This window comes from Puma concolor, chromosome D3 (assembly GCF_028749965.1).
Source record: "Puma concolor isolate L17-30 chromosome D3, mPumCon1.1.hap2, whole genome shotgun sequence".
NCBI classification, from domain to species: Eukaryota; Metazoa; Chordata; class Mammalia; order Carnivora; family Felidae; genus Puma; species Puma concolor.
In genome coordinates this window covers 25,372,939-25,444,220 of record NC_141678.1, presented here as the reverse complement: position 1 = coordinate 25,444,220, position 71,282 = coordinate 25,372,939, and the positions used below count along the sequence as shown (strand labels likewise).

The 71,282-nt window shown below is 51.3% G+C and overlaps 2 long non-coding RNA genes across 3 annotated transcripts; both read left to right on the top strand.

Moving 5' to 3' along the window:
* Positions 1 to 22,916: 22,916 nt before the first annotated feature.
* LOC147575422 (uncharacterized) lies at positions 22,917 to 35,602 on the top strand. The gene is made up of 2 exons (XR_015242377.1): positions 22,917 to 24,019; positions 35,352 to 35,602. It is a non-coding gene; the product is annotated as an uncharacterized LOC147575422 (long non-coding RNA).
* Positions 35,603 to 58,943: 23,341 nt separating this feature from the next.
* On the top strand, positions 58,944 to 67,412 carry LOC147575421 (uncharacterized). Of its 2 annotated transcripts, none has more exons than XR_015242375.1 (3): positions 58,944 to 59,313; positions 63,428 to 63,748; positions 64,816 to 67,412. It is a non-coding gene; the product is annotated as an uncharacterized LOC147575421 (long non-coding RNA). The 2 variants fall into 2 exon arrangements; XR_015242376.1 differs by having other exon boundaries at positions 63,428 to 63,776.
* The last annotated feature ends 3,870 nt before the right edge of the window (positions 67,413 to 71,282 follow it).

Sequence of the window (71,282 nt, the reverse complement as noted above, 5' to 3'; positions counted from 1 at the left end):
CAGTGCCCTGTTAGGGTTTGGGGGAGGATTAAGTACATTACTATGCGTTCATCTCTCAGAACAATTTCTGGCACAGAGTTAGCCTTATGTAAGTGCTGGCAACAGCCAGGTTCCCAACTTTCTCACCCCCTGCCTTTACAAGAGCAAATCACATTACATGTTCCAATTACTCCCTGGGCAAATGGAATCACCTCCTCCCCTGGGGGGAGGGGACACGCCTAAGCTCTCCGAAGAACCTCTAGGGGGCCAAATATACAAGCCGGAGTCCCAGTACTGCTCCATCTATGCTGTGTGATCTTACCCGAGTAGCTTGTCGTCTCTGGGCCACAGTTGCCCCCTGTGTACAAGGGAAAGGGAGCTGCTGTTCCCTGAGGTCCCTGTCAGCGCTACCTGAACGCTCGACCTCCCCATCAGGAGCGTGTGGTCCTGAGGCAGCGAGGAGACTGTCTCCAAGGGGAGGGCACCACTTTGGACCCTGAGAGGGGAGAGGGGGCTCTGGGGGGCGGGGATGGGCAAGACCCTTTTGTCTGCTAAGGTCATGAGTCCTTTTTGGCCTCAGCAGGCATCTGGCCAGGTCCAGGGGCAGGGAGCCCAGCAGCCCCCGCTGCCTCCCGCGGGCTGCCTCATGCCTGGCTTTATGGGGCCTGACCCGCTCCCTCTGGGGCTCATTATCCGGGCAGCCAGCTGGGGCCCCGGGCGCGTCTGTTACCACCAGGTCCCGGGGGGAGGCACTCACTCAGCACCCCGCCCCTGCCAGGGGTGGGGCGCTGCCCCTCCCCACCACCGAGGGCAGAGGGGACGGGTGGGCCTGTGAGGGACCCCGGGAGGAGATGCACCGGACCAAGGCGGGTAGAAGGAACTTCCACCCTCGTGTCTGGGCTTCCACTAACCTTTCTCCTCTCTGCTCTGTGTCCCTGGCAGCAGGAGGCTGGCCCCAACGCCGCACAGACCCCAGTTCATTCCTGGCTCTGCTGCTGCCAAGCTGGGCCGCCCTAAGCAAGCGTCTGCACCTCTCTGAGCCTCAGTTTGCGCATCTGTAAGATGGGCCTCCTACTTCCATCTTGCTGGTCTGCTCGGAGGGTCGAAAGGGACTGCAGTGCAGGCCCAGGTTGCAGGGGACTGGGTGGGTCTGGCAAGCTCGACCAAAGGTCCTTCTTTGCTTCCTCTCCCTTTGAGCCCCTCCTCTTTGATCTTGTCTCTTTGCTCCACACTCCAGCAGCGCCCGGTTTCCCTTCCGCGAGGCCGAGGGGCCAGTCTGGCTTTCATTTCAAGTCCCTCCGGAGTGCCGCCCCTTTCCACCCTCCCATCCCGCCCTCGCACTCGCTCTGCCTCGCACTTGCTCTGCCTCTCTCCCCGCCCCCCTTAATCTTGTGTTAATCTCCTAACAACCTTTCCAACACGGGTTACATCCTTCTTATCTTGGTTAAGCATTTTGGTGAACTCAGAGCCTCTTGTCACTTAGGGATTTTTCCCTGCTGCTTAAAGCATCTGTGCTTGCATATTCTCCCTCTCTCTCTCTCTCTCTCTCTCTCTCTCTCTCTCTCACACACTCACACATGTGCAATATTGCACATCCCCGTGGGGGCAGTTGACCAGCGCGTTGGCGTCTGGGTGGGAGATCGGAGAGGGACAGCGTCTCTCACCAAAGCAGGACGCTTCCCATGTTCCCAGGGCTTTGAGCACGCTGTGTGCAGAGCCTGATGTCATGGGTCCCCATCTTCAAGCCGAGCTCTGTCTCGCCCCACGCCCAGAGGACTCACAATGCTGTAAGGGCACTGCTCCTTATCTACCGGGGAAGTCACATGTGAATCAGACGTGTTTGCTTATTTATTTGCCCACTTCTAGCATGTCCTGTCCTGGGGGGGGAGGGAGGCAAGGGTGGCATCGATGGTGTCCACCCCTCGCAGAGCAGCTGGCAAGGGCAAGACATGGGCACACCGAGTCACGGCAGCTTGAGAGCCTGCACACAGGCCGGGATCGGCCAAGGCTTCCGGGAAAGAGGGTCTCAAGCTGGGATGCCAAGAGGAGGTGTGCCTGGCAACGGGGATTGGATGGGTAAGAGGGAGTTATGAGCAGCATTGGGACTGCAGTGGGGGGGGGTTCCAAGGAGGGCGGTAAAGGAGACAGACAGGTAGAGCGGGAGTCCAGGGAGGGCAACTATTTTTAAAAGTATTATTAATTTATTTATTGAGAGAGAGAGAGAGAGAGAGCAGGAGCAGGGGAGGGACAGAGAGAGGGAGAATCCGAAGCAGGCTCCACACTGACAGCACAGAGCCCATCTGGGGGCTCGAACCGTAAGATCATGACCTGAGCCAAAATCAGGAGCCCGACACTTAACCGACTGAGCCACCCAGGTGCCCCCAGGGAGGGCAACTTAAGGCCATCTGGGGAAGATCTGGAAAGCCAGACTAAGATCACCTCTTTGGGGAAAAGGTTCCTTGGTGCCCCCAACCCCAAGTCATTCAGTATTTCCTGAATAGATAGATTCAGATAGATCCATCAACCTAGCTCTCCTCAGCCGTGTGCAAGCCCTGACGCTGCTGCTCCTTTGCTAAGATTCTGCAGAAAGTCGCTCCAGCTAAGCCTCAGTTTTCCCATCTGCAAAATGGGCACGGTGATAACAATGTAATATGTATTAGTCTGGGTTTTGCACAGAAACAGAACCAAGAGGTACATACGTAACTACGTATAAAAATATAACAGATTTGTTATAAGGAATTGGCTTATGTGACTACAGAGGAGGCCGGGATGTCCAAGACTGGTGGCCCACAGGCTGGAGGCCAGGAGAGCCTACAGAGGCACTCAGGTCCACATCTGAAGGTCTGAGAACTTGCAAGGCTGGAGGTTGGAAGCCCCAGGTTGAGTCTGAGTCAGAAGGCAGGCGCAGAACAATGTCCTGGCTCAAAGACCGGCAGGCAGGGAGACAGAATTCTTCCTTACTCCACCTTCCAAGCCCTCAGTGGATTGCATGAGGCCCACCCACGTTGGGGAGGGCACTGTGCTTTCCTCAGCCCGTGGATTCACATGTTAATCTCATCCAGAAACACCCTCACAGACACACCCCAGAAATTATGTTTAACCAAACATTTGGGCACCTCCTGGCCCCGGCAAGCTGACACATACAATGAACCATCCCATAATATATGCCAATAAAATGACAGCTGACCAGGGAGGCAAACATCACAGGGCCAGCACCCAGGGGTGGAATGAATGTGTCACTTATGCCCGGCGGGTCTGAGCAGGTCACAGAGACCAAGCGTCGGAAAGCTACAGCCCGCAGGCCAAGTCTGGCCTGGTTCCTCTTTTTGTAAATAAAGTTTTATTGGCACACAGCTCCGCCCATTCATCTACGTGGCGTCTGTGGCTGCTTTCATGCTGCAACGGCAGCATAGAGTGAAAGTGACCAAACCCACGTGGCCTGCAAAGCCTAAAAGATATTTACCGTCTGGCGCTTTACAGAGGAGTTTGCCTGCCCCTGCCTTAGACACGTAGTGCCTCAGTTTTCTTGCTGGGAAAATGGGTACAGTAATAGTACCGGGAGGATTCAGTGGGGCTGGTGAAGGGCCAGGCATACAGCAGGCGCTCCACCACTGGCAAATTTAAATGTGGTCGTGGTTGTACTATGGAGTGCTGGTGTGGCCACCAGTTATGAGTATCAGATAAACCTGAGAAGCCAGTTTGGGGTTGCCTCTGGCTCTTCAGGAAATGGATACTGCTGCGGAGGGTTGAGGCGGCCGGTCCAGGCCTGGCTGGGACCCTTTTCAATACGAAGGAGCCATTGCCGCCCATGAGAAATAAAAGACCAACTGGGGAAGTCATGCCAGGCGTCCGTAATCGTCTGTGATTTGGACTCAGCCTCTCGCAAGACAAAAGGATTTTGTCAAAGGCTTTTCACAGTCCAGTGCCCCCGGAGCCCAAGGTCACTTGGATCGCGTCCTCGCTGACACATATTTATTATCAGGTGGAAATGGCGCTTGGGTTTCTCCCCAGCTGTGCGCAGACGCTGTCTCAGGCCGCCGCTGAGCCCTCCAGCAGGTGACCTTGGCAGAAATGTGGCTGTGAGTGGGGCTGGCCCCGGGGTGGCTTTACCCATGAATGCCAGTGGCCGGAGGAAGAGTGGGTGGGAGGTTCTCCCTGCTGCCCACTCAGCAGCTGTGCAATACAACTTCAGGGCAGGCTTTAAACTGAGCCTCAGTTTCCTCATCTCTAAAATGTGCATGAGCGGCACCTGTAACATGTGAACTACGCCTGGCCCACGTGAGCGCCAGATAACCCGCAGATGTTATGCATGCTTTTGTTCACAGCCTCCTCATTTCTGAAGCCACAGCACAGTAAGGTAGAAAACAGGCTCTGCAAACAGGCTCTGCAAACATGTAGGATTCAGCTTCAGCACCTGACCGGATGCTTAGAAGCTATGGGACCTTGGACAAGCTGCCCTTCCTAAGACTCAGTCTCGCTTGCAAAGTGGCTTAAGGACAGCATCAACCTCAGACAAAGCACAGGCTTCAAAGCGGCCAACACACACCAGGGGCTCCAGAAATGGTCCCAACCCTCATGGGAGGATTGCACACCCCACATAGTATCACCATGAAGTGAAAAGACTGAGATGGGCAAATACCACGGAGACCAGAATGCACCCGGAAGGCACTGGTTTCCTCAAATAAGAGAGAGGTGTTCTCTATCCCCTTCCAGTGGACTGCTGTGGGTCAGGGTCAGCCCATGCCTGGTAGGGGCCCAGGCAATATTCCAGAGTAGCTAATGCCCTGCTCAGCTCAGACAGATTTGGGTTCTAATTCTCTCCAGGAGAGACTGAGCAAATTGGTTTCACTTCCTGAGATTCTAAACCCCCTTTCATTTTTTATTCTTTATTTTATCTAATATCATACTGAATGCCTACTGTGCACCAGGAACCATCCTAGGTGTGGAGATACAGCAGAGAGCAAGATGGTCAAAGGCCCTTCCTACTGAATATGTGAGACAGGTGGCAAATAAGTAAGTGAATAAATATTGAGTGCAAGATGATAAATGCTAAGGAAAAATTAGAGTAGGGTGAGCATATTGAAAGGGAAAGAGGTGTTGCTCTAGATTTGATGATCAGGGGAGACCTCTTTGCAGAAGTGACTCTTGAAAAAAAAACAGGGGTAATAATAGTATTATCTCCAGGATATTGTCAGGCTTTATTCAGGTAACCAGATAAAGCTCTTAACACATTGCGTAGCACATAGTAGACACTACATGCATGTTGGTTGGATGGTGGGTGGACTGGATGGATGGATGGATGGATGGATGGATGGATGGATGGATAGATGAGTGGATGGATGGATGGATGGGTGGATGGATGGATGGATGGATGGATGAGAGGATGGATGGATGGATGGATGAGTGGATGGATGGATGGATGGATGGATGAGTGGATGGATGGATGGATGAGAGGATGGATGGATGGATGGATGAGTGGATGGATGGATGGATGGATGGATGAGTGGATGGATGGATAGATAGATGGATATTTGATGCATTGATGGGTGGATAGTGGATAGATGGGTGGATGGATACATGGACGGATAGATGGATAGGCAGATGGATGGATAAGTGGATTGATGGATGGGACATAAATGGTATACTCAAATGGTGTAACTAAAGAGATATTAAGGAAATTACCATGCACAGAGGTGTGAGCAGGGCTTAGGGAACCAACAAGGAATGTCAAGGCACACAGGGGCTAGCTACAGAGGAAGATAATACCACTACTGGTCTTGAAGGGCAGAAGAAGTTAGAAATATACCAGAACCTACACTGTGGCCTGACCAGAGCTATCACTATAGGTGGAAAACTCAGCCAAAACAAGGGCCCAGGAGGGAAGAAGGAGATCATAAATACTGGATCTCACTCCCTTCCAGCCTCTGATCTCCTTCTGCCACCTGTCATTGATCCTGCTCACCCAGATGCCAGAAGCTAAGGGACCCCAGCCCCATGTGGCCCACAGAGGGCACCGTCTCAGAACTACAGCAAAGCAAAGATGGGTAGAGAAAGAATCTGGAGACAAAAAGCAAATGACCAGTGCTGATGGGCAGATGAATCTGGAAACGGGTCTGGAAGTTGCTAAATGAGTGCAGAGGCCTCCATTACAAATCAAAGTTCTTTCTCACATCCCTGGCTCCCTTGGAAATATTCTTATTAGTCAAGGGAGGTGAATATCTTTACCATCAAAAAAAATCTTAGTAACTGAACACAAGGAACATCTATTTCTCAGTCATGTGACGATCCAATGCAGGTTGTCCTTGAAGAGGTGACACGGGAACCAGCCGGGACTCCACCATCTTTCATAAGTGGGGGAAGGGAGAGCCACCAGGTGCAGCCTGGCTCAAGGAGGAAGTGATCCATCGCTCCCGCTCACATCCCATTGTCCAGAACTCGTCACATGACCCCGCTGGCCACAAGGAGTCTGGGAAATGCAATGTTCTTTTGTTCCCCGGGGAAGTTCTGTCAGATTTGGACAGCAGACAGCCCATCCCCTCCACATTATTTCAGGACGTGAAGCTGCCCGATACGAAGAAAGAAATCAGCCAGCTCTGACCTTAAGGCAGTAAGATGTAGGCAAGTTGATACACGCCTGGATTTGGAGGGTAGCACAGACTTGGGCTAGGGGCCAGTTGTGTTAGCACAGACAGGACACTCGCTTCTCCTCTCCTTTGTGTCAGTGTCTCTAGGATGGAAAAGTGCCTGGCCCAGAACGTGTGTGGAGGTTTGCAGAGTGAGTTGACCAGCGTAGTTACGAGTCTCCAAGGTGGTGGGGCAGGTGCAGTGTGCCCCACACCGGGACACATACTGTGCTCTCCGCCCACACGAGCATTGTCCCATTAGCCAGGGTCCAGGCACTGCCCGCTGGCGGTGAGCAGCTGATAATAGCCCTGGAGGGAAGGAGGTAATGCCTACCGAGACCACATTTTATGATAGAAAAATAAGGATGAGGGCTATTTCCCTGATTTGTGAATTTCTTTATGTGCAACATCTTCCATCGGTATAAAACTGACATCGCATTTAGTTATTCATTTCTCAAATGGCCTTTATGGAAAAGAATACGACTGTGTGGTGGCCTGGGAAAACCCGGCTCCATTCACTGCTGCTGGAGACTGCCGGGGCCGCACGTTCTGCCAGGGGAGGATGTTCTAGGGACAGTTCCCACCCCCAAATAAAGACACTTAGGGATGTCTAGTGGTATTGGGAGGGAGCCGGTAAGAGCACAGACCATGCAGTCTAAATGTCTGCGTTCTGACCCCTACCCTTGTCCCTCGGCTGTGTGGTCTTGGAGTTGTTACTAAGACTCTCTGTGCTTCAGTGTCCTTAGCGGAAGCAGTTGTGGTGCCCTCCCAGGATCTTTGTGAATTACTACCCAGGAGCGCTCTGGTGCTCGACCTAGAAAATAAGAAGTTCTCAAGAAGTTATCAGAGGAGGGAGTGTCCTTCTGGGTTACCATTCATTCAACAGACATGAATCGAACATTCACTGGTCCTGGTCAGCAGGGTGAACCAGATGGGGTCCCTGAGGGCACAATCAGAATGCAGGGGTGGATGTGGAGGGACAATCCCACAGATGCCTCTTCATTTGGAGACTTTAAGGAAAATTCTGGAGTGAGAGTTGGACTGCCTTGCCACCCAATGACTCCTTGTCCGAGGACCTGCTGGGGCATTTCAGGAGGCGGTGCCCCTGGCCCACGTGCTCATGTGACATCAAGGCAGAGACCCCGGGCATGAAGGCCACAGAACCACACAACAGCAGGTGCATGGCCAAGCACAGAGGCTGAGATGGAAAAGTCTGAAGGGCAGCCCAGCCCCCACCAACTTCGAATCCCGGTCACAGCCTCCACTCCTACCTAGGCTGCTGCCCAGCTGTGGCCCCTCTGTGGCTCCTGCCTCCCACTCTGTGAGCCTTGGGGGGAACCACAGGCCTCGGGGGTATAGGAGAGGAGGCTCTGGAGACGTCAGCATCCTACAGGTCAGACAAAGCAGGAGGCAAAGTGGAGAGTGAGCTTGCATAGGGGCTCAAAGACCCAGATTCCTTGCTTGGGCTGGGACCTTGGATAACCCTCTCTTCGTCTCCAGCTTCCCTATTCTTATAATAGCATGATAACAACGTCACCTCCTGGAGCCATGGTGTGGGCTGATAGGATGAGCCACTTAGCATGGACCGCTACTTGAGTAGACCTCTGTCAAAGGCAGCATGGCCTATCATCAGGGGGCGGGACCAGGCTTGGGAGTGGCACTGGGCTGGGTTCCAAACCCAGGGTTACTCATTACCTGCCATGAGGCACTGGGCCCGTCACCAGATCCAACCTCTCTGGGCCTCAGCTTTCCCATCTGTAAAATAGGGACAGTGGGAACTGTACTTGAATCCTTGGTCCATTGTGAAGGTTAAAAAGAAACATGAGATCAAAAGCATACAGCACAGTGCCCATCGGGGAGCAGTCAAGTATTTCTGAGCACTACTTACCTTTCCAGCACTTTTGACAGCGCCCGTGGAGTTTACAGTCAGATGGGAGAGATGAGCACAGATGAGGCAAAATATAGAATACGTTACATGAGGGCAGTAAGTAAGGCACTTGCTTTGGAAGAAAGGTAGGCAGAGGGGATGAGATGTGTTGAAGGGGCTGGAATCTTGCTGGGGTGGCCAGGAAGAGCTCAGAGAAGAAGTGACATCTGAGAGAGCCAGTGGCAGCAACGGAATGAGGCGTGGGATCATCCAAAATAATGGAGGTCTGGGCAGAGGCACAGCAAGGACAAAGGTCCTGGGGTGCATCCGAGGAAGGGGAGAGAAACAGGGACAGGACCAGAGAAGCGAGGGGACAGATGTGGCCATCATAAGAGCTTTGGCCCTTTCTCAGGATGAGATGGGAGCCCCTGGAGGATTTTGAGCGCAGCAATGATGGGATTTGACATGTTTTGAAAAGAACACTCAGACTGATACGTTCAGTGCAGACAAAGTTGGACACAGGGACACCACTAGGAGACCATGGTCCAGGCCAGAGGGGATGGTGGGAGGTGAATGTCACCATGGCTTAGCTTACCAAGCCATTGCGGTCTGTGGGTGCATGCCAGGCTCACGGTACATACTTCCTCCCAGTGCTTGGCCCCCTGATGGCTGGGCCTGCCTACAATGGCTGCCCCCTGCAGACAGATTCACCTCCCCTGTCCCCCTCTTCCAGACATTTTCCAGCCATCCCTTCCCCACAGCCTGGCCAGGACAAGAGGTGTCAGAGACCTTCATCTTCCCCAGAGCCAATCTCCACGTTCCCTGGTCATAGCAGCTGGCTTGCGCTGGCTCCGTTCCAACACGTCTACATCTGTCTGAGACCGAGGGGCCCAGAGTAAACTCCAAATGCCCTCCAGATAACCACAGAATTGTCCCAGCTGGAAGGAGCTTCAGACAGCCCAAGTCTGGTATCTCTGTTTCATATAAAACAGAGGGTTGGTGAGGGTAAGCCCCCTGGCTCCCTGGGGAATTGCACCATTGACCAGTTGCAAGCCACCATTGGAACTCAAGTCTGGGTCCCAGCTCTGTAATCTCCAGCTCCAGCTGAATGGTCCCCATCCTTTGCAAAACTGTGCCTCCTCCCACAGAGGACTTCATCTGTCTACTATACAGGTACATGTCCCTCCCTCTGCAGACCTGAGCAAAGGTGGGTTCTGACCATCTCTCATGGTGACCCTGGGCTCCACTATGACCATTTGATTTGCTCAGTTCAAGGGGCTGCAGGGTGGCCAGAATTCTTAGTTCAGACCTGCCACTCAGGAGGGGAGAAGCATCAGGGAAGCAAGGTGGGGGACAGGGAACCCAGGCAGGAGCTGGCCCTGGAAGGTAGGAGGGGTCTGTGGGTGCTTTCCAGCACTTTTCACCACTTCCCTGGGCTGGCACTGTCATGGCACTTGCTTTTCCAGGCGGCCAGGACTCTGTTCCCCTCACCCTCGCCCACCTGGTGTCATCGCACTGCTGATGTTTTGCCCAGGTAACGGGAGGTAACGGGTGAAAATGGGACCCTGACACAGGTCTGATTTGCATTTCTCATTACAAAGTGAAGTTGAACCTCTTTTTTCACTTGTTTTGGAAACATTTTTATTTCAATTTACTCAATACTTCTTTGTGGAATATAACATTTAGACCTTTTCTGTGATATAAATTCCAAGAATTTTCCTGTTTGTCTTTCTTTTCAGTATAGATTTTTGCCACGCATTTTTAAAAATTTCGTTGGATGTATTGATATTTTATTCTATTGTTCCTGGATCATGTTTTTACCCCATGCTTTACTCATTCACTCACTTATTAAACAGTTATTTATTGTACACCTCCTGCTTGTCAGGTCCCAGGAATGCAGAATCAAGCAGGACAAAGAAGGCCCTTTTCCCTCATGGAACACGGTCAGGGAGACAGGACATAGGCAAGAAACTGATACTTAGACAAGACACTCTCAGACAGTGGCAAGTACAGTGATGAATATGGAAAAGGTGGCTTGAAACATCACAAAGGCTGGGGACATACCTGTTATAATTGCATTAGTTACCTATTGCTAAGTAACAAATTATCACACATCTAGCAGTTGCAAACAATGTGCATTTATTATGCAAATGTTTCTGGGTGCTCTGTCCAGGGTCTCACAAAGCTGCAACTGGGCTGCATCTTCATCAGGAGGCTCAACTGGGGACCAGTCCCCTCCACCCTCATTCAGGTGATTGGCAGAATTTAGTTCCGGGGGCTGTTTGACCAAAGGCCCAAGGTTTTTGCTGGCTGTCAGCAGGAGACTGCCCCTAGGTCTCAGAGGTCAGTTCATAAGGGACCAAAAGGAATCACTTGCCTCAGGAAAGGCATTCCCCGCCCCCCCCCCTTTAAGGGCTTTTACCTGATTAAAAAAGCCCCAGAATAGCCTCACCTTTGTTCCATAGCATAACCTAATCACAAGAGTGATGTCCCATCACCTTTTCCATATTTATTGATTAGCAGCAAGTCACAAACACCACCGTCATTCAAAAAGAGGTGACTACACAAGGTAGGCACACCAGGAGGCACTGGAGGCAATGGTATAGCCACTGTGGAAAATAGTATGGAGGTTCCTTAAAAAATTAAAAGTGGGAATGGGGTGTTGGGTGGCTCAGTCGGTTGAGTATTTGACTCTTGATTTCAGCTCAGGTCATGATCTCAAGGTTGTGAGATTGAGCCCTGCCTTGGGCTCTGGGCTGGGTGTGGAGGCTGTTTAAGATTCTCTCTCTCCCTCTGCCCCTCCCCTACTTGCACAGGCACATGCTCCCTCTCTCTTTCTGTCTCTCAAACTAAAAAAAAAAAAAAAGAATAACCAAATGATCTGATAATTCCATGTCTGGTTATTAATTCGAAGGAAGCAAAAACAGTAACTCAAAAAGATATCCACACCCCTGTGTTTACTGCACCATTATTTATAATAGTCAAGATATGGAAACAATCTAAGTGCCCGGCAGTGGATGAATGGATAAAGAAACTGTGGTATATATATACAATGGGATATTATTCAGCCACAAAAAGGAAGGAAATTTTGCCATTCGCAACTACATGGGTGTACTTTGAGGGTATTATGCTAAGTGAAATAAGTCAGAGAAATGCAAATACTGTATGATCTCACTTATATGTGAAATATAAAAAAAAACAAAAAAACTCAGAAACATTGCACAGATCGCTGGTTGCCAGAGGTGGGGATGGCAGGGTGGGGAACAGGTGACATAATGAAGTTCCAGTAATAAAATAAATAAGGCCTGGGGACTTAATGGACACAGCATGTTGATTATGATGAATAATACTATACTATATATTTGAAAGTTGTTAAAAGTGTAAATCTTAAAAGTTCTCATCACAAGAAAAAAAACCTGTGATGATGGATGGTGAGGTATGTTCACCAGATTTATTGTTGTAATCATGTTGCAATACATACAAATATCGAGCCATGTTGTACAACACAAAACTAATATAATATTGTTTTTCAACTATATCTCAACTTAGAAAAGAAAAAAATTATTGGGGGCCACCCTAGGATCTGTCTGCCACATAGATTTTATGAAGAATGCCCTTCAGAAAGATGACAGTTAAGCTAAAACCCAAATAAACAGAAAGAGATGACCATGCAGAGCCAAGGGTGTGGAAACAGCACGTGCAAAGGCCCTGAGGCAGTTATGAGTTTGCAGAAAATGTTGAAAGTTGGATGTGACTGGAGTCTATTGACAGGAGGAGTGTGGGATGATGCAATGCATAAATGCAGTGCACGTGTAATGAAAATAAATTAAATTAAACGAGCGAGCATTAGGGCTTGGACCACAGGGCTGGAAATCAGGAGACCCAGCCTCGACTCCTAGGCTAGCCCCTCCCTTGCAGGGCAACCCTGGGCCACTCCCTTTCCTCCTTAGTCTGATCCCTGCCTCTGTGGGATGGAGCCTGATGGCCCTGAGGACCTTCCTAACATGAGCAACCCTAGAGTCTCTAATGGACTGAATGACACCCACAGCTAATTAGCCAATGACACCAAATTAATTAAAGCCTGGGAAAGTGATTATCTCCACCTCGGGCTTTCTCACACTTCTTGGATGTCATTGGAGGAACAGGGATAACCAGTCAACAAGAAGGAATGCAAGAAAACCCGGGGGGACAGGAGCAGGGACTTTCAATCCCCCGGAATCAATGCACAGTGTTCCGGGCCCTGGCTGGAGTGCCGTGGGTCTGCACAAATCATTAAGCCCCCTCGTCAGGCAGGATACTCAGCACGGAGCCCAGCCCTCCTCATGGACAATCCACACGGAGTTAGTTTGGCCCCGTGAAGCGTGGGGGGATCAGATTTCTCTGCTTGTCCTTGCCATGGAAAAGCAGACACGTAGCGGTGGTTGGGAGTTTGGGGTTTGTTGGGGATTTTATTCTTCATATTTTTGGTCAGTTTCCGAGGAAAAGTTGACTTTCAGCCGATCTGATGGAAGGATAGGATGGGCCTAAATCTAAGTGGGACTCTCTCCAGATTTCCTGGCATCTGTTTTTGGGGAGAACAGACTGTTTCCTGCTGGGATGGGGGCAGGAGAGAGGGACAATGGATATTCTGAACAACTGGCTCTGCCTCACAGTCACCTCAAAGGCACAGAGTTCAAAGAGGAGTCTGGGTGAATGGAAGGCGTTGAGAGCACCTGCTAAGAATCAGGGTTCAGAAGGGAGAGCTGGGCGTTCCTCTAGGGTGTTGTCCCGCCCAGGGCCCCATGGTCTGACAGCCCTCCACTGGCAGGAGACAGGGAGCTTGGCGATAAAACGTCCCAGGGTAATGACAATTGATATTGTTTTTGGAAATAGCTTTAGTGCTTTTGTAAAATCAACACTTTCCAATTGTGTGAGAAAACAGCAGGAAGGGAGAGAGGACAGAGAGATGAAGAGAGGGAGGACGGAGAGACATCGAAAAGTGGAAGGAAGAAAGTAAAAGTCGTCTCTAGTGACTCCAGTCCCTCTAGACTGTGAGCCCCTTGAGATGGAAGGAGCTGTGTCTTATCCCCAAAGTCTCTATTAAGGGGGAAAGTTGCTCTTTCAGGGAAAAACATGGTGAGCTCACAGATTCACCTAGGAGGAGGACCATCTGTATCCAATCGGCTGGAAGCAAAGGCCAACACAGAGAGGGATGCAGGATCTCAGGGTGCCCACAGTCCTGCCTCTCCAGGATCTCATGCTATGCCCCGAAGGTGGTGGTTTCTTGCCAGCTTTGCCTGAGCTCACTTCCTATAGCCTTGGGAGCTTCTGAAGAGGGAGGGAGCATGCAGAGTGTGGTTTCTGGGATTCATACACGAGACTGTTGGGTGCATATGGGCAGGGGTGAGAGATGAGGGTGCAGGGCTCTGGTTTCTATTCAGAAACCCTTGTCCTGGGCAAGCTGGTGCTACTCATTTTTCATGCATAGAGAGGCAAGTAGCATCTGGATGCCTAAATAGGGGATCATCTTCTCCTTACTGATTTTGTCTCTGATGATAATCTCCTATTGGGATCTGAGATGTTCAGTGACACAGGGTGAGAGCAGGCAATGGCAGAGCAAGCACTCCCAGGCATGCTTGATGCTCACAACAGGCTGAGGGTTTATCCTTCCTCCTTCTCAAAACTGAGAAAAGGGAAGCTCTGGGAGTTGAAGAAGTGACCTCGTCAAGATCACAAGGTTACCCAGTGGCAGAGGAAAGATAAGCATGCAGACCTCCTCCCATCTGGTCTTCCCTCTTATCTCGCCAGCTTCATTTCTTGCCACTCTTTCCCCAGGGCTTTGCCCAGCACCAGTTGTGAGCTATGCACACCTCCCACCCACCCTGCAGTTTCTCATCTCCACACTGTTGAACATGCTAGTTCCTCTTTTGGAGGTCCTTTTCCCTTTCCGGAAAGCTCCAAGATGTATCTGGAGACTTAGTTAACACATCCTCCAGGCTGCCTTCCCTGATACCCCACAGTGAAGAAATGCCTCGCCTGTTTCTGCCCTGTATTTGTGCCATTTATATTTATTGTTGTAATCTCCTAGTGTGTACCTCCAAGTATACTGGCATGCTTGAAGGGAGTATCTATATCCAATTTAGCTCTGTGTCCCTAGAGCTTCATGCAGATAAATATTTCTTGAATGAATAATGAATTTGGAATTGTAAATATTATTCTCATAACTTTTTTGCTAAAGTAGCAACCACCATATTAAGCTGTCTCCTTCAGTACCAGGCATGGAAACAGAGACATGGGGGTACCAATGTCCTATTACAGTGATGCTCTGCTGAACTGAACATTTTTCTTTATCCTGTTCCAGGGCCACGTGACTCCCTCATTAAGCAGATGAGATGGGCCCACCTCACTCCCCAGGAAAGCAACGTGCCCTCGCTTCCTTGGGCTGTCACCAGCCGTGTGATGAAGCTAATATCTTCTCAATTATATCCTTTCTAATTGAAATATTAATTATAAATAATTCTCCTAATTTTCTAATGAAATATCCCTGTCTCAAAGTCCATCAACCTTAGGACCAGGAGGGGATGGAGATGATAAATGGCCCAGAATCCCTAGAAATCAGTTGGAGGATTCCAGGCAGCTTTCTTGCTCGCACAGTTGTCGGCCCCAAGCTGGGGTACCTGGATACTTGTCTGCACAGCCAGGGGCTTGCTCGTGTGACCTTGGACATGCCCATGGCCTCTTCTGGGCTTCCATCTCTCCATCTATAACACAGAAATAAATGTGTTCTCTACCTCCCAGGACTGCTATGAGAGGGCCCCACGCTGTGCCAGGCATACACCAAATGCTAGCCTTTGCTGTTACTAGAGAAGGAGCCTCTGGAGCCTGAATGCCTGGGTTTCAGTCCCAGGCTTGCCTCTTCACCAGCTAGGTGACCTCAGACCAACAACCCGATGTTTCTGACTCTCTGTTTCCCTCGTTGCCATAGGGGATGATAATAGCTCCTCCTTCACAGGAGCGTGAGGATTAAGCAATAATAAATGTAAGCCAGAGCTTAGAATAGTGGCAGATTACGCCCAGGCAGTGCTCGGTAAATCATGGCCATGTGGAGGCTGTGGTTGCCTTTATTATCTTTTTTTTTTTAAGTTGCCTATTCTGGATTTTGAAGAAAAATTCTAAAATATCAGAAACAAAAGAGAACTCGGGAATTATGGGAAGAGGTCCCTCCCATTTCTCAGCTGGGCAGACTGAGTGGTTAGGCCAGTTGCTGGAGGTCACATGGCACAGGTAAAAGCAAAGTCTCCCTGGCCCCCGCCTCCTGCTTCTGAGTCCATGAAAGGGAGGTGGCCGCGTGGAGCTGGGGTGGGGGAGAGAGCAGACAGATTGATCTCGAATCTGCTTTCAACTTTTCTCTGAGATATCTCAGCCCCATAGGAGCTGAAGGCTTTCATTTGTTACTGGTTACCAAGACTTTCCTCTTCAAAGGAGCTGCTCCCTCCTCTTGGGTGTCACTCACCCCTAGGAAGCCCAGGGTTCCAGACATAGCTCCTCTTCCTACTCCAGGACTGAGAAATGAAGGGGACGCTGGGGAAGCATTCCCAGCCACGTTGAGGGTGAATTTGACCCCGGGAAACAAGTCGAGACACAAGAGGAACAAGCAATTCCTGAGTGCATTCCACGTGAGCCAGTGGGGAGTCCTGCCCAGGCTGGAAAGCACATTCTGTTTGGAAGATGGAAACAAACAAATCAGTAGTTAAAAGGTGATGAAATAGAGGGGGCTGGGTGCAGGGGCCCTATCTATGAGGAGGACAGAGAAGACTAACCTACTACTGCTCACACAGTGCCATGGGCCCCCATTCGATCCCCAAATGGATTTCTCCCAGGAGCCTAAGGGTCAGTAGGGAAATTAACTCCTGGTGGTTCACCCAAATATCCCAGAGTTCCTAAGGTGAGTTTGTAGACCAGCTTCCCTCCCACCCTCACCCCCTGGGAGAAAGCTTCAGCATCCTTTGTGTTTGCATTCAAATTCTGAATTCTCCCTTAGCTTAGAGATAAACCAGTGTGACTTTGGGCAACTTATTTAACCTCTCTGAACCTTGGCTGGTTATACCAATACCCAACTCACAGGGTTGATAGGAAGAGACCAGGAGATCAAATATTAAAAAAACAAAAACAAACAAACAAAAACACATAGCCATGGATCAAACCTGTTAGCCATTACCGATTCTTTTTCTTTATCCTTTTTGTCTCCTTCCCTCTTTTCTCCATTCCCCGATCTTTTACCTCTTCCTTTTCATCCTTTTTTCTGTGCCCTGTTCCTCCCCCTCTTGCCTCTTCTCCTCCTTCTCCTGCTTGACTCTTCCCCCTTTTCCTCCAGGTAAATACCAGAATAGATTTTACTCGAACAAGGCTAAGAACCCAAATGCCCTCAAACTATCTCCCAATGGCCAGGGCAAGACCATGCTCTGCCCAGGTGAGCAGAGCAAGAAAGTTTGTCTGGGAGACACTGCTGGCCAGCCTCCCGGTGGTAGATGGGTGGAGGGCTCTTGGCTCCATTTCCCTGGCACTGAGAGGGTGCCCGAATCGGCCTCCCTGCTGCCCAGTGGGCCTCCTTTCCCTCCAGCACCTTGGAGGACAAATACATTATGGCCATATTGTGGTGGAGCAGGGTGGGGTTTGGAGGTTACTTGCAAGAGGCTGGAACAAAGGCATATTGCTTCTAACTTATTTTAACAGTTTTCAGTAACATAATTTTCAGTTCATTTGGCTATCAAAAACACGCTTTTCCCCCCTTTCATTTTACCAAAAAGGTGAAGCAGATCTAGGCTGTGCTGGGGGTGCTAGTGGTTTGGTATTCTTTTATATATATATATATATATATATATATATATATATATATATATATATTTTATTTTTTTATTATTTTTTTAATCCCCCCTAATTTCTCCATGCTGTGGAGAATTTGTCACACGCGCAGGTCTGTTTGATTTCATTAAACAGAATATTTAAGCATAAAAATTGTTTAATCGCCTTGTGTCATTATGAGATGAATTTCATTTTGCATACATTTGCATATTTCATCAGAATTAAGGCTGCTAATATGCAAATGAGAGACAGGTTGCGGCTGAGGTGTTTATTGTAATAGCTGCAGGCTGTTCCACTTGGACAGCTTTCTAGGTGGTGGGGAAGGAGGGGAGGGAGGATTCGGGGTGGCTCAGAACACTTCAGGAAGCCCGTGCGGGTCTCTGGGGCAAAGATGGGTGGGCATAGCCCGCCTCCCTGCCCTGGGAAACTGACCAATCAGAGCTGGTGGGCTGGGGAGGCGGGAGGAGGCCCAGCTGTCTGCCCCAGAGGCTCCTGGGAGCTGGTGGGTACCAGTGCTGGGGTGAGGGACCTGGGCGAGGTTGGGGCCAGGCGGTTGGCCCAGATGCCCCTCGGGATGGGCAGATGACATTCTGGACGCCTCCACTGCCTTCTCTCCTGGTGCTGCTGCTGGTGTTTTTCATTCCCTTTGTTTTCTCCATGGCTTTGTTTCAAGCCCTACTGAGTTTCTTTTTACCCCTTATTTCTTGCTCTTTGTTTTGGCTTTGTGTGTTTCCTCCTGCACTTCCCTCCACCCCAAATGGGCTGGCATCCTTGTCTATTGTCTTCTTTTTTTCCTCTGCTTCCTGCCCCCTTTGTGCTGTTTCCCAGCCTGCCTTGCTGGCTCCGCTACTCTCCTTTGCTCCTGCCTCACTTCCTCCTTCCTCCTTCCCGGCCCCCTCTCCCCCACCTTCCCGGCTACCCTGGAGGGCATCCACAGCCAAGAATGGCTTGAGGTGAGGACAGAATTAGGCGGAGGCCCTGTCCCTCCATCTGAAATCTTTGATGAGTCCCTGCCCTCATTCGAAGGTCAGAGATTAGATACGTACTATTTTCCTCTCAAGGGCCGGCTCTGCTGATCCCCAGGAGAGCCAGTTCTAAGTGTCCCCCACCCCGCAAGTGGCCCCCCAGGCACAGACCGAGGAGAGAACTCAGTATTTGGTGTGTAATGAGCCGGCTGCGAGGTCCAGGAGTAGTTTGATACAGATGCCATTTTCAGAAGAAAGTGGCACAGATACTCCCTGTCCCCTCCTGTTCTGGACAGCCGGTGACAGGCTCACTCACTAGTCCTGCAGAGGTGACAGGGCGATTTGGAAAAAGACCATCCTTACAGAGCAAAATTGAAAGGCGGCTTGAGCCAGGCACCGGCCTGATGAAACCAACCCCCTTCCTGAGGCCTCAGTTTCCCCATTGAACTCTTGCAATTCTCCAGAGACTTCGCTAGCAGCTGCAGGCAGGGGATGATTTAGGAAGGGCATGATATGTTCATTGAAATCAGCCACTGTTTATTGAGCACCTACTGTATGTTGGACACTCTGAGCACTGGATACAGCCCTGAACTAGACAGGGCCCCTGCCTTCCGGCAGCTGACATTTGTGGGGGGTGGGGGAGGTGGGGAAGGCAGACCACAGGAGGAAAAAAAACAAGATCACGTCAGGCAGTAATAAATGCCAGAAGTGGGGCTAGACCCCCCCCCCCCACCACCTTTCCACTGCTTTCTGGCTCATTTTCCGGGCCACACCCCCCACTGGCCTGTGGCCCCTTCCTTCCAGATGACCCGGAGGACTTTGCAGAGATACGTTGGGTTTTTTTTTGCCCAGACTCTTCCAGCATCTCCCCAGAGTTGGTAGAGCAGCATCTGCAGGGTTAGGGGAACCCCCCGCTGCTCCCCCCCTCCCCCGCCAGATTAGCTGTTTAGGCCTGTGTTTTAGAGCCGGAGCAATTAAAGCAGAATTAATTGGCCAGTAGGCAATCACCTTACAATCCGAACAGAGAGCTAGCAGGAGGGGTGTGTTTTGCTGAGTCAGCAAACTGTACACAATGCTTATCGACCAGGGGCAGCGGGGAGGGGGTGGCTAGACGAGCAGGTGGGAATCGGATGCGTCCCCCTACTCCTCGTCCCCAGCCGAGCACAAGGGCCAGCCATCAGGCTCCTGGGCATCTCTGGGGGGAATCCAGCTTTGCTGGCGTGGGACTTGCCGGAAGAGAACTTTGCCTTCGCAACTTTGAGAGGCCCAACCCGGGGATGTTTTGCAATTTGATTTAATTTTTAATATCTTTATTCTCGTCCCAATAGCAAAAGCAATGCATCCCGTATTGACTTTTTAAAAAATCAAATATTGCAAATATGTACAGCTTCAAAAGCCCTATAAAAGGATACGTCTGCATATATATTAGCATTTGATAAGGGGGTGAAATCTGCAGGAATATACGGCAAACTGTCAACAGCAGTTAGCCCCGGTGCGCGCGTGAAGGGGGACGTAAAGAGGGCTTGGTTACATGCAACGCATTTAAAGGAAAATCAACTGGGCACCAACATGGATCATGTTGCTTCTTTTTGTTGTTATCGTGGATTATGTCACTTTGTTTTTAGCATTATGAAAACCAAGCGCGTTCACGGTGAAGGGGAAAAAGAGAAACCCACGCAGACGTGTATAAAAGACTCCTACGCCCCATTCCCTCCTTCCTAACCGAGAGTGGTGAGCCAGAAATGGAATCCTCTGGAGGGGAAAAGTGTGGCTCCTGGGCTGGAGTCCAGGCTCCTCTGCCTGCTGGCCGTGTGACTCTCTCCAAGTCACTTGCCCGCTCCAGGCCTCAGTGTCTTGAGCTGTAAAACGGAGAGGAGACAGAGTGGCTACCTCAGCGTCCCAAAAGAATCGCACATAAAGAACTTCCCACAGTGCCTGGCACACCCTGAGCGCTCACAGAATAGGAGCCATTAATATTGGTGACTGCCAGCGCTTCTGGCAAAGTGCCAGACACACAGGTTTTTACAGGAACTTGGCTTATCACGTCGGAGTTCTCCAGGATGCGGGGGCCACCGACATCTCCTTCGACTGTGCTACCGCACCCAAGAAGACAAGAATAAGGAAGTTCTATTTCCAGGACACCCGATTCCCTAGTGTCTCAGGAGGTGTTGGGAGATTCTCAGACAACGTTGCTAAAAGACAGTGAGGAGCCCAGAAGGGACGAGAGGTGGTGAGAGGGGAGAGAGTAGAAGCAGAGACGGAACCGCTTCGAAGTCGAGGTGACGCGGAAAGCCCAAAGATCCGAGTTCAATTCCCGGCTTTGCCACGTCCCATGGGCTTGGGCTCTTCCCTTTCCTTCGTTCTCCAGGGCCTCAATTTCCCCATCTGAGACATGGGACAAGAACAAATAGCTGATCTAGTGCCCATTCACCGATGGGAAAGCATTTTGAATTCGTATCGCTTTTTTTTTCTGCTAATGAACTTGCGTATACCGTAGTCAGGGGTCAAGGGAGTCGGGGAGAGGTTACGGCGATGGCCATCCAGCTAAGTCCGAGTGTTTGAGAGTGACAAATGGGGGCCCGCAGGACTCTGGACAGAGGGCTGTGTTGTAGGGCCTCAGAGCTCCCTCTGGAAGTCGGTGGCTGCTTTAACCACGTGTTCCAGGAAATCCTCTGCCTGAAGGTAAGTGTTTGTGTAGGAAGCCAGGGCAAGGCCAGCCAGGAGGGGGCCTGCAGTGATCATACCGAGGAGGCCGTGAAACCTGAGCGCGGCCTGCCTGCAGTCAGACGGGGGTCACCAAACCCAGACTAAATAGTCTGGCGGGTTGGGCTCTGGGCTGTCTGGAAAATGATCCCAGGATGGAAGGAACAAGTTGGGGAGGGGGCTGGGAGGGGGGCACAGTCCACAACGCAGAGCCCTGTCTCGGTGGCCACTCTGAGGCCACCTCCCCAAGGTGGGGCCTGGCCATGAACGAGATGGAGTTTTTAGCTTTCATTTCGGTTTCTGCTTCTTCATGCGAGAGGGGGAGGTGGGGAGCCGCCGAGGGGAGCCCAGGGCCCTCCTCCGCTTGCCTGCGTAAGGCTCCCGGTTGCACACCTTGTTCTGTTCTTCTGGCCTAGCGCCAGGTCCTCATACCAGAGAAGGCTCTGAGTGCTGCCGTGTGGCCTTACGCTGGTTAATTAGCCTCGCTGTGCCTTGCCAGACTAGGGACGAGCCTGTGTGCCTATGCCGATCGAGACTGGGGACTTCAAGAGCACGTAGAAGCCTCTGTGTGGCTGGAAGCTGTCCCTTGGATTTAGACCGGCAACGCAAGTACCTGGACCAGGTGCCCGTAGGCGGCGAACAACATAACTGTGCACGGCGGTTCTGGGCGGGAGCACGAAATGAGCAAGGCCTCCCACATTACTGAGCACCTGCTCTGTGCCAATCACCACCCTCGGTGCTCTAAATCTCACACCAGCACAAGGAGACGGGTGTTCTTTCCCTCTTCTTCCGGGTGAGGAAATTGACACAGCCAGGAAATGACAGCACTGGGGTTCAAGCAGAAGTCCCCCCCACCCCGCGAAAGCCCTCTCCACCGCGCCTCATGGGCTCATTAATCTCCACGCATGCCGATATTTCCTTCTCAGGCATCGGACTTGGACTGAAACAGCACCTCTTGAGCTCACAGCAACACTATCCCCAATAGCCAACAATCCAAGTGTCCATCGGTGGTTAAACAAACCACGGTATGTCCATACAGTGGATTATGACTCAGACTAATGAGGAAGGAAATTCAGACACCTGCTACAATGAACCTTGAACCTTGAAGACACCTTGAAGACGAGATGAACCTTGAAGACGAGATGAACCTTGAAGACGAGATGAACCTTGAAGACACCTTGAAGACAAGATGAACTTTGAAGACGAGATGAACCTTGAAGACAAGATGAACCTTCAAGACGAGATGAACCTTGAAGTCGAGATGCACCTTGAAGACAGTCATGCTAAGTGCACTAAGCCAGACACAAAGGGACAAACACTGTGTGAGTCCACTTATACGGAGTACTTAGCAGAGTCAAATTCATAGACACAGGAAGTAGAATAGTGGGTGCCAGGGACTGGGGGGAGAGGGGGATGAGGGAATGATAATTTACTGGGGACAGAGTTTCTTTTTTGTGAGAGGAGCAAGTTCTGGAAAAGGAAGGTGGTGATGGCTGCACAACAGTGTGAACGTATTTGGTGTCACTAAACAGCATGCTCAGAAATGGTTAAAACAGTGGGGAGCGGGGTGGGGGGTGCGGCGGGTGGCGCCTGGGTGGCTCAGTCGAACGTCCAACTTCGGCTCAGGTCACGATCTTGTGGTTGGTGAGTTCGAGCCCTGCATTGGGCTCGCTGCTGTCAGCACAGAGCCCGCTTCAGATCCTCTGTCCCTCCTTCTCTCTGCACCCGCCCCGCTTGTGCTCTCTCTCTCTCAAAAATAATAAATAAAATATCTTAAAATGGTTAAAACAGTAAATTTTACCATTAAAGTAGTGCAATGGAAAAAAATGCTTCTTCAGGGAAGCATTGAGGGAAGGGTTTGTGGCTCCCCACTCCCCTCCCCCGACGAGGCTGCTCCCACAGAGGTCTTTGCTCGTCTGCACCCCCAAAACCATGGGTTTTGTTATCTCCAGGCTCCCTTCTGGGCCCAGAAAAGACGGTGGCCTTGCCCGCCCGCATGACGGCAATGTGAGGCAACGCCTGCACACGCCAGGCGTTGGGAAGATAATTCTAAAGGAATAAACACCAACTGCAGATAAACAAGAATACCGTCTGTTTAAATGTAATCTGATTAGAAAAGAGAGTTTTCACTGGGGACTATAAAAAATCCGGTTTGCCAAACCACACTGGAAAAGCTCAAGCTTGTGGTGCTTGTCTTGTGGGCGAAGCACAAACGCCCGCAGTTTCTTCTGGAAATTCCGGAGAAGCCCCTCGGCACCTCCTCCCGGCTTCAGTGCTTACAGAGCATGACCGCCTCAACCAGGGTACAGTGACCTCGCTCTGTTCCCTCTGCGGATCTGAACACAGAGCACGTTGTTCTCCAACCCTTCACGGGACGCGGGGGCCTGGCTCTGGTTCCCAGTGCTCAGCGAGCCAAGCAGATGGCCGCGAAATCCAGAGGTGGCCCGGCTCTCATGACGCCTGGGTCCCCCCCAATGAGGACCCCATGAGGCTCTGAGGTCCTTTCCAGACCTCAGAGCGCCTCGCTGTGCTCCAGGTGTTTCCGGAGACTTCCTGCAGAGCGCCGGCATGTACAGAGAGATGGGACATCCTGAGCCCAGTTCAGAGTTGGTGAAACTGAGGTCTGGACAGGGACTACAAGGCCCTTGAGCTGGAGAACACGTCGATCCAATTTTCCGATGTTTGTGAGTACTTGCGGGCGTGGGGCTGGGTGCTGGAGATAGTGTCTGGAGAGTATGATCTGCTTTTAGGTATCTTTTATCTGAGTCCAGGGGTGGAGACAAATGTGTAAACTCTCCCAAGTGAAAGCAAACTGGGAACCGGGAGAAAGGCTGAGAAGCGGAGGAAATGGGAGCCCCGAGAGCTGATGTAAGAAGAATGCTGGATCTCCTCTGGGGAGGCCTTTGTGCAAGGCTTCCCTGTGCGTCCTCCGAGTAAGGCTCCTGATAAGCAGGCTGAAATCTGATCATGGGGAGGAGGCAGAGAACTTTCCAGACGGAGGGAGCACCACGTGCAAAAGCTGGTATGATGGACCAAGCAAGGTAAGCGGCCACAGTCAGAGAGAAAAGGTCACTGTGGCCACAGAACCCAAGCGGGAGGCGGGGCCGGCTAGCCACGCCCCCGCTCCAGGGACTCTAGCCACGCCCCCTGCACCAGGGCTGAGGCAGGACCCAGGGAGCGTGTGTTTTGAAAACACTGCACTCTTTGCTGAGTGTGCAGTGCGTGGAGGGAGCTGGAGGGCAGAAGAGAGATATGTTGAGGGCTACTATAGGCATCCAGGCAAGAGGCGACAGTACAGGCGGGCCCGGCACAGAGAAGCAGCGAGGATTGGGGAGAAGTGGGATTTACGTAGGAAATCTCCGGACCCTTGCTGGTGATGGGGGAGAGGGGGCTAGGGAGAGAAGGGGTGCAGGGAAGCCAGACTACCGTGATGGGACCTTGGGAGAGGAGGCATGGGGAGGAGGGGAGAGGAAGAATCTGCAATCACAAACTGCTTCTGGAGGCGGGCTAGTCAGTGCCCTGTTCATTTGCAGATGGGGAAACTGGGGTACTTAAAAGTAATGTGCCTCTTCTAATGCAGTGAGGTTGCTGGGAGCAGAATTCACGTCCCATATGATGGATGATTAGACATCAGCTATAATCCAACCAGGCGGAAAACCTCATTCATTCGTTCATTTGTTCATTCATTCATTCATTCATTCATCCATGCTTTCGTTCATTCTTTCATTCGTCCATTCATTGTCCCATTTTTTCATTCAATAAACATTTTGTATTCCATTTCCATAGAGATGGAATATGGAGATGAATGCAACCCTGTTCCGGCTCTCAAGGATTTCTTGGTGGGGAAGACAGACACACAGACTTGCCATCATAACCAGGATGGGTGAGGATCCAAGGGGGATCCACTCCACCCCGCGGGCAGCACAGAGAGATTCATCCTGCCTTGGGGGTGCGTCTCCAGAGCTTCAAGAAGGAGGTGGTGTTTTGAGCTGACTCTCTCAGTCTGTGCTTGCTGGGGGTCCAGGGCAGGGAAGCAAAGTCAGGCATCAGGTGTGGCAGGTGCGAGGCTCAGGGCCAGGAAAGTGCACAGGGCACATTCAGAAGTCGAAGAAGCAGCAGTTTCAATGGAGGGTAGAGGCAGGAAGCAGGGCTGGCCAGGGGCCCGGGTCAGATAGGTGTGCTCCAGAGGTGGAGTGTGGTTCTCAGGTAAACCTCCCTCAAAGCCAGGACCAGCCCTGCAGCTGGAGGCTTTGCTCGTTGTTAACTGGAAGCCTCCTTCTGCACAGTAAAACATTAACATCCTCCGGGATACAAAAACGATGGGACCCTCATTTGCTTTTCCTGTGGGCTGTGACACTACCTCATTTAACTGAGAGGCAGCTGAGGGTTCTGGGTGACCAGGGCACTCGGGAACACCCTGGGTCTGGGTACAGACTCCAACTCCATGCAACCCTGGATAAGTCACCTTACTGTCTCGGTGTCCTCACCGGTAATGTGGGGGTAAGTACAGGATTGGGGAGACGAACACGTGCACAGTGTTTAGAAACGTCTCATTGAATGTTAGCTGTGTGTATTGACTTCACAATAATCCGGGAAGAAACATGCCTCTACCATCATCTCTAAAGATGGGAAAGTTGGGGGCTTAAAAAGAATATAACTTGACCAGAGTTTCACAAACAGAGGTAGGTAGAGCTGGGAAATGAACCCAAGTCCCGGGTTCTTAAGTATTCTGCTATTCTGAATCTGATCTACATCTTTTTTTTTTTTTAATTTTTTTAACGTTTATTTATTTTTGAGACAGAGACAGAGCCTGAACGGGGGAGGCGCAAAGAGAGAGAGGGAGACACAGAATCTGAAGCAGGGTCCAGGCTCCGAGCTGTCAGCACAGAGCCCAACATGGGGCTTGAACCCACGGGCCGTGAGATCATGACCTGAGCTGAAGTTGGACGCTTCACCGACTGAGCCACCCAGGCGCCCCTAAATCTTTTTTTTATGTTAATTTATATTACAGAGAGACAGAGACAGAGACAGAGTGCAAGTGGGAGAGGGGCAGAGAGAGAGGGAGACACGGAATCCGAAGCAGGCTCCAGGGTCCGAGCTGTCAGCGCAGAGCCCGATGTGGAGCTCAGACTCACCAACACTGAGATCATGACCTGAGCTGAAGTCCAATGTTTAACCGACTGAGCCACCCAGGTGCCCCCTGATCTAAATCTTAAGGTCAAGGCTACAATCAGGGGATTCTAGATCAGGGAATCCAGTTTCAAGCTGGAGAAGGATGTAGTCGGCCCCCCGTCAAAGCAGGGCGGGCATTGTATCAGGCACATCCAGGGGACAAGGGGCTTGGCATCTGGGCCACACAATTGCTTTTCCAGAACTGGGCATGGCTGTGGTGGGGATACAAGCTCTGGGGACAGGCAGCTGTAGGTTCAGATCCTAGCTCTGGCCACTTCCTGGCTGAACGACCTTGGACGAGGCACTAACATCTCTGAGCCTCAGTTTACCCATCTGTGAAGTGAGGCAGCTGGCCAGCGCCGATGTGACCTCTAAAGTAACAAAAGCCTGCGCGGCTAGTTCAGAAAAGGGCATCGTCACGTCTCCCTGAGATCGGCTTTGCTGCACTCTGCGGTCACTTAACCTCTCTGAGACACCGGGTTACTTGCCTGATAAGCAGAGTAAAAGTAAGCAGTGCCCTGCCTCCCTCTCAGAGTTAGTGTCTGTGCACACGACAGGGCTTTGGAGCCTGGCGGCTCTGAGGTTGACTCCAACATTTGTCCTTCCCCGCTGATGCCTTTGGGCCAGGCTGCATCTCGGGATCCTTGTCTGTAACACGGGCACACCAATGCCAGGTTTGCAGAATTTGACTGAATTGGAGGCAACATACGCTTAGCGTCGGGCACACAGTAGGCCTGCAGTTAATAGGAAATACCGCTCGTAACACCAACAAGAGCTGATATTCGAGGACGTCTTTTTTTGGGACGGGCGCTGTGCTGGCGTTATGCGTCCTGAGCTCGTAGCATAACTCGGGTAAAATGTGCAAAGGCGCTTTATAAAGGGTGAAGTCCCGCGTGCACACACAGGACCCCCGCGGAGTCATTGAGTGTCTCCGGGACCTCCTTAGGAGCAGGGACCCTGTACGTGGAGACTTCACCGTCACCACCGCACATGGTGGGCGGCCCGGCTCCCCATCCGAAAAGTACTCATTTGTTAGGATTCGAGACCCACGCGCTGTAGCAAAGTCCTCGGCTGCTCCAGCAGGGCACAGATGAGGCACCCGTTGGGTTCTTTTCAAGTTCCAAGAGCACGTAATGACGGCCTTTTCCTCCATTCATAAACCACATATGGAATTAATAGCCACTGGAATCAAACCAGACCAGGCTGGGTTTATTCGCCAGAAACAATGAGACGTTAAGAAACCAAGGCCGGGAGAGGCAGGGAAGGGCTTTAACAAGCTTCTAGGTGGGATTTTTTTTATCCCCCCTCCCTGTTTACTTTATTGAATCTGGTCCTCGCTGATTTGGTTACAGCCTGTGATTTCAGCTTATGATTCAATAAGCCATTTGAAAGCTTGTAAATAGCACCGTTCTGCTATCTGCTCCCTCCTCCCCAAGGGGGTTGCCACTGAGCAAAGGGGGAGCTTGCTCCCCCTCGCAGCTGGTTGGGCGGCCCTTGGAGGGAGGTTCTGAAGCGGGGGATGCTGAACCGAGTGCATCCGGGGTGGGGTCTTGACCGTTGGAAAAGGTGGACTCAGCCTCAAGCACTGACTGGAAAACAGGGAGCAGCCAGTAACATGAGGACCTTCCTCCACTCCTGACATGACCTTGTCTGGGCATTCCTGACCCTCCTTATTACAACCTGGGTCGGGGACCCCACCGCTACAAGCCCGGCCGGCCCCTCGGGAGCACGTAAGGGCCATCACAGAGACTCGGACTCACAGATTCTGTGAGTTCTCACAGCCAAATATCCCAGAGCTCCCTCGACACTCCCCTGTGTCCCTCCCGCACCTCCTCTGCCTGCCTCAACCCCCTGCTCACTGGCTAGCCTGCCAGGAGGAGGAGGAGAGACACACGGAACAGGACCCCACCCCCAGCAAGCCCGGTCTGGAGCAGAGCCCTGTGCAGACCAGCGGCTGCACACATGGACTCCGACAAGATGAGCCCCAGACAAATAACTGCTCAGTAAGATATCGTTGACGTGACGAACTGATTTGGGGGTGGTTTGTTCCGCAGCCGTAACTAACCAATACATCATCCACTAGGGGCTTTTCAGCTGTGTTAACCAAATGACCAAATGGACAGGTGAATGGTGCACTTCACTAAATCTTCAGGTCCGTGAGCTGGAGAGGTCTCAGCAGTGGGATTCTGTGCTTTGGGGGTCTCTGGGGCTTAAATTCCTGGAGCAGAAGTTAGGCATGGGTCTCTCCAGGGAAGCAGCATGGTCGGTGCAGAAAGTCCATGCTGCTCTTTGCCCCATCCCGGGGCTGGCACCAGGCAGCTGAGTGCGAGGGAAAGTAGGAGCTGAGGTGTAAGCAATTGAACCAGGACACCTCCAATGACTCCCATGCCCACAGGGAAAAGCCCAAATGCCGTGGAGGGACCTCCAGGCTCCAGCTTCCTATATCTTGTGGCTTCTTCTACTGCTTATACAGCACCATAGTCCCTAAGGTGGGGCGCACAAGTCTGCCAAATGGTCTCCAAACACACCAAGCTTTTTCATGGATCCCTGCCTTTGCTCCTACCATCTGCCTTGCCTGATATGCCCTTCCTCCTTTTAGCTACCTCATCAACTCCTACTTATACTGCAAAACCCAGCCAATATAGCCCTCTTGTGAAGTTATCCCCAAACTTAGCTTACTCTTCCGATGATACTGAAGTAATTCAACAGCATGTCAGATCACACCCCATTCTCCCAATTAGACTGTGAACTCCTCCCAAACATGTTCAGTATAATTGAAGACAGATGAATGAATGAATGAATGAATGAATGAGTTATAAGTGTGGGTACCTTTCCAATAAACAGGATGGCTCTGCAAAATACCATGGGTTCAGATGCAGATAATTGTTATTCCATGACACTAGGCTGGTTTCATTGTTTCTCAGGTCTCAGTTTCCCCGTCTGTAAAGTGGGACCACAGAGTGATGATGCAATGGCATTCCACGCCCAGGGGAAGGACTCCCTCTCTTCCCCCTTTCAGAGAACTCGAAGCCCTCCTCTTCTGGGGGTCCCTGCCTCCTGGGCCTCCTTTCTGGGACCTCTCCCAGAGGCGAGAGGTCCCAGGAGGATGGGATTCAGAGGGAGGCCAGAGTTCAAGATTCTCTGAAGGCAGCTTTCCCTGTATGAAAAGATCTCTGTGAGCACTGTGATAGCATCATCATACTCTAATGAGGACCTTCCATTCATTATCTCACAGCAGTCCGATTATCCCCATTTTACAGATGAGGACACTGAGGTTCAGGGAGGTGACAGGACCTGGCAAGATTGCTTTCTTGGGTGCTCCCTCTCTCTCCTCCATGTTCTAAGGATCTTTTATCTTTGACCTTGTGTCTCTGTGCAGCTAGTCTTGGGGAAACCATTGTTTTATTTGGAACTGATCTCAACGAACCCACGGTTTGGGTTTCCCGGGTTCCTGACTGCTCCCCAGAGACCAAGGGGGAGAGGGTGGGAAGAAGGACCCAAAAGACTTGCAGTGGACTTAGTGAGGCATTTCTGTATGTATCAGCATACCGTGATGGGTTGTCCCCACTTCCCAGACTCCCGCACTTGACGGACATTTCTTCAGTGCCTAGCGTTCTCCAGGGTCTGTGCCGGGAGGAGGAGCTGCTGAAATGAATGTCCCTGTCGTGCCCCCAAGAGCTTCCCAGTCTGATGGCTGAGGCCACGAAGGCAAGCTTCTAGAGGCCGCTTATCTAAAGACAGTAGGCAATGACACTTGGGAGTGGGAAGCCATTAAGGCATCATCCTGATGCCAACTCCAGTCAATTGCTCATGGCTGCCTGGGGCTCCAGGGCTTGAGAAGAAAGGGGCTGTGATTGATTAGCAATGTCTGCCAGGTGCATGGCTAGGAGAGTTCTGGCCTGTGTGCCCCTGATGTGCCCGTTATCTGCCACCCCTGCTTGAGAGAATGCGACCCTTACCATCGGTGCAGCAGCCAACCTAGTCAGTGGGCTTGGAGACAGCCATGAGCACTGGAGGTTTCTCCAATCCTGATCTGAGTGTAGGCCATAGAGTCTTGGAAGGAGGAGGAATTCTGCCCCTGGGAGAATCTAGAAGGCTCTTCAGAGGTACTGACAAGTGAGCCAAGTGCGAAGGGTAAGATTTTAACGCGTATAAGTGGATCCCACTGGCGTTTTTTGAGCACCTGCTGCGTTCCATGTGTTTTCCAGGTGGGGAAGATAGCAGAGAGGACCTTCCAGGCAGCCTGACCAGCCAAAGCAATGGCACAAGGGACGTCTTGGATGCAGTATGGCAAGGGTGACCAGAGAAAGGAGTGTGAGGACAGCTGGGAGGGGCAGCTTGTGAAGGTTCTGGAGAGCGGAGTGCGGCTTTCATCCCACAGACCCTGGGAGCAAGGGGCGGGGGGACCGTGCACTTGAGCACAATTTCTCTGGCTCCTTACAAAGGGGCCACCTGTGAAGGGGTAGCTGCCGGGCTGAGGAATCTCCTCCCCGAGTGTTCTCACCAGGCTGGAGGACCAAGCTCTTGCAGCCATGGGGACGTGCTGCTATTTTAAACCACCTGCTAACGCCCGCCTGCCTCCCCCGCTTCTGCCTTGACATGCGGCTCCTGTGACAGAGAGCCCAGTGTTGCCCCAGGAGACAACGTTGGGCAACTGGATGCAGATGGCACACCCAGGCAGGGGACAGCTGTAGGGGTCCCAAGAGCCCTCCCACCCCTAGCACCTGGCTTCCTTGACCCGCCAGCCTTGGGAGGGCCAGGGAACCGCACCTGCCTGCCCAGTTCAGGCAAGGCAGGCAGACTGGGTCTCTCGTAGCCTCGCAGTGTGACTACCAAAGTAAGGCGCTTATCAGAGCCTCAGTTCCTTGTCTGTAAAATGGGTATGATGACGATACAATCGGGGCGGTGGGGGAGCTCTTTATGAGGCGTCTAGCACAGTGCCTGGAGTGGAGATGGAGAAGACGCCCAAGAAGGGGAGAATGCTTACGCTAGCCCTCACCACGCTCCCTCCCCCCTTCCTGCCTTATTCTTCACCACCTGACATTATGTTGGGTATCTGCTGGTCCACGACAGCAAAGATTTTGGGTACCTAGCCTCTCTGAACAGTGCCCGATGCATGGTAGGTGCTCCGTAGGTATTGAACAAGAGAATGGTCTTTTTGAAATGGCTTCACTTCTCTGAAAAGCATTTATCTGAGCGGATGAGCATTCATTCAGCCATTCATTCATTCATTCATTCACCCATGGGTCCCCGAGCTCTTACGATGCACCCCACACTGTGTGAGGCTCTAAGAACCCAAAGCCCTGCGAGCGGGCACGACCCTTTTGTTAGAGCGTGGAATCAAGATGGCACCCGTTTTCATCTCGTGAAGGATCAGATTTCTGATTCTAAAAGTGGACCAGATGATAGACATTTGACCTCAAAATGGGTGCACCTTTACCCTGTCCCCTTGTCATTCGTAAAGCAAGACCCATAAACAAGAGCCACCACCAGATCCAATCGGGGAAGAAGGGGAGGGTGAAGGGGGATGGCGGTCACCGGTCTAAGTGGGGCAAGGGGAGCATTTGGTGATGGAAAGCCAGGTGTTGTTCCAGCACCCATAGTTCCCAGAGAAATCTGGCCCACCCAGCCTGGTGGGAGAAAGTTAGCAATTCCACCAGCAGGTTCTTGAACACATCATCCATTGGCAGGACTGAGGTTGACCTAGAGAGAGAGGGAGACTCTCTACCTGCAGGGTGGGGCTGGGTGCGAGTGGTTTTCTCAAGCAGGTCCAGACCCCCAGAGACTGATTGGTCCTGGCCCAGATGCCACCCTAACCCTTCCCAGTTATATTTCCCCAGGCCAACTGCACTCTGACATTTCAACCATAGCATCTACGTCCAAAATTCAAACTTTTATATGACAATCCATTTTTAACTAGAGGGTCTGCAGTCAGCCTGGCCTCCAACCCTGGCCCGGGTCTTTATCAGCTGTGCGACCTCAGGCAAATAACCTAACCTCTCTGTGCCTGTTGTTTTTATCTGTGAAACAGGGTAACAATAGTACCTACTTTCTTGTGTTCACAGGAGGAGAAAATGAGTCGATATATATAAAAGCACTTCAAACAGTACTTGGTACTGTAGACATTGGGTAAAAAATTGCCATTTAGATTATCACTATCATTTGATTTGCAGACCCTGGTATTATTTAATGAGAAGCCCAATCTAGAGGTTAACAGGTATAAGTCTTTTTGTAAATGTTGTATTTGCTTCGGGCAGTGGGATGAAAGGTTCTGATTTCGAAAAGGGATTGTTCTGGAGATTCCGTCTATGGCAGTATTAGGCCTCTACACCCCAGCCATGGGCTCAGGGTGGTGGACACTTACTCCATCACCCCTCAACACCAGACTTGCCTGTGTGGTTTGCTTTGGCCAATGGGCTATTAGCAGACGTGATACAGGCAGTGGCTAGAGATGTGACAGCACCTTTGCCATCAAGGAGCCTCCTCCTCCAGGCTGGGCCCCGGAATGAGACACATAGAGCAGATCTGAACCACACCTGCAGTCTGCAGCCAAGCTCCGCTGAGCACAGCCGAGATCAGTGCAAGGCTGACCCGCCTGCAGACCCCTGAGCAAGAAAAAATAAATATATGTTATTGACAGCTACTGAAATGTGGAGGTCATTTGTTACGCAGCATTATCATGGTAGAAGCTAACCAATATATCTGCTAATGCATTGCCATCAAGGGGTTCTTGTCTTTGAAAGAGACAATGCATGCAAGATGTTTAGTTCATATAGCAAGCCTTCAACTAACTTTCTCCTCCTCCTCCTTCTCCTCCCTCCCCACAGCACAGCCAAAACTCTGTCTTCTCCTAACCTGAGGTCAAGTGCCCTCCAAGGGCCCAGCACATACCCCCACCTGCTTCCCAACCTGCCTCTCCTTGATGTTCTGAAGAAATGAGAAAGAAGTGTTAAATTTGTTCTTGGCTACTTTTCCTTGCAACTCCCAGAGGCCCTGCTTACAAACTGAATCAGTTATCAGCTAGTTAGGCTGGCGGTCCCCGGAGGTGCCGCTTGAATACAGATAGGGACCCATGCATTATTCAGTGCGAAGACGGGGAGAAATGAGCAATGCGTCCAAAGCCAGAACAGCAGTGGCAGTAAGGGAATAATTAGCGAGCTGTCACTTGTCCCTGTCACTGTTTCCTCCCTTAACACATGAGGGAAAATAAAAAAATAAAAAAATAATTTTTTTAAAGGAAGAAGAAAAAAGGCAGGGGAGATCATCTTGCTTCTCAAGGCAGCTGGTAGGTTAAAATGTGACACATAAAAAGGCTTGAAGCAAGGGCTCTGGTTCAGCTCACAAAAGCCATGGCCTGGGGACCCCCCCAATATTTTATCGAACTCCCCTTTCTGCTTGATGATTCATGGGCACTGCCCCAGCCTGCCATTCAGATTTTCTGCACGTTTCCATAGCACTGGGAATTAATTTCTCCCCTATAAGGAGGAGGTGGGGATGCTAGGAGGGGGTGGGAGGAAGAGCCGTGAGGGGCAGAGCCACCCCGGCCTGCAAAGGTTCGAGGTGACCTTCCAGGAGGAAACTGGGATAAGGGTTGACAAGAGCTGTACTTGGCTCATTTGGGGACTGTGCGATTTGATTATTCATGAGTTTACGCACACAGAAAGAAATCATTTTGTTGCGTGAGTCCTCGTCATTTCTTGTGGAAGCTATTTTTATTTATCTATTAATGTCTTGTTAGAATTTTTTTTTTTTTTTTCTGTGGCACGTACTGGTTTGCTGCTTGGGGGTGTTGAGCCAGACATGTGAGGGTCTGAGATGTGCTGATGGTGAGGCCAGTTTTCCCAAAGACTTCCTCTCACCTTTCCTCTGGAAAAAAAATTACAGAAAGGGTAGTGTTGGGGGGAATAAGGTTGAGAATATTTGCTTGCTTGATTCATGCCTCTGCTTTCCATTAAAAACGAGCTGGTCACCTTCGGGTAGGATGGTTGCTTTGTAAAGTTCTGCTATGAAACTCAACAAGATGGAATGTGAAGATGCTTTGTATAAGACGAGGCAGAAAGACTCCCAACTGGTAAACAAGTCACCCTTCTTCATAAAAATCTGTCAGCTCCCTCACCGCATAATGAGGGCCACTCAGAGCTGGAAGATTTTCTCGTCAGAGTCCAGAGAAGAGGACTCGTTTACGAAGCCACCAGCCCGGATTTAGCGAGAGTCCATGGCATGCAGACCACTGCTTCTTTACGCAGTGCCGGGGGCAGGCATCGCTAATCGATCCCAGAACCCTCGACCCACTGCAGACAGCAAAGGATGCCCAAACACAGAGCTCTGTGCCATATGAGCTCCCTCAGCCTCCCTCACCCTTTCAGACTCTAGACCACTTTGCATGTCATTCCTTTGGCCTGGAATGTTCCTTTCCCCCTGGCTGCCACCCACCTGGGCTGCATGCAACACCCCCCACGCCCCCCGGAGCCTTCAGAAGCTAACCGTCTCAAGTCTTTGCAGGGGAAATTATTCCCTCCCCACTCACGCATCCTTCTCTATGATATCTTCACATTTGCTGTGCATGTTTAGAAATGAATGGCCAGCTTAATTTGCCTTTTCTCTTCTTGATTAGATTGGAGGTCCAGGGGAGAGGCTGGGAGATTTCGTCACCTCTCTGTTTCCAGCAGTCGGAACAGAGGTTGACACCTGGAAGGGATCCAGTGACGGTTTGTTGAAGGGAGGAAGGAACGATTTGCTGTGTCTCTGGACAAACGAGGCTCCTCTCTGGGCCTGGTGTTCTGGCATTCAGCCCAAGCTTTGACAGGGGTGACCTGGCTGTGTGCAGGCAGTTCCGGAGCTCTGGGGGCACACGTGGGGGACACCACCCAGGCAGCCTCCTCTGTGTCTCTGTCACCAGCCTCGCAAAGCTGATGCTGAGGGGAAAAGCAGGGAGAATCTGACACGGGAGAGTCAAGGCCCTGTGGTCAGTGGGAGAAGGCAGGCAGGTTTGGAATACAATAGCTCATGCTGATGATCCCGGATAAAAGCCCTTGGGTAATGTGTAGGCTGAAATACAGTCCCTAAAGATACCAGGGAGCTACAAATGTTACCTTGTAAGTAAAAAGGCCTTTGTAGATAGGATTAAATTAGGGATGTTGAAATGGGGAGGTGATCCTGGAATATCTGGGTGGATCTTAAGTGCCATCACATCTGTTGTAGGAGGGAGGCAGAGGGAGACTGCACACACAGAGGACAATGTGATGTGACAACAAAGGCAGAAATTGGAGTGATGCAGCCACGAGCCAAGGGAATCAGTAGCCACCAGAAGCTGGAAGAAGCCAGACCCTCCCGTAGAGCCTCTGGACACACCGTGGACCTGCTGACACCGATTTTGGTGCAGTGATGTTAATTTCGGGTTCCTGGCTTCCAGAACTGGAAAACAATAAAGTTTGGTTTTTCTAAGCCACCAAGTTGATGGTCATTTGTTGCAGCAGCCACAGAGAAAAAAGGGGGGGGGCGGGGAGAGGAAGGACAGCTGGGCTTATCTCCCCCAGATGTCAACCTCCCCCAGGGCTGTGCCACACCACCCCAGGTGACATTGTTCCCTGCTCATCCCTGTGTCCCTCGGCGGACAGCAAGGCAACAGCAACCTCAAGCATAGAGGTCAAGAACACTGGCTCTGAAGTTCTGTTTTGTTTTGTTTTTTTAAAGTATAATTGATACACAACATTATACTAGTTTCAGGTGTTCAGCATAATGCTTCAATATTTGTATATATTGTGAAATGATCACCCCGATAAGTTTGGTGAAGCTTGGTCACCATATGGTTACAGAATTTACTTTCTCGTGATGAGAACTTTTAAGCTCTGCTCTCTTAGCAACACTTGGATGTTAAACTGTCCACAGGCTGGACTCCATGGGCTCCAGAGATGACCCTCTAAGAGTTGAGCTGAGTGGTGGGGTGCCTGGGTGATTCAGTCGGTTGGGCATCCGACTTCAACTCAGGTCATGATCTCATGGTTCAGGAGTTCGTGAGTTCAAGCCCCGCATCGTGCTCAGTGCTGACAGCTCAGAGCCTGGAGCCTGCTTCAGATTCTGTGTCTCCCTCTCTCTCTGCCCCTCCCCCGCTGGTTCTCTCTCTCTCTGTGTCTCTGTCTCTGTCTCTCTCTGTCTCTGTCTCTCTCTCTCTCAAAAATAAGTAAACATTAAAAAATTAAAAAAAAAGAGTTGAGCTGAGTGAACGTTATTTGGTTGATACAATGCCATATATCTCATCAACAGCTGGTAAACATTTCCTGGTTTGGACTCTGCAATTGTCTTAATGTTTTGTAGCCAGTGGATTTGAGGAATGGGGACAGTGGTCCCAAATGTTTTGGTGAATCCTGGAAAAGCTTGTAGCAAAGAGATTGTGCATTAGAGGAAATCTCTGCCCCATCTCTCTCACTCTCTGCCTGTTCCTCTCTCAGCTTCTCTCCATCACCGTCTTCTTCTATTTCTGTCACTTGGTCCTGCACACACACACACACACACACACACACTGAGACCTCAAAGGTGAATGATCATAAAGACTTTGCTCCTGACACTGTCCCTTCTCAACAATTTTCTCCACCCCCCAGGCCACTCCTCCTATACAGACGCTCTCTAACGGGGCACACACACATCGGGATCATGCCTCCCACCACCTTCCCTTTCTTCCCTGTGCCTTTCCAGCCAGTGAAGGAGAGAATTTCCCTCAAGTACCAGGGTCTGCTTAAAGCTTAACATGTGGCCAGAACACACGCCCTCATCAGGAGAGAGCTGTGAGATTATTGTGGAGGGGGTAATGGGGTAAAGAGAGGCAGATCAACTTGCAGAGCCTTGGCACAGAGGGATCCAGCTGCTGGGGAGCCCAGCCGTCCCCATGGAACCTGGCAGGGCTCGAGAGGACCAGGGCCAGGGTGCAGAACTGGACGGTTCTCCTGCAGGGTATGGGTCCTGGTGGCCACAACGTGTCCCATTCGATTGGCATTTACCAAGAGCATCCTGTGTGCCCAGCCCTGTGTGGAACACTCTGCTTCCCAGAGTGCAGGATGATTGCACACGGCCCTGTGACTTTCTTGATCCTTTAAAAAAAAATCTTACGGGCACCTGGGTGCCTCAGTTGGGTAAGTATCCAAGTCTTGATTTTGGCTCAGGTCATGATCTCACGATTCATGAGTTCAGACCCCATGTTGGGCTCTGCATTGGCAATGCAGAGCCTGCTTGGGATTCTTTCTCTCTCGCGCTCTCAAAATAAATAAACATTTAAAAGTTTAATAGACTTTTTTTTTTATTGAGGCGTAACTGAATTATAGCAAAGTGCACCGACAAGAAGTAAACAACTCACTTAAGTTCTGCAAGCACATGTCCACCACCCAGGTCAAGATATGGCCCATTTCTAGATCCCCAGGAGGCTCCCTTGTGCCCGTTCCTGTCCCGATACCTGACCTGATATAACCATTATCCTGAGTTCTGTCACTTCTCTCCCATCTCCAAACCTCGTCAGTTAAGACTTAGCCAGGACATATTCCTTGGTGTCAGCATTTCACTTAACATAACGTTTTCATTATGTTGGGCTATGAGGCAGTAATCTGTCCTTTTTTGTTGCTGAGTAGTATTCCGCTGCATGGCGATATCACAATTTATGTATCCATTGCACTGCGGATGGGCATTTGAGTTGTCCAAATAAAGAGCTGCTATAAAATAATCTTGTGTCTTTTGGTGGTTCCAAGCATGTTTTTTCCCTATAGTTTGGGTACCCAGGACTTGAATCACTGGGCCAAAGTACAGCATAGAAACATATAGCATAAATATGTGTTTAGTTCTGGTAGGTAGTGCCATATGTTCTTATAGAGACGCGTGTGTGTGTGTGTGTGTGTGTGTGTGTGCACGCGCGCATGTCTGTTGTGGTTCCAGGCATATTTTATTGCTTAGAATGAGAATATAGTGTTAAAAAGTGGTGGTAGCTAAAATTAAGTTAAACACACGAAGTCAATAATGACTCTGGTGACCAGGTAATAGGCCGATGTTCTAAAACCCATGTCGATGGTGTGGGAAATGGCTGCTATTTAGGGACTGCTCGGGTCCTGAGGCATACATTCAACATGTGTTCCTAGTAATTATTCGATACATGCTTCACTGTTTTAGTTACCTTATCTGTAAGGTGCGGATGAGAAAACACCCCCTCCTGGGGCTTCTTGAGGAATTAAATGGGGATGTGACACCCCACGTGTATGTTGGGAGGGTGTGTTTCATTATCATCCCCAGGTCACAAATGAGGAGACCTGAGCTCAGAGAGGCTGATTTTCTGCCTGAGGTCACACAGCTCGTGAGCAGCAGAATGGAAACTCGCATCTGTGTGGTTCCCGGGCCTGTGTTCTCCTTATCACCCCCTGAAGACAGCTGTTTCTTGGTCACCATGAAAGCAATCTATTCCTGCAATATTATATCAATCAGGGATTGCTCACATGGAATCAAATATCCAAATACAGCCATGTCCTCCTCATTAGCGTAGTGGTGAATATCTCCTCCTATCAACTAGACATGGCTTAAACACGATGGGGGATTACTTATCCCACCTGTGAAAGAAGTCAGAAAGGTGGCAGCTCCATGATGTTGTCAGAGATCCAGGCCTTTTCTGGCTGGCGTAGTGTCATCCTTACAGTGTGTATCCTCATGCTCTCAAAATGGCTGCTGGAGCTGCAGCCATCATACCCTCCACCCAGACTAAAAGAAAGGGAGACCAGGGATGCAGACTCCACTTTACAACAGGAGCTTTCCTGAAAACACACCCAGCAATCACTTCCACTTACAAGTTATTGGACAGAAGTTGTCACATGGCCATCCCATATGCAGATAAGCTTGGAAAATGTAGAGTTGGGTATTTTTTTTTGGGGGGGGGAGTTGGGTAAGTTATTACTCACCTCTTGCACAATAAGTGTTCTCTAGGTAAAAAGAAGAGGTGAATAGACATGGATGGCCAATAGTAGTCCCGACTACAGGGATCCAGGGTCTTGTTTCTATCAGGCATAGGGAAGGATAGTAAATATAAAAAAAATCCCAGTAACTCTTACACTGCTGTATATACATTCAAAGTGCAGACCTAAGAAACTGAGGGTAATGCAGGGTGCAGACTGGTGATCGCAGAATTAATAAGGGACAAGCCCAGGACTTGGGTCTCTGGTCTGAACTCCCAATGCAGTGCTCTTGAAAGCATTCTTGGCTATTTCTTCTCCAGACTTGGCCCTTTCCTTCTACTTGTGTCTCAAAATTGACCTTGCATACTATGTCCTGATTAGTGCAGATGACCAGAAATTTTTGGCTTGCTATCCTCCCTTCCTGAACATGTAGGGTTGCACTTTATGCCTCCCTGAGTTGGGATAGAGACACATGAATAATTCTGGCCAACGAATGGGGGACAGAACTGAAAGATGTCAAGTCTGGGGTCAATCTGCTAACTACTACAGGACCCTACACAGCTCCCTTTCCCTTCTGGCATTCAGACAGGCAACTGTCCATCAACCTGGGTACTGAAATGACAATGATGAGCAGATCTTCTCGCCAAGTTGAGATGAATATGTGGCATGAGTAAGAAACACACCTTTGCTGCTTCAAGCCACGGGGAGTGGGTGGTTTCTTGTTACTGTAGTGTCCTATCTTCTAGCCTGACTGATATACGTAATATTTATGTTTCTTTTACGAGATTCCAGACTAAGTGACCCAAACTGTTGCCCAGAACTTCTTCAGTTGTGTTTCTTGAGGGCAAGTAAGAACCAAGCCACTAAGGAAAATCAGAATAAGAGTTTTGGAATAAGAGTAAGACTTCTGGTTCCCAGGAAGCGGCCACCAGTTACATGTGACTATTTGGATTCAAATTAATTGTAGTTAAATACCATGGAAATTCAGTTCCTCCACAAAGCTAGCCACATTTCAATGCTCAGTAGCCACATGGAGCGACTGGTTACCATGCTATCATACCGGTCGACACTCGTGGAGAATATTCCCATAGTTGCAGAAAGTTCTCTTGGACGACACTGGGATAGAGTCTCAGAAGTTGAAGCCAAAGCCCCAGGGCCAAGAAATAATGGAATCTTAGCAAGGAAGAGTGTGCCATCTTAAAATGTGGGTATCTTAGTTCCATGAATGGACTCCCAAGACATTCTCGGTCAGGAAATGGGAGAACACATCTCCCTTCTTGAAACGACAGATGCCACCATCAAACCCTGGCTGTCTGCAGGAGGGACTTGGGAGTTACAGAAGGATATAAATATGGATAAAAATGCAAGCAAATGGCAGAGGATCTCACTTTGGGGCCCACCAGGGTCAGCATTCCTCTGTGTTAATTAGAGGACCTTGGTGCCCAAAGCTGGTCAGAAAACCCTCAGTGGGTTTTGAATGAGCAGGGCAAGAGGGAGACAGAGGTCTCTCATTCGGGCAGAATGTGAATTAGGTCAAGGGCAAGATTACTAACAGAAGACTCTACAGTGAACCAATCGCTGGGTGACCATCGCTGAGTGACCTTGAGAGTCCCTCAACCACCATGAGCCTCAATTGCCTCATCTGTAAAATGGCAATAATAATTCTTATTTGTAGAACTCTTTTGCTGGGCGATGTGCCAAGGATGTCATATGCTTCATATCCTTTTTTATCCTCACAATAAGCTCAGGAAGGAGGTTCTAAAATTACTTTTCTGTCTCTGTCTCTCCTTAAAGAAAAACACAACGATTGGCCCTGTCTCCCCAAATTGAATGTGAACTGCTAGAAGGCAGCTCATCCCTTAATCCAGAGCACCTGGTGGAGAGCAGATAACAACGGACGGTTTCTTCTTCTCGCCCTTGGGATGAATGGAAGGCACACTGAAGGTGAGTCTGAGTGAGGTCCCAACCGTCCCCCTTTTCAGGGACAGATACATTTACTTCTCCCCAGTATTTCTAATTCACCTGTCCTCCAGGAACCCTGGGAAGGTTACTGCAGTCGGGCAATTGCACATAAGCAGATGGAGTGCGTCACTTCCAGGAAGAGGAAATGAAGAGCCAGAGCCTGGCCCTCCATTCTTTCTGTCCCCACTGTGGAAACATGTGTGTGACGGAGATGCCATGAGATGAAAGCCTCCGGGGTGGCTGACCTGCCATGCCAAGGACAGCTGCCCTGGAGACTCATCCAAACTCACCACAAACTTCGCGAGAATAAGAAGCAAGCATTCACTTTGTCAGGTCGCTGACCGAGGATTATTTGTTACTGCAGCACAACCTGACCCGTGCTAACATGTCCAACATTGAATCCCACTCACCCATGGCCATCTGTGAGCCCCTCATTCATAGCTGATACTAGTGGTCAATAGGGGGTCAGTAGGGGTCCGACCCAGACCGCTAAGTGGACACTACAAAGTCTAGATCCCTGGGAGGGACAGTGAGTCCTTTAGCTTTCTTACAGGCAGTTGGCCTTGAGGCAAGCCGTTGCACACGTAAAGTTCCCGAGGAGAGCCCTATTATTTGACTCTTCCCATTCAGTTTATGGATAATCAGCCAGAGACTATGTCTGTTTTTGAAGTTATCTCCTCCTTCCTTGGGAAATAAAGAAGGTAGAAAGTTTTCCCCAGTGACACGTGTCCTGGGACACGAGCTGATTCTGTCCCAGAATCCTCCTTTCCCAGAAATCCTTGGTTTCTGCTCTGGGAGGCATAGGCTTCCATGAGGAGACTCATGAGCATGTGACTCAGGAGGACCTATCAGAATGCTCCTTCCCTCTGACCACAGAGATTTGCTCAGAAGTGGGCGTAGGAACCGAGCCGTCCAATCAGTGGATCTCAGGCTTTCCTCTTGCTGGGTGAGAAACATAAAAGCATCTGCTTGTGAGCTCTACAAAGAGATCTGCAGAAACCAGAGTTGGCGTGAAACTGGCACCATGAGAGACAGATGAGAGACAGAAAATAATAGTGGTCTTAATGAGTGACATCACTGAGCTCCTGGACCAAGCTTTACTTAATAGCTGAAGCCTCTCACTTTTCTATTACATAAGCTCTGGACTCTTCATTTCTAAGGTCATTTGAATCAGGTTTTCTATTACTCGCAACACACATTGTCCTGATTGGTTCACAACTTATAAACTGGGAACCAGGTCCCCTGTCAACCCACTCTCCTCCCGGTACCCTAGAATTAGAGACCCCAGAGACACAAGATTTTCCCGTCCAAGGCCGGGAGAGTTAAGAGATGTGTCCAAGTTCACTCAGGAAGTCCCTGGAAGTTCCCGGCTCCTCACTCTATGCCCAGAAGGGAAATTGTGTTGGATGTGTGCACATAGTCGGAGAGAAAGGGAGGGAAGAAGGGAGGGAGAGAGAGAAAGAGAGAGAGAGATGCTCCTTTTACAGGAGTGAGTGCTGGCTGCCTGCAGCACAAATCTATGCAAATTTATTCAGAGTAGCTCTGCATGGCATGGGCAGATATAAGCAAAGTGAGGAGGAAAATTCATCTCAGTCCCAGGGATTTTGCCTCTGATAGGGTGTTCCTCGAGATCTCTGTGAAACCCCCATTATCCCTCCTCTTTTCTCCAATGGGTGCCCAAATCCCAGATGATTCTACTTAAAAACCCACCTCTCTCGAACCCACCCTTCTGAACAGCCCTGCATCAGCCCATTGGGTCCTGCCTCATTTGTTTCCCAGGGGGCTATCTCTCCAGGCCCCACCCCAGGATCCCTACCTCCAAGTTTATTCTCTGCAGGGCAGAGCTCCCTAAGATGCCAATCTCTGAGCCCTTGCAATGGCTGCCTGACTTTCTCAGGACAACACCGAGTTCTGTATCCTAATATGCAGGGGCTTTGAGGTCTCTTCAACAGACTTACCTCCTCCCTTCTGCCCCAAGGGTCCCATGCTACTGCCATGCATCTCTCCCCTTTTGTTGAATCTCCAGCTGCACCCTCAGATCACAAGGCTTCTGAGTGTGCTATTCTCACTGATGGAAATGTCACTCCCTCTGGTACCTGAGAAAAACTTCCCTCTTCTATAGACCCAACTCAGAAGTGATTTCTTCTGGAACGTCTTTCTTCATCTTCTCTCAGTTAGACATAATTACTCTTTCCTCCTGAATATAATAAAATACAATACTGTGTAATCCATGTAATATAATGAGGTCATAATCATAAGCAGAAGAAGAAGAAAGACAAGACCATTTGTGAAGTACGGTGGCCGCAACATTACGTTAAGCACTTTATCTGGCTTGTCTCATCAAATCATTCCAACACCCCTGCCAAGTAGGGATCATCATTGTTATTACTCCCTCTTCCTATTTTACAGATGAGGAAACCAAGGATTGGTGAGGTTAGGTTGTTTGCCAGTGGTTTCCCAGCTAGAAGGAAGCAGGCTGACCAGAGACCATGCTCTAGCACATCACAGCATTCCACATGTGGGTTATGCTTTTTAAGGCGACATAGAGTTTATGGCACACTTTTATGCCCGTTAAGTAATCTGAGCTTCATGATGATCCTGAGGAGTATGTGTTTGTCTCCCTTACTTAACCATGAGGTCTGTGAGGATCCTGTAAGTTTCTTAGTCATCTCTACACCCCTCGCACTCAGCTTGAAGGCTGTAACTGTGTGTTGGATGGATGGATGGATGGATGGATGGATGGACAGGTAAATGGATGGACAGATGGATAGCTGGATGGGTGGGTGGGGGGACAGGTGGATGGGTGGATGGTGGATGGATGGATTGAGTGGAAATAAGTGACGGGAGGGGTATATGTACGTATGAACGGATGGATGGATGGATGGTGGGTTGGAGGTGGGAAGTATGGAAAAGTAGATGTGTGGATGGTTGGAAAGATGGAGGGATAGCTGGATAGCTGAATGGAAAAATGGATCAATGGACGGATAATCAGACAGATGAAGTCATAAACTCCAGTAAACTTCCTGTTGTAAGTTACAATACTTCTTTGAATCCAGGCACCTCCCTAGCCATGAGAGTTATGTGAATGAACTAAGAAATGCAAACCCGCTATATCCCAACCTTTTCCTTCTTTTTCCTTCACCTAATCCCTGATCCCTGCAGAAGAAGAAAACTATTCCTTTGGGAAGGTTGTCGTTCAGCCTCTCATCTCCATGCAGTGACGGGGCCTAGAACCCCGTGTATTTGCACATACTGGGGCACTGAATTTGCTAATGGTGGAACTAAGCCACGAGACTCAGGACCGGCATCGCTGACTCCTGCCGGGGGGGAAGCAGGCATCCCACGCCACGCAGCTCTCTGCAGCCTTCCCCGACCACCGTTGTCTGCTTTCTAAATAAACCCCGAGACAGAGCCATGTGGGGTTATAAATCAGCCGGAAATCAAATGCTAACATGTAAATAAATTGCAAATCAGCTGAGAAATTGGTTTCATTTTGAGACGATAAAACGCATTTCTCCTGCGCTGATTTTGTAAGGCGCCCCTTAAGAATTGTAATATTTCTGTGTGGTAATGATAAACATTAGTGAGTTGCTTTAGAAATGAAAAAATAGACAGCCTCTGGGGATTTGAAAAACATATGCACTTCAAATTTGAAAATCCAATTTAACTGTCCATTATAAGGAGAATAAAAAGGTAAGGATAGGATAATTTTGCAGTAACACAGCATTTGACTAAATCTGATTCCACGATGACAGGCACACTTTAAAAGCTACAAGTCTGAATGCAAGGAGACAGCAAATCATTTATTTATGATTGTAATCTAGCTCCTGTCTAACAAGTTAGAGACTGCACTGCTTGCTCCCTGGCTGCGGACGGCGTGTATACACTTGTCAGCCAGCGCTCTTAAAAACACTTCTCACGGAATTTCTGGGTTTGGGAGGGAAAGAGACGATAAAGGAGAGAGAAAACAAAAGAGATAATCCTTGTCAAATTTACCCAAACAGGCAGATGTTGAAAGGGCGGAAGTTGAGGAAGAAACGAATCTCCTGTTCCTTAATTTTTGCTGAAAAGTAATGCTGGGAAATGTGTGAGCGTGTGCACGCATGTATGCACGCCCACACCCCTGTGCACTTCGGCTCGGGACTGCGCACACCCATGGCCTCGCCCGGAGACCGTCTGCGGCTGGAAAAGTTCGGGCGAGAAGCTTCAACTCAATGGTCGGTCTTCCTGTGGAATGTTGGGCTTCCTGTTGGAATGTTCACATCGGGCATCTCTGTGGTGATGTCCCTCCACCCCTACCGCCCTACCTGTGGGAGCCCTGGTATTGCAATTAACTTGCAAATGTGTTTCCTCTAAACCGTGGCCCGGAAGTACACTTGGAAGGTTCTGGAAGCCTGATGGGCAGGGAGAGGTCAGAGAGGCTAAAACAAATACAGAGTCCTTAAGGCCCCATGCTTTGAGTCCCTAGATTGGGGACTCCATCAGTTACATAGTATTAATTTGGACTGCAAATAGATCATGAGCCACATAGAAGTTCCCCATGCTGGGCACTGGGCTAGTCTACCTTTACCCATCAGGAGCCTCTAACATCCCACAATGGTAGGAGAGAAGTCTAAGTACTATGCCCATTTGACAGATGGAGATATTGAGGCTCATCGGGGTTTAAGTTGCCCGAGATCACAAAACCAGGATGTGGTAGAGTTGAGTTTACCTGTCATCGTTCGAATCCGGTGTGGGTGTCCTATCTGTAACTGTGTTCCTCTGTTCCATAAAACAAACATGTATTGAGTGCCCAGCGGATGTCAGATGATGCTCTAGGCAGTAGGGATATGGCTGTGGGTGACAGAGGAGATCTTGCCCTGGTGGACCTCACAGTAAGGGGAGAGAGATGGCAAGTAAGAAAAAACAACAATCAGTAATCACTAATAAGTGCTATGAAGAAAATTTGGGGAAACGTGATGGCTGTGGAAAGGGGGCCAGGAGGGGCTCTCTGAGGAGGTGGCTGTTCACTGGAGACCTCGATGGCAAGAAGGAGGCAGATCTCTGGAGCCCGGGACGGAAAGGCATTCCAGGCAGAGGGAACAGTAGTGCAAGAACACTGAGACAGGAATGAGCTACAGTGTGTGGCAGAACTAGAAGGCATCAGGGCAGCTGGAGGGAAGTACAGGGCCTGCGGGGTGCTGCAGGAAGATACTGGAGAGTTTATTTATTCCGAGAGATAGAGTGCAGGAGGGACGGAGAGAGAGGGAGGGGGAGAGAGGATCCCAAGCAGGCTCCACATTGTCAGCACAGAGCCCCAGGCGGGGCTCCAACTCAGGAATCTTGACATACCGAGAGTCAGACGCTTAACCCACTGAGCAATGCAGGCGCCCCTCGCAGAGCCTTTATAACTGCCCCAGCTGGAGCTCTGTGCCTGGCCTTGAGTGCAAACAAAACCCGTAATCACTGTAATGGATGAGCTGCGTAAGCTGTGTAGACGGAGCAGCAGAAGGCAGACTCAGCTCCCGTCACCAAAGTTGGATCTTCTCATCCAGACACGCCTCCGGGCACCCGGATTCGGGCACCCGGATTCGGCCTCCCGGGGTGACGGTGGGGATGTATTTCCACTCCTATGGAGGTCAACTCACATCTAATAGGATGCCATTCAATCATCAAATCGGAGAGGGAGGGGGCAAAAAAAAGAAAAAAAGAAAAAGAAAAAAGAGGTAAGTTATTTCTTCGTCCTTGCAAATGGGGCGGCTGGAAGAAAACGCCAGTGGGCGGATCACAGCCCACGTGTGGCAGTCACGTGATTTCGTCCGCAGGGTGTCCCTCTCGGGCACCCGTAGGTGACGACACAGGAAAAGGGCTTTGGAGCAGGACCTCCTTCGCGTGCCTTCAAACATCACTGAGAACGTGGTCATGCCAGAGATTGTGGCTGTTCGAACCATTACGTGCAAGGGTAATAATGAAACCAAGATGTATGGACTCCCCAAGCTACGTGACAGACCCTGGATGGGGGCTGTGCCAGCAGCATCTGTCATTGGTACCACAGCCCTGTCGTGTCCCTGCTCTCATCACCCCAAATTCGAATCTAGGAAACTGAGTCTGGCAAGGATTGGAAGCCCGTTCGAGATCAGGCGGACCCTGGCCGGCTGTGGATTCACGCCCAGACCGTCCGGCTCCCAACCCCACCTCTCTCTGCCCACGTGCGTTCACGTCCCTCCTCCTGACGAGGTCCCGTCTTGGTTTTTGTGTGTTTTTTTCTGACACCTCCGAAGACGCGTTGCCATAAATACACGTGCAGTTGTTGAGAACATCTGGCGGCCCCTCAGATGACAAAATCTCTCTCGCCCAGGTGGTAGTGGCCATGGTGGTGGGTGTGCATGTCGCTGACTGACCCATTCAGGTCCACGGGATCTGGTTGTGATTCTAGCTGTGCTCACTCGCTGCTTGTCACCCGGGAAGTTTCCGCGAGATTTGATCAGAATTTCAGGAAACCAGGCAGAGCTTGTGTGGAGCTGTCAGATGAAATAATTTGTCAGGGATGATTGTGTGAATTCGTAAATATTTATGAATTCACAAGTTATAAATGTGCAGCTTTCAGGAGGGTAGAACACGAGACTCACCAAGTCACAGATTACAATGAATATTTACAGAAACCCCAATCTGCTAATATTAGTTCTTTGTGCTTACGAAAAAAGCTTTTCTTGGGATTGTAACCCTTTCGGGATAAAGTGTCTGAGGGAAAAGAAGGTTAGAGAAAGGAATCATCTCCCCGATAAAAACAACAATAATAGTAATAAAATCCCGACGCATCACATTTATATGACGCTTCAGATCCTCACTGTGTTCACATATTCTCATCCCTCTTGCTAGCCGTTCTAAAGCTGGTTGTCGAAGTGTTTTTTGAACTGAATTGGATTGAAAAAGCCCAAGATGGCAGGTGGTCAAAAGACCTTTTTTTCTTCTCTCTCTCTCTCTCTTTTTTTTTTTTTTTTTTTTTTTTTTAGTTCTTGCTGAGTGTCCTGACTTTTCTGAGGTCTGGAGCCAGTCTCTAAATCCCTCAGAATCTGTTTTTACAAAGGGTAGCGTTTCACAAATGTAGTCACGGATGTAACCACTTCAGTAACACTTCCCGTTAAGCACAGTTTCTGGAAAGGCACTGAGCCTAAGGCCTGCCCTCTTTTTGTTAAAAAATATTAGTAAGCATCGGAGAGGTGTTAACGATGGAGTAACACCCAGTCGAGACTTTCTCTCTGATGAAGTCAGAAGAAAATGAAAGGGAAGTCAAAACGGAACGCGTTTCTTTCTGTGCATCAGAAGCTGTGCACCGCACAGCACGGAGGTTTGGATGGAGACCCGTGGAGCCGGCCGCTTGTGGCTCACTGGCTCTGTATGACCTTGACCAAGGACTTAACTCCATGCCTCAGTTATGCATCTGTGAAATGGGGAGAATATTGGTACCTACTTGTAAGGATTGCTGTGACCAGGATGAAGTGACCTACTGTCTGGAGAGCGCTAGAACTCACAGATAAATGTTCTGTCTGCGTTCGTTAGAGAAATACATGACCGTGGCCTAGGTTCACCCCAAGTATTGTATCAAGTCTTCATGAGGATGGAAGGAGACCCAGCGAGGTGTGAGCCCTGGGTGTCTCATCTCACTGAATGGATGGCCCCAGTCAGTCTCGCCCATGATCTGTAAATTGGGACAGAGGGAGGGTTTGGAGGGAACGGTTGGATCAGATGACCTCAGGGGACCCCATCTCGTAGGGTCCATCCAGCAGCCTGGGACCAGAAACCGGACTGGCGATAACTTTCCCATTTATAGTGCACAACGGGACTGTTTGGGAAGCTGCCTGAAATGAGACTCACGGGGGGATGCTATCCGGCTTTCTAAACCCCATCCCCTCTGCAGACCCCAGGCCCATACTTCGCTCTCAGGGGGCAGCCTGTGGGAAGTAGACTCCCTCGTGGCCTGTAACGAAACTTTTCCCGAAGACAGCCGTGGTTTTGTAAAGAAAGGCAACCCCTGTCGGTGCTGTTTTCCAAACTGGAGTTTTCTTACACTGCTGATCAGTGTGGCTCTGCTATATTTTGAACAGCTCTCTGACACGGAACCTCAGTCTCCCCATCCACAAAGTGGGGGCGAAACTCATTATCGCCACCTGACGTGTTTATCCTATGTCTACAACTGGGGCCGTCTGTCTTCTGTAAGGACAAGTGCTAACAAGCCTCCACCTTACCCTGCGTGCCTAGTCCGTGCACATGGTACGCGTGGCCGTGACTCCTTTGACATGGGCACCACGGGGCTCAGTCTCAGAGCTGAGCACGGCTGGAGAAGTCACCCCCGGGGAAGGAGGGAAACAGCACCCTCCTGAGCTAGAATCCTTTTCCGTGAGCAGGAGGTCGGGGGCCCGACAGGGCGATGGACTAGGGATAGGTTAAGAATCTTGTGTCTTGAACACACAAGGAAGGTTCATATTCATTCAATTATTGCTGAAACATTTACCTTGCTTTTTTTTTTTTTTTCCAATTCAACAGTCTTGTGAGTATCACTGCCTGCATTTTGCTGATGGACACAAAGAATCGCACAATCCCCTAGCTGGTACGAAAAGGCAAAGGCACACACATCTGTGAGGCTCTAACAGCTACCGATTCCCCACCGTGGGCACCCCACGTAAACATTTTCCGCCTTGCCTTCTTGTGCTAACAGAAACTACGTGTTGTGCCAGGCAACCTTCTAAGCTGTTTATAGGCACTGTCTTCTTGAATCTTCATGGCCGCTAGAAGGCAGGTACTTTTAGTACACGCACATACGTGGTAGCTGAGGTTCAGAGAGGGGAAGTCAGTGGCTGAGGGACTCACAGCCGGAAAGTAGGGAAGGTAGGATTCCACTTATGGCCAGTGGATGCTGGGTCCCTGGGCCCCCGAGACAATACCAGTGAGTGTTGCCAGGGAGGTTGAGTCTTCCAGAGTTGTGGCAGTCATGCCCACATCCAACATAGAGCCTGGCAGAGACTATGTGCTTCGCAAATATTTGTCAAATGATTTTTTTTTTTTAATGCACCAGTCTCCTGATCCTTAAAAATCTCAACTTATAAACAGATATGTCAGGGAGCAATTATTCACATTACTCAAGATGTCTTCATTTTATAAAAAAGGATTTACATCAGAATTCCTTTAAATAGCACGTCCCCCAGCGCATTTAAAAATATAATTCAATTTATAGCTCGGGATTACACACATGCTTTCAGAAGCCCTCACTTGAGTAAAGGAGGCTGGCTGGCATGAACGTCATTCATTCATCTAGGTTTTCAACAAGCAATTATTGAGCACCTACTACATACCAAGCGCTGTGTAGGAAGCTGATGATTCTGAGGTAAACGTTATGGCCTCAGCCCTTAAGAGGCATCAGGTCTGGTAGGGTAGGCAGAGAAATAAATAGATGAATTTTCCAGGTTAAGCATGAGTTAGTTGATGCTTTGGGAAAACAAAGGAAGGAGCCCACTCCCTTCTCTCCAGGAATTCTGGGTAGAAAGACTTCCCTGAAGAAGGGCAATGTGAGCTGGGCCTCGTGAGATATGTAGGAGTTTGCCACTTAGAAATACCCCCAATCGAAAAATTTTCTCAAAATTAGAACACCCTTGTTTCTAACCTTGAGAAAGTTGCTATATATATAATTCATCAAATCCATAGGCAACACTATGCCTAGGTAAGTGCGCTTGGGTGTCATACTCATGCTGATTCTCAAAAAAAAAACATGGTGAGGTGAGAATGTCATGGAACTTTCCTTCTGTGTTGTATGACCACACAAGCAAAGCATCAAAAATACAGACAAGCGGGACATCTGTATGATGTACAATTCCCACCCCCAACACATCCAAAGTTTACAGTTCAACTTACATCATTCAAGGTGTTTCCTTTGGTGAATAGGTGCTGTCTGTTTGAAACTAAAAATAGTTTGTGGTTTCGTGATGCGCACCCGGCTCTTTGGAAAACATGGCACAACACAAGGAGAACGTCTGTCCGTGTCATTCCATGATTTCCTACAGCCAATCTCAAAATGGTTTTGTGCCGTGCCATTCATATGCATATTGTATCTAACCAATCCCCGAGTGTTGGGCAGCTAGGTTGTTTCCAACTGTTTTCTCCTAATGTAAGTAATGCTGTGTTAAACCTCCTTGTAGCCACATCCTTGTGGTACATATTCATGCTGCTTTTCTCCCACCACCCCACCCCTGTTAAGTAATATCACTGAGTCAGAGCATAGGCAGAGTGTAAGCCTTTGCACGCAGGAAACATGATCCCCATTCTGCAAGAGAAAAAAAAAAAAACAACTAGGGAAGTTCCCAGACCCTGAGCAGAGCCTCCTGCCTGTCAACCCCAAGCCCTTCCTTCCCACAGGCCCACCTGAGCCTCCCGCCATCAGAGAAAATCAATCCTATGGGTAGGGGGAAGGCTTGGGCAGAGAGATTGGAGATCTGAAGTGATGCAGAGTGATGTCTTTTCCCCTTCCATTCTGATCTTGTTCATGGGCCCAGAGAGGCAGAGAGAGCGTGTCTAAACTAAGGCAAGCCCATGCAACGTCCGGCCCCCCCATCCCTGCCTGGAGGTCTCCTGGCAATTAGAGGGGTGTTTCCAGAGCCTTCCTTGTCAGACGCAAAGGCCGGTCTGCTCAGGCAGTCAGACGGAGGAGTGCTTTTCAGGTTTCTGCTGATGGAGGAGGGCAGCTGGCAGGCAGAAGGCTCAGTCCCAAAGAGCACCTGAGACCTTGCAGGGGGCTTGGGGGCGTGCTCTTGCCCCTGGTCTTGGTCTTGGGTTTTCCCATCCGCATAACAAGGAATGCAGGCTGTGTGTGCTGTGTAGCAGGGAAGGCTGGGGGTGCAGCTTTCCCAGCGGGAAGATCTTGGGCAAGCCCTTAACCTCTCTGAACCTCTTTTAAGTCCACAGAGACTCAAGGGCACCCCGCCACGTGCCGGATGGACACCGCCCCAGAAGCTAACGCCACCGAGCCCACCACCGCTCCCCAGGAGTGCCCGTCCCAGTTGAGGGACACAGACAAACAGACGCGGCCTGCACAGATGCCCAGGAAGGTGACTGCCAAAGGTGATCGGTGCTCGGGTAAACAGAAACCCAGCAAGGTGATGGAAAACCACGGGGGGTGGCGCAGCGCCCGGTGAGGGTCTGTCTGAGGCCGTCACGTTGGAGGTGAAGCCGTGATAAATAACGTGGTACCAGGAGGGGGTGAGAAGGAGTTTGTCCTGTTCCGGAGGGAGAAGAGGATGGGCCCGGGGAAGCACACTGAGCAGGGGGAGAGGGGCACAGGGTGAGGCCAGGTGAGCATGCCAGCTGGAGGAGAGAGATGGGACTTCATTCTCCCGCTGTCCATGAGACCGGGGTGCCTCAGTTGTCTTGTTAATAAAATGGGTTTACAGGTGCTCCGCTCTCGGTGCATCATGAGAACTGGCCGGGAAGGAGCAAACGGAGGGCTTGCTGGTGCTGGGCTGCAGGTCAGAGTTTCAGGGTGATGTAAGGGACTCACTCAGCTGCATGGGAGACGGCCTTCTGCTCAGGGACTCGAGGGCCAAGCCATGGAAACGCGACAGCCACCACACTCTTCTTAGGGGATCCAAGCTGCCAGCCCCCATCTGGGGTGTCCCCACATGCATCCCATACAAGACAGGCCCTCCAGATGCTCCCTTAATACAGTGCTTCTAAAGACACCACTGTTTCCCCACTGTCCAGAACACTGGGTGCTGCCATGCACTGAAGGCTCTGACAAGTCCTGCAGGCAAGAACCTTACTGAATCTGCTCCAACTTCCTAAAGCAAGGCTGGTTCCTCCTCCCCAGGCAGGACCACGGCATCAGGGCCTCACCAGACCTTCCCTAAAGTGGTCCTCCCCGACCTTCACCTGTCACGCCCTGCTCCACACTTGGGTTTTCCCGCTCCGTGGCATTTGTCACTAGAGGAACATATCTTACTTGTTCATTTGTTTTTCTGGTTTGAGGGCTTCCCCTTTAGAAGGTAAACACTGTGAAGGCAGGGATAGGGTCTGTCTTAACAACTGCATGCTTCCTGGCTGTTTAAAAACTATCGGTTGAATGAAGCAGGGTGGGAGAGGGCTGGAGGGAGGGAGGGAAGATGAACCAGTGTTTCCCAAACTCCGTCGGTTCCAGAACGGGCTCTTTGCCACGCACACCTGTTTGTAACACGAGGGATACAACCTGGTAAAGAAAACCCAAGCCACTGGTGGACCGGCCCCGTTACAGAGGGAAGGGATGGGCATTTTCATTCCCAGACCTCTTTAGCTCGGCCCGCATACGTACATCATTTTATTGCTTCCCTGGCATTTATGTTTTCAGCTTCTTACCTGCCCCCCGAGAGCGACGACCCAACTGCACACGCGCGGCGGGGCCCCCGCGTCACTGCTCTGTGCCCCCAGCCGGCCCCAGCCCGGTTGACACCCCCCCCACAGCAGGGTGGGGGCAGGGGCGGGGGTGGGGATGGGGAGCCGGGGGTCCTCGAGTCAGCAGAACAGCCAGGCCAGGCTGCAAAGCCCCCGTAGTGCTGCCTCGGAGGGGGAACCAGGTCTGAATGGGAACGTATGGATCTGAGGAGTGTGGGAGTCTGTCTTTTTTAAATTGCATCAAACCCTTCCCTTGCCTTGAGAGCGCTACATTTTTCAAAGCCGCGGAACAGGGTGCCAGGCTGCAGTTTGCTTTTCCCCGTTCACCTGCCTTCAGAGCGCCGAGAAATAATGAACCTCTCCCCCCGCCGCCCCCCGCACCTCCCCTCCAGCCTGCAAAAGGCGGGAGGGAAAACAAGCAGGCGCCTTCTTCCTAAACATTTAACATGCCGTGACGCCTTCACTTCCCCCATAGAAGGAACTGGATTTTTTTTTTTTTTTATTCCTCTTTTTGCAAGAGGTGTTTGCGGCGTGCAGATCAAACCCCTTTCTTCCCAGGCTCTTGTCGGCGCCTGCGTTCCGGGACTTCAGAATACCACGGTGGGGAAGGCAAAGCTGGGTCCCACGGAAATCACGACCAGGCGGCGGTTTGCGGATGGCGAGGCTTTCACTCGTTCGTTCATCATTCATTCGTTCACACAGGGAGCCAAGAGCGTCCATCCATCCATTCATTCGTTCGTCCATTCATTCATTCATTGTTTCAATGAGTTCCTACTATGCGCCGGGTCTTGTGCGGGACACCCATTCACAACACAGATGCAAATTTCAACGAAGCCGGCTTCAAAGACACCGCGCTTCAACTTGTAGATGCAAGACCGACTTTATTTTTAGCAGGAAAGCTGGTTGGAAAGCTACATTAGCAAAGACCGTCCCCAGGAAAGGTTTCAGTGCCTGGAGGTGAAAGCTGGAGTTTGGAAGTGGGGGCGAGGAGCAAAGAGCCGGAAACACAGGGCGCATTTCACTGGGGGCTCCCCAGCACCCCGCAAGTGATCCCGGGCAGCCCCGTTTTGCATCATTTGCTAACGGGAAAACAGACTAAGAGAAGAGGCAAAACCAAGCTCACGCTGCAGATTGGTGGGGCCCCGTGTGGAGAGTAGGTGGCCAGGATAAGATGACACCAAGTTCACAGCAGGGTGGGAGGGGGCATGAAGGGGGTCCCCGGCTTTGTATCACTTTACCCATAAGGACTCTAGTGATACCATTCTCACAAGGAGGGTGTGGTAGGTTCTGTTTTGCAGATGAAGGGATTCAGGCTCAGAGAGGCTGCTGGTTTAGTTAAGGTCACACAGCAGTAAGAAAACCTACTCTGGGATTAGTCTCAAGTGTCACCTCCCCAGTATAGTGTTCCCTCTCTCTCTCTCTGTCTCTCTCTCTTTAAAACACACACACGCGCACACACACACACACACACTCATCTTGGCTTCATTCCGCCCACAGCAGCCTGAGGACACTCGGAGCCCTGAGTGTGGCTTTTCCCGACAAAACCAGAGCTCAATTATTGGGAAGTGGCTCCCCCAGCCATTTCTGGATCCATTTGAGAAAAATAAATAAAGCTGGGGACTGACTCTCCAGTGATGACAGGGGTGGATGGAGAGGGGGGGGTCAGGTGGCTTTGCAATGCCACTGGTGAGAACAGGCGACGTCCCCCATCGCTAATGGGGTTCAGACAACACCCCCTTCGGGGCCTGAGGGAAGCGCTGGTAATTGAATCTGCATAAATCTAAGGCTTTGGTACCTTCCTGTCCATTTCATCCGATTACTTTTTTGTTATGGCAACGACGCCTCTAATGAGGTTCAGGTAAGATTAAGGACATGGGGACGGAGGAAGAAATGCGTATTTAAGGTCCTGCCCCGGATCCAGCTGGAAAAAAAAAAATTAAATAGTTTTCAGGAAACGTAGGCTCTGTGTTAGGTCAGGTCAGCGAAGGACTTTGCATATCTATGTCTCGATCAAAACACCCAGGTAATTCATTTCGTCTTGGGTTGTCCCCAGCTGTCACCTTCCTTTCCCGGACTCCTCCCCTACCTAGGAGATGTTATTTTTGTTTGAAGGGGGGATTATTATCCATCAAACAGAAATATTGCCTCCAAATTTGGAGTAAGCGGATAATGAGGCCACTCTGGTAATTTCACACTGATGACAAGAGAAACATCTCCATGGCTGACTGACAGTTGCCGTGAGGAGACAGAACCCTCTGGAATCCCTCCCAGGCTGGGCTGGGAGCTGCTCAAAGGAGGGGGGGGGGGAGGAAGCCTGGTGGCCTGTCACCCCTGCCCGCTGCCTATGGGGTCTTCACCACCTCGTCAGACATCCAAGCTGACAATGGTGTGAAATTGAAATTGTGGAGTAGATTAAATGATGTATTTAAGGCTGCAGGACAGGAGGGGGGGAGGGCAATGGAGGCAGGGGGTGGGGAGGAGGGGAGGGTCCAAGAGCTGGAGGGAGGCAGGGAGGGGAAAATGGGGGCAAGGGTGAGAGTGAGGAAGAGGAGGGAGGACCAAATAAGGAACTGAGAATGTGTGTGTGGGGGGGGGAGTGGATAAGGGAGGTAAGGAAAAAGAAATAAGAAGGGAGGCATGTATGACCAGGAGAGAAGGAGGAGGAGGGAAAGGAGGAAGGACGAGGGAGAAGAGGAGGGAGAGGAGAAGGGGTGGAGGAGGGGAGGAGGAGGAAGGAGGAGAAAGAAGGAAGGGGAGGAGGAGGGAAGAAGAAAGAGGAGGAAGGGGAGGAGGGGAAGAAGGAGGAGGGGGAGGAGGGAAAAGGAAGAGGAGGGGGAAGGAGGAGGAAGGAAGAGGGTGGAAGAAAGGGGAAGGAGGGAGAGGAGGGAGGACAGAGAGGGAGGAGGGGAGGAGGAAGGAAAAGAGAAGAGGGAGGAGGGGGAGGAAGCCGAGGGAAGAAGTGGAGAGAGGGGAGAAATTGGAGAGATAAGGGTGGAGAGAGAGAGCAGAGCAGGCAGCCCGAGGGGGCTGCGGAGGAGCCAGGTTGGGGGGGGGGGGCTCTGAAGCCCTCCCTGTCCCCCCTGCCTCTCTCCCCTGTAATGTGGGGAGGGTTTATCTCACCAGGAGCAGCAGGCTCAGTCACTGATCTAATCAAATTATTCAGCATTAAAAACTGCCAAGACATTCCAGTACTTCAGCTTCCAGAGACCCAGCTGGGATCAAATGCTAATCAACATCGCCACGATATTTATTCCCACTGTCAGGCTGCTGCGTGTTTGTTTTCCGAGGGCTGCATACTAAACCAGAGGAGGAGGATGGATAGGCCCGTGGCAAGGGGATCAGGACCAGGGATGGTCAGGAGGAGGGCGGGCGGGTGGGCAGGAAGAGGAAGGGACCCACGGGAGGCACCTGTGGAGCGGGACGCATGGACCCTCGATGGCTTGTGCTAGACGCAGACTGGCAAGGCCGGAACCCTGGGCTGCCCTTTCCCGCCTCCGGGATCGGGAGTCCCGTTGAGGCCAAACCAGCTGCCGGTTTGGGGCTGTGTGACGACCCCTGGCAGGCGGCGGGCCCTCTCCGAGCTTCACGATCCCTCCTGCCTAAAAAGCCCGCTGTCCCCGGCCGGCTGTGGGTTCCACGAGAGGGAGGTAACAGAGGAAGCGGTGCAGGCCCAAGCCTTGGCTGTGTGACTTCACACAGGTTACTTGACCTCCCTGCGCCTCGGTGTCCTCGTCTATAAAAGGACGATGATAATAATGACGGTGCCAATCCCGTGGGCTCACCTGTTGTGACATTTAAGCGTGCGATTACATGGAAAGCGTACCGGGAGAGCTCAGGGTACGTTAGGAATAATTGCTAGCTTTTAACATTATTGCAAGGGTTGGATGAAGTAATGTCCGTAAAACGTACCAGGGCAACTGCAGCAGATAAAGTCTGACGATAATGGCCATCAGGACGAAAGACTGAATCAGGTGGCGGACACTGTCGCGGTGTGGGGGGTGCCAGCCCCTCCCCTTTCCCCGGGCCCCCAGAGGGGCCTCTGCGCCCAGGCAGGGACAGAGGACAGACTTCCAGGAAGTTCACAGGCCTCGAGATTCTTCGGCAGCAGCCAAGCAGAGAGGACGAGCCCCACGTTCGCCCCTGAACTTGGCACCTCTCTCCCGGGATCCAGCCTGCCCCTCGCCCACTCCCTGAAGGTCACAGCGCCCGGGGGGGAGGGGGGAAGCCTAATTAATTTCCTTTGTTTTTCAGAGTTTCATTTTTTAAATTACAGCCTTCCCTCCTCTCTAATAAATACTCAACAATTAAAGCTTTTTTTCCCAAAGTGTGATTTCAACATTTCAATGTCCCTCCCCTCCTGTCACCTTCGCTGCCATAAACAGATTCGTAAAAACTGCTTTTGACGCCCCAGCTGCCATTAGCCACTTAAAATCCCGTAATTATCATCCTATCATGGGCCTGTTAACGAGCAGTAAAAATAAGGCCATTGAATATGGTAATTTATTCGTAAATTAGCCTAATGAGAATAGGTTTCAGACACTGTTTACTTGCGGGCTGCCTACGCCTGGCCGAGGCAGCCATGTGCCTGGGAGGGCGGTCTGGCGGGGCAGTGAGCCCACTGGGCGGTGACGCCCCCTCCCCACGGCTCCGCGCCCCTGACGTTGATCCCCGCTCCCTTCATCAAGACGGTGCTAGGCTTCTGTGGGCCACAGGCCGCGGAAAGGCCCTGCCTGCCTCGCCCAGGTGGTAAGACTCGGCCATGGCCTGAATGCCTGTGCTGACCGACCCTGGGAGGCATCTGTCAGCAGGCGGACCCTGGGCGGGTCACTGTGTAGCCCTCTGTTTTCTCACGTGTATAATGGGACTCGTATGCCAACTAAGGAGCTATTTTAAAGATCAATTGAAACACACACACATACACACACAGCTATTTATATATATTTGTAACTATTAGGGCATTGGGAGATAAAATCTAGAAGGCTGGACTTTAGGAGCTGGCTGGCTTGCCCTTAGAATGTATCCTTTTTTTAAGTTGAGTTATTTATTTTGAGAGAGAGCACAAGCAGGGGAGGGGCAGAGAGAGAGGATCCCGAGCAGGCTCTGTGCTGTCAGAGCAGAGCCCGATGCGGGGCTCGAACCCACAAACGGTCAGATCCTGACCTGAGCCGAAATCAAAAGTCGGATGTGTAGCCGGCTGAGCCACCCAGGTGCCCCTAGAGTGAATCCTTATGGTAGTGGGTTGAACAGTGACCCCTGCAAAAGTCACGTTTACCAGAAACCTCAGAATGTGGCTTCCCTCAAAAATAGGGCCTTTGCGGGTGTAATTCAGTTAAGGTGAGGTCAGACTGGATGAAGGTGGGTCCAAAATCCCAAGAGTGGAGCCCATAAAAGATAAGGACCCACAGGCACAGAGGAGAGGCAGGGGCCACTGGAGGCAGAGGCAGCTTCCCACCAGAAGCTGGGAGAGTCACGGAAGGCTCCTCCCCTAGAGAAGGGGTGTGAGTCAGCATTTGGGCGAGAATGCCCGGAGGATGGAGTTGCTTTTTTCTGAGATTTGGCTTTGGCTGAAATTTGGGCCGAGGAAGAGCCTGGGGTCTGAGCCGGACTCTGCCGCATGAGAGCCCCGGCATCTGAAGGTCTGTCTGGCTTCCTGAGGGCAGGGGCTCTGTCCAGCGTGGCATAGCTTATTTTGGGTGTCATTAATATTTGTTGAGCAAAAACTCAGCCACCAGTCTGTGTAGGATGTTTACAGAGAGCCCTCACCGGTGGCCCAGGTACCTCGCTGGCCTTGGACCGGTCTGGCTGAGACCCAGGCTGCCCTCCAGGGCTCCAGGCTGATGTGGGTGACAGGCATCAAAGGGACCTTTGTAAGAAGTACTACCACCATCCATCAGGTGAGTCTGAAGACCCTGGAGCCCAGGGGAGGCCCCGAAAGGGGCTGGGGTCTCGGGGAGGTCTGGATGAGTTCAGCTTTTCAGTCACATCGTGACTGCTTAGTAGACGTCAGCCAGGAGAGGGACCACAGGGGCCGAGTCCTCAAGGCAACAGCGGATCGTGGTGCGTGCTGAGGCCGGTAAGTCAGGTCGTGGGTCTGAGCCCCAGTTTCCTCATCTGCGAAATGGGTTCAATGGCCTGCACCTCCTGAGCTTGGCAGGGAGTCGGTGAGATATAGCATGGCCAGTGCTAGGTTGTGTGCGAGCCAACAGAAGCTGCCATTTCTCCACTGGTGGCATTGTCCTTGACTTGGGGGGTCAAGTTCTCCTGGGGCCGGAAGCCTGGCAACTTGGCCAGGTGGCCCCACTGCTCTACCTCGGTGCCCCTCTCTCCCTCCACCCTGATCCTTTGCCCTCCACCGGAACCGGGCTTGAGACAGACCCCAGACTCAAACTCGCAAGAAAGGTGGTGTTCCCACGTTCTAGATGGGGAAACTGAGGCCCAGCTATGTGGAGAGGCTTGCCCAAGGTCACCCACATTGCTCGCCGCTCTGCCTGACCATGTTCCATTGCTTCCTTAGATCTGGTCTCCATGCCCAGTTTTGACATCCACCCCAAGGCCTTCCCAGTGCCTGATGCAGGGATATACAAATCCAGCCCCACACTCAGACCAGTCTCCAGGGGTCCTGAGGCTCCTGTGGCTGAGCTCCAGTGAGCTGAATGGATACGCCCTGTGCCTTGGGGCTCACAGTCTGGTGGGGGGTGGGTGGAGGTCGACCCTATTTTGATTATTGTCGGGTAAGAAACAGGAACCTGGTGTCAGGACAGGGCATTTCACATAGCTGGGAATCAGGACATGCTTACCTGAGGAAGTGATGTGGAACTGAGACCTAAAGTAGGACAAATGAACCCGGAGATGGGCACAGCTAGAATGTTCCAGGTAGCAAGGATGACACGTGCAAAGGCCCTGGGGCAAGAGAAGCCCCTTAAAAGGACAGTGTAACTGGATCCCAGATATGGAGGGGTAACTGATGTGGGGCAAGGTAGGAGCAGCAGGCAGGGCCTGGACCATACAGGCATCTCTAGTCCTTGGAAAGTAGTTGCATCTTCATCCCAACAGTGATGGGAAATTTCATCAGGAAGGAGGGCTTCCTGGGCCCTCCCATTCACGTATGGTATGTTAAGAATGGGAATGAGGGTTAGAGGGAGCTATGCATGCAGACAAAGAGATAAATTAGGAGGCTGTTTCATTCATGGCCTTGAAGGAATGAATAAAAAGAAGGAAGGGGCAATGGACGCCAAGTACAGCTAACCAGGTTGGTGACTGCATAAAGGCTTTGCAGAGCCATAGGCCCTGGGGCAGGGCGAGGTCCACTGGAAGAAGAGGTTCTCTCTTCCAGAAGTGCTGTAAGGGCTGTGTCTGCCGTGGTAAGAAGCAGCCCGTGTTCCTCAGCCCTCTCATCCTGAACCCAATGCAGTCACTGATCACTACAGAAAAATTGTGCCCTCAGGGGCTGGAACCTGAGACAGTCTTCTCTCTCTTCACTGAGAGGGGGCCCTGGCACCCTTGAGTGGGGAAGCTGACCCCACCCCAGCTGGCAGGGAAGGCAGCTCCCTTTTGGAATCTCCTTTGAAACCAACCTTTTGGATGACTCAGAGCTTTGGGCCCTGGAGATCTCAGATGTCACAAAAGTATGCTGGTCCTAAGATCATCCATTTCCTCTCTCCTCTGGGTCTCTCTGTGCAACTCATGCTTTTCATTCCTATGCTCCCTCTCAATGTCTCTCTTTCTCTCTCTGTCTCTCTCTGTCTCTCTCTCTCTCTCTCTTCTCTTTTTCCTGTCTCTGGCCCTCAATAATATAAACTTTCCCAACTTAGGCTCCTGTTCCATGCTGGGGCAGGTGCCAGGGACCTGCACCCTATGTTCAAAGGGTCTCCTCACCACAGCCCCATTCCTTTCATTTGCATAAAAGTGGGAAACTAAGGCTCAGAGACACCGGTGTCTTACCTGAGGACACACAGCCTGGAGCGGGCAGGGCCATCACAGCTCAGACCACAGTCCATTGCCCTGTCCAGGGTTTTCCCTCTTCCTGTGGCTGTTGGGAAGAGAACTGCCAGTTGAAGCTCTGCCCCGGACAGGGATCCTGTCCTTGGCGCTCCGCTCGCCCCTTGGCTAACAAAAGGTCCCCATGAGGTCAGAGCAGGTGGAACTCAGATTCGTTCTGGCCTTAAAACCAGAGGAGACAAAGGGGCGCCTGGGTGGCTCAGTCGGTTGAGCGTCCGACTTCAGCTCAGGTCACGATCTCGCGGTCCGTGAGTTCGAGCCCCGCGTCAGACTCTGTGCTGACCGCTCAGAGCCTGGAGCCTGCTTCCCATTCTGTGTCTCCCTCTCTCTCTGCCCCTCGCCCGCTCATGCTCTGTCTCTCTAAAGAATAAATAGAAGCATGTTTTAAAAATTAAAAAGACAAACAGAGGAGACACGTGACTTCACCTGCCACATCCACAGCGTCAGCCACCGTATTCTCAGGCCCTTGTGAAAGCTTGGATTCGGGGGCAACGCATCTGAAAAATCACGCACCCCCCACCCCAAGGCAGCCCCTGTTTTATGCCCCTTCGTGGCCCTGCTGCCTCCACATCCGCTGGGGACCTGGGCCATTTTTCTTCCATCCCCTGACAGAGGCTGCGAGTTTTCAGGGGCAACCGTGATGAGGTTTCCGACCGACTTTTGACCAAACGGATTTCCAACTGCATTTGAAAAGGAAAATATCTTTCCAATGTACCAAATAATGAAAAATGACTGGGCGAGTTTATAACTGTTGATTTAGCCACCAAGTTCCCCCCAGCCCTGACTCGGGTTCTCTGGAGGTTTTCATCAAGCATTAATTCACTCTCTTTCTCGGCACGCAAAGAAATAGGCCCTTCCGAATCCATCCGGCAGTACATTAGCTTCAAGGCCTGTTGGAAATGGTTTAGCATCTGCTCTTAATAGACACCGCAGCGCACAAGGCGGGCGAGGGCTGGGCTGGCGACTCGGGGAACCGACAGCCTGGGAACTGCCACCCAGAAGAGCCACAGGGCACAGCAGGAGAGTGGGCTTTTGGGGGGGGGGCAAGGGGACACGAAGCTGGGGGTCCCCAGGTGAGCTAACCCGCATGTGAGGCCTCCAACCAACTTGTTAAAGCCGCCAAGGGAGTCAAGGGAAGGTGCCACGGCAGGAAGAGGTGTTCCATCTATGCTGTGCACTCAAAGTCCATGGAGGGCTCTTGAACACCCCAAAGCCTGGCCACACCTCAGCTCAAGTACGTGAGAATCTCTTGGACAGAAAGGATCCTGGGGAGTCAAGACAGTTGTAAAAATGACTGCAAGCGTACAACCAAGATTGAGAAGCAGCGGCTGCCTGAGCAGGGGTTCCCAAAGTAAGGATCCCCGGGGCCAGCAGCGTCAGCATCACCTTGTTAGAAATGCAAGTTGCCCGGGGCCCCCAGCCCAGACCTGCTGGATCAAACATTCCTGGGATGGGCCCAGCTTTCCAAGAGATTCTGACGTCTATACAAGTTTGGGAGCCACTGACCTCGCCAGGGATAGGGAAGGTATGTTGGTTTTCCTGGCTATGCACTCATTCATTCATTCATTCATTCCCCCAAGTGGTCATGTGCTTGGCACACGGAGTGTCTCTGCAAGGAGCCTAGCACTGGCCCAGGTACTGGGCATCCAAATGAAAAGTCAAAGGTGTGATTGTGCACCCAAGGAGTTTACAGTCTTCCCATGGAATTTCCTAGATGATACAGACAAAAGCGAGGGCTGTCAAAATGAGGAAAAGCTTTGACCTTTCAGTAACAGCCTCTTTTCCCTGCCTGCCTGCGCCTTCTTTTCTTCATGGGTTGGTTGGAAGCCTCGCCTGTGGCTTAGATCGCCTGTGTGCTCCCACTTCGAGCAGCTAGCGCCCCTGCTAAGAGGTCCACGCGGGCATTCTCCTACTCACGTAGGCGTTTGGCATCTAGGAGCCACCCCCGCTCTGAAAAAAAAAATGGCTTCCCTGCCCACTTCTCTCCCCTTCCTGTGTATTTCTCGACAGGAAGTGTTGAAACAGGAAGTGGTCACCTCCCATCTTCTGGGCATCCCGGCCGGGACGCTGTCACGGAAAACGCTCACCTCGGCCGAGTCCTGCGTACGAGATTACCCATCGCCGCCTCCCTCCCAGTGACCCAGGACCACCTATGAGCATCAGGGCCCAGCGCGTGATCTCAAGCTCTTCACGGTTATTACAGGTGTCAACAGGTTGGAAATAAAGCCAGAAGCTCTGTTGAGATTCGGCCGTCAAGATCCAAAAAGGAGCATTCTGCTTCCCGGCATTCCTTGCCAAGGATGATCTCAGATTCATCTGTTCCCATTCACAGTGAGCAAAGGCCTCAAGTTTAGTAAGGGTGCGGCTGCGATTTCCCCTTCTCCTGTTCCTGAAATTGCGCCTGGGTGGGGATGCTGATGGTCAGAACTGGGGCAAGTCCAGACAAGAGTGTCCTCACATTGGCAGCCCAAGATGTCTGCTGCCTACAAGGGCTTTGGTACCTCTCCTTGCTGGTCTGTCCTCATACCATTAGTGCGCTCGCTCTCTCTCCTCTGCCTGCCCCATCTCCACAGACTCATCTATTTTTTTCATGTTGAGCATTTATTCTGGGAACTCAGAGTTGGATGAGGCACAGCCCTGTCTCGTGGAGCTCACAGCTGGAGCACAGGATGGGGGCAAATGGACAAAGAAACAGACAGTAAAACATGGCTGTAGGAAGCATCCCACTGGAGGCAGTTTGCATACAAGCGTGGGGAGAGCCATTAACACCGCCTAGAGAAATAGGGAAAGTTCTATGAGCAAAGGATACCCAGACCGAGGCAGGTTTGTTTAATATCTCTGGCAGAACCTGCCTGCCTCCCTCAAATCTCATTGAGGCAGGTCTCTTTAAGTCTTAGGGAATAGTCTAGAGATCCACAGGGTAGGCTAGAAGTCCCAGGGAATTCACCAGCCCCAATGGAGAGTGGCCCTCACCCACTGACTCTAGCGAGACAGTGTATCAATACCTCAGTTCCCTCACTCCTCGCACCCTGGATGGTGCTGAAGTTTGTGTTTGATGGTGTTTCCTAGAATTTCTCTAGAAATTAGATTAATTTAGACTAATCTAGATTAATCTAGGCTAAGCACCCTCAATAACTGGCTTTATAGCATTCCCCACTTCCCTGTTGGGGGCATCCTAGGATTCCCCTCTGCAAATACTTCTTCCCTTTGCATCTCTATCTCCCAGTCTGCTTCCGGGGAGATTCAAGCTAAGATGGCTTTCAAGCAGGAGCCTGATGTCAGGTTTGGGTGTCTGAGAAGGGCTGCCTTTTCTGTCCATGCAGTTGGGAGTTGGACTCCTAGGTCTCGGCATGGACACGTGAGACAAGACAGCCCGTTATTTTGTGCGCATACTCTAGGACACAGCCCAGCCTTCCAGACCTCGGAGTGCTACCAACCTCCCACGACCACAGCCCTGATCAGCTTGCAGGGGTGCTCAGGTCACCCACGAGTGAACACCTGCCCAGAGACGGAATGAGGCCAACTGAAGACCACACAACCCAGCTCCCCCAACCCCATCCCTACGCTGGTGCCTGCACTCAACCGAAAAGCAAAAGACAAGGTGCCTACAAGATAGAAAGTATCCTGATATAAAACCTCGAGAGGGATGGGGCGCCTGGGTGGCTCAGCCGGTTCGTGGCAATCTCACGGTTCGCGGGTTCTGGCCCCGCGTCGGGCTCTGTGCTGACAGCTCGGAGCCTGGAGCCTGCTTCAGATTCTGTGCCCCCTCTCTCTCTCTGCCCTTCCCCTCCTCGTGCTCCGTCTCCCTCTCTCTCTCAAAAATAAACATTAAAAAAATGTTTTTAATGCAAGAAGGATAGCAGAAAGGAAATCTCGTAAAGTAGCATAAAATAGCATAACCATCCTATCAGAACCCTCCCCAGTACACTCTGCAGAGCTTAACTATTTTCAGTATGCGTAGTCATACCTGCATCTGTAGCTCCTTTGTTTGTTTGTTTGTTTAAGTATAGCCTAGTTCAGCCTAGTGCTCGCAGGTGCGGGATACAGTCAGCCCAGCTCCGCAAAGCAAGGTCAGGTCAGGATGCACCAGCCCCTCTGCATCCCAGAGAGCATCCTTCTCCTCCTCTAAGCCTCAGACTCTGCAGATGCAAACCCAGAAGCTCCGGGGAGGTGGAGGACGTGACTTGCCCGTGGTCACTCTGCCGTCGCCGAGTCGAGGCGGGATTGGGGCCAGGAGGACCCGGCTCCTAGGTACCTGATCCGGCATATTTTGAGGGAGGAACTGAGGCCCAGAGGCAGAAGTGGTCTGCTCAGGGAGACTTCTGAACCCAGGACCGCTGACAACGCGGTCGTCATTGAGTACCCGCTCCATCACAGGGTCGTGCCAAGGGCGGCCATCTTCACCCTGTCTGCTGTGTCCTCCAAAGTGATCACACTTACCCTCCAGTGGCTTTTACGTGACCGAGTCCCCGGTGTGTCTCATGATTGAAAGGGAAAATTAACAGTTAATGGAAAGGAAGGGAACAGGGGGAAAAGGGAGGAGAGAGGGAGAGAGGGAAGGAGGGAGGGAGATCAACCTCAGAAGGACTGTCCCTGGGGAGGTGAGTTAGACTACGCAAGAGCTGATTTCTACACCTGGTTGCAACTCCTGAGAGCTTTTACACCTGGCAACAGGCTTCTTCATGTCTTTGCGCCTCGTCCAATGGCAGTCTGCCTGATGCAGTCACGGACACCATCGAAGACAGCGATCCTAATAATACTTCCGAAGAACTTGCTCTGCGCTCGGCCCTGCCGTACATCCTTTACGATCTTGCGTCCCCGGCTGCTCAAAATGACCCCACGGGAGGGCATGGATCCCACCCCACCTTGCAGACGGGGAAACTGAGACACGAGTGTGGTCCCGTCACGTGCGCAGGGCCACGGGGCTAGGGAGTGCCGTGCTGGCACGTGAGCACGGGGTCAGTGTTTGTCAGCATCTGGCCACGCTGCCTCTGCTCTCCAGCTGGGCAGCATGCTGACGGGGCCGCTGGCCACTGGGTGGGAGGATGTTTGTGACAGAGCCCGGCAACGGTGCTGGGGTGCTCAGCAGACAGTCACTCTTTGCCTGGCCTGCTGGCTTCCACGCCCTGAAGGCCGGGCTTTGGAATCCACAGATACCCACCCCCGCCGTGCCCCCTGCCCCCTGCCCCCTCTCCTCCCAGGCCTCCCTTCTGTTAACCCCAGACCTGATGGTCCCTATGAGGGTGGCCGCTCCCGGCAGGGGTTCCGAGCCTGCTCAGGCCAGCCCCTTGGCCGACCGCTCGGTGCCCAGCACCCCATTATCATTCCACCGCCTTCCAACAGAAATTATAAGCACTTTGTGTCAACCCCCGTCTGCCCCAGCAGCTGCGCCGAGGGAGAGCGATTGAGGTCAGCGGAGGCAGACAGCCTACCCATCACGCCCGCCACGGCCATTCCTCACGCAGCGACATGCAATCTCCCGCCGAGGGTCACCTCTGGGGAAGCGATTCCTCCAAGCCCAGAAGAAGTGCCAAGTGGCAGCGATGCCGAATCATCATGTGAAACACATTGGAAATAGCAGCCTCAGTAATAGATGGTTCACCAAAGCGGCCCCTTCCTGCCGCGTGTGACCAAGACGGGATTTACTGTAAGCACATTAACCTATTCGTGCTGTAGCACATGGCCCAGGAGCCCGCTTGGCAGGCAGCACAGGGCAAACCCCAGCCGGGCTATGGGGGGACGGACAGGAGCAAGCAGATTTTATCAGCCGGGGAAAGGAAGAGGTCAGCAGAGGCGCCCAGCCTGCTGCCGGCCTCCGGTCCCCGGGCCCCATCCCAGGGAGACGGGGCCGAAGGGGGGGCTTGGCTGATCGCAGCCTGCTGTCACCTCCGAGCCCTGCGGACTCTGAACTAAGGCTGGATCAGAGGAGAGGCGTCTGGGTTTCTTCCTGCTCCTGCGGACATCGACAGAGTGTGGCAACTCCAGACTCTCCAGACCAGCGTGTTTGGGGGCAGGGGTGGGGGGGCGGGGGAGGAGAGGGGAGAGGAGGAGCAGGATGGCGAGACACAGAAATATGAATGGAAAGCAGAAAAAAAAACGTGAAGACGATTTGAAGACTCGGAGGGGGACACCCTCAGATGAGAAAAAAGAACATCACAGGAAGAAAACATTCCGAAGGAGACAGAGGAGGAGGCGGGGAGGACAGGGGGGCAGGGAAGGGGCGGGGCGAGATGCAGAGGGCAAGAGCCTGCCTCTGGAAAGCTGGGTTCTGTTTCCACGGAGAAGAAAAAATGTTCTTTGTTATCCAGAGCCTTGAGTGACACCAGCAGACCCCCAAACACCCCCTCTAACACAGCGGCACCCAGGCTAGCACCCACACACACACACATGCACACACACTCACGTGCACACATGCACCCACAGGCACACTCACGTGCATGCACCCAAGCACACTCATATAGACGCACATGCACGCACACTCACGCGCACGCACACACACTCGCTACACGCGGCCCACACTCAACCCCCCGCCCCCCAGCCCTGAACACAATTCACTCCCAGGACAGATAGAGCATTACGTGGTCCCCTCCAAAGGAGACAGGCCCAAAGCAGACTGGGGCTGGGTGTGGGGGAGGGGAGGGAGGAGCGGGGCGCCCCGGGAGGGGCCCAGGGAAGACCCCAAATGCGATTGGAGCTCCAAGAGCCCTGGGGCCCGCTGTGGGGCCGCAGCCGCCCCAGGTCTGGACCTCCGCCTCATCCCGGCATCGGGGTCCAGTCTTAACGGGCTGTGGCCCTCCGCTAGCTAGAGAGAAAGGGCCACACGGGCTCCTGGACCCGAGAAGCTCCTGCAAACAGCAGCCGGTCTCCGGGCCCAGAGCCGAGCTGCAGGCTCCTTGTAGGTGCCGCGACCCCCTTCTGAAGCCGGTGGGCAGCTTCCGGCCACCCTCTGCCTGCCTGTCTCCTGCCGCCCCTGAAACCTCCCGGTAATTTGCCAGAATTAACAGATTTATGGCAGCGCGTTGGTTTGGATCAACTTTTCGTATGTACTTTGTGAGAGAAAAACATTTTCCTCTTCCCCGACTTACTGTTTGCCCATTAATACGCTCCACATTCGCTGGTGCTTAATGACTGTTCAAATTTTCTCTGTTCATAGAGAATGTTGTTGTTGTGATTAAGGGTGCCAGGGCTCTCACAAGTACAAACACACCAAAGCCATAAAAAGGGCAATTAATTCTTAAAAAAAAATGCAAGAGTGGGAGAGAATGGATGTTCTGTTTACAGAAAAGCAAGAAAGAAAACATATTTCTAAGAGGTGTCCCTTACAGGACAGTAAAATCTCCTGTAAACCACCAGGAAAATGTCACCCGGCAGATATCTGGTCATTGGACGGCCGCGTGTCAACCGCTTAGAAAGCCTGACTCTGGACAGATCACTGGAAAAAACCACAGCGTGTGGGCGAGGTGGATTTTCTGGCCCGGACTCCGTCCCCAGCTCTGGATACGTCACCTTCTGCCTCGGAACCTTGGATTACACATCTGCAAAATGGGAAGCTGGGCCGCCAAGGACAGCGGTCACGATTCAAGAGGAAAAATGTGTCTCAAAGCTTCCTTCGGTGCCTGGCGAAGAGGCAGACGAGAATGACCCGGCTCCTCGTTTGTTCGCACGTTAGTGGAGCGTCTTCTCCGGGTCAGGCCGTGGGCTGTGTTCTGGGGGTACAGCAGCAGCAAAGACGAAGGGACCAGTCCCGGGCTGTGTAGAGCTGACGATCCAGGAGTAGGGGACAGAAATCTGGAGCCCCAACACGAACTAAATGAGAATAAGAGGATGAAGAATGTGAGGTGGGGGAGGACAGGCAGGTGAGTTGGGCAGAGACAGAGTGGGGAGAGGGGTGACTTAAGTTGAGATCTTCCTCCATCCCGTTCATCGTTCCTAACAATGTGTTTCATAAACTCTGAACCCCTCCCTTGATGGCCCCCCCCGTAAGCAATTGGGACACATGGAGAGAGAATCATTAAAACAAAGGTCAAGACACATGCAGTGGCAGTTCTCCTTTAAAAAATACATATGCATTTAAAATATACATATTATTTTAAATATATATTTAAAATATATATGCTTATATATATATATATATTTAAAATATATATGCATATATATATATATATATGGCATCTGGGTGGCTCAGTCGTGAATGTCCAACTTGGGTTCAGGTCATGATCTCACAGTCTGTGAGTTTGAGCCCCACATCAGCTCGCTGCTGTCAGCACAGAGCCCCACTGCAGATCCCCAGATCCTCTGCCCCCTCTCTCTCTACCCCTCCCCCCCACTCTCTCTGTCTCTCAAAAATAAACATGTATAACATATATATATATATATATGCCAGAGTTTTTATATTTATATAAATGTATACATTTTTTTATAGGAAGTGGCAAGAGGCATGGAGAAACCAGATATAGTCCCTGCCTCCTGGCGCTTAGAGGCTGGGGTGGGGGGTTCTGACCATGAACTCACGCAGACATCATGATTATTTCAAGAACTCTGGCAGGTGTTTCTGTGGCAGGGGCCTGGGGATGCTAAGGCTGAGGAAGGGCTCCTGGGGGAAACAGCAGTGGAGCTGAGTGGGGAAAAAGTGGGGAGGTGAAGGGAGGGTGAGAGATGGCAAAGCATTCCTGACAGAAGGAACAGCATGTGCGTGGGCCAGACCAGTGGGAACACGAGAGCGTACTGTGGCCAGAAAGGCCCAGGTTCAGATCCCTGCTCCCCTCCCACCTCCCAGCTGTGTGACCTTGCGTAGGGGCTTCGGGTCTCTGAGCCTCAGGGTTCTCATCTGTAAAGCGGATTTGCTGAAACGTCACGGGGCTGCCATGAGGAGCTGAGTGAGGGAAGCAGGTAGCAGAATGGAGTCCCAAACCCAGGTTGATTTCTTGCAAAGTTGTCACATCTGGGACAGGACAGGCTGGAGGGAGTGGTCAAGACACCCGGCATCTGGTTCCTGTTCCTGTTCTTGCCTCCCTCCGAGGCCGTTGGCACCATAAAATGAGGGGATCCGTTCCCCGTTTTAAGAAAGTAACGTCCAATGAGAGACCCGCTATTAACCGAGCGTCTCCGCGTGCCCATCAGCGAGCTTAGGAGCAAAGGCGACGACGAGAAGCAGAGCTGACCTGGCCCCAGATTCGTCCTAGTGTGAACGGCAGGTATGAACCCACTGAGAACAGAGGCAAACGCCAGATGGTGGTCCCTGTGCCGTTTCACCTGGCCGATCGCAGATTCCCCGGTGGCCAAGATGGACCCCGTCTTGTGGGGTCTCTCTGATTAGCATCGCTTCCCACCTCCTTGAGAGGGGTGCTTGGCTGGCTTCCCGGGCAGCCCCCCATTCTGCTCTGCCCCCACCCCCTGGCCCCCACTCTGGCACTGAACACCCTAACTTCGCACGATCACAGCCCAAACCTTGATTCTGCTACAATGTCCCACCGCACAGTGTCTCGGTTTCAGCAAAGGACTGTGCCAACCTTCTTCTGTCCCCGGGCCCTTGGAGTTGCCCTGAATGCCGCCCCCCGCATTGCTCACCCTGCACATAGAGCTGATGCTGTTGGCTCCGATTTCATAATTTCTCTGGGGTCTGGACACATCTCATCCTCTCTGCAGCTACGACGCAAGCCCAGGCCTCCATATCTTGACAGGAATGTCGTAGCTGCCTCCAAATGTCTTCATACTGCTCACAGACTATTCTAAAAGCTAAAATGTACAGCACATCTCATTTCCCCCCTGCTCCGGTCCCCCAGTGCCCCCCAGCACTCCCAGAGCAAACGCCTTTGCCGTGTTCACTGCTCACTGCACCACAGCCTCACGGACATGACTGGCCTCA